At 42.5% G+C, this 66,717-nt stretch overlaps 1 protein-coding gene across 1 annotated transcript; it reads right to left on the reverse strand.

Annotated features, from left to right (window-relative positions):
- Window positions 1-11,274: 11,274 nt before the first annotated feature.
- On the reverse strand, window positions 11,275-59,582 carry LOC120943189 (cytochrome P450 1A1-like). The gene is made up of 7 exons (XM_040356350.1): window positions 59,442-59,582; window positions 35,222-36,039; window positions 27,046-27,169; window positions 24,692-24,781; window positions 20,950-21,073; window positions 13,619-13,705; window positions 11,275-11,696 (listed from the first exon to the last, which is right to left on the reverse strand). The coding sequence occupies exons 1-7, from the start codon at window positions 59,455-59,457 to the stop codon at window positions 11,414-11,416; spliced, it is 1,542 nt and encodes a 513-aa protein (XP_040212284.1). The 5' UTR covers window positions 59,458-59,582; the 3' UTR covers window positions 11,275-11,413.
- Between the last annotated feature and the right edge of the window lie 7,135 nt (window positions 59,583-66,717).

The following is a 66,717-nucleotide window of genomic DNA, read 5'->3' on the forward strand; positions in this document are numbered from 1 at the left end:
GTGTAATACACTTATAATATACTTTATATAGAAAGCATATTATAGTGGATTTGTATTGTGCAGCATTGTGACTGGTGGTGTATTTGGTTTACTTCTCAATTGTTGCCTCTTTCGCTGCGTTACCTCTGCTACACACATTGACAAAATTTCCTGAAAATAAAGTTTCATAACTGGTGCGATAAACCAGCGGCCCCCCAAAACGACAGATTGAAGCGGGGTGTTATCTAAAAATATACTTTCATAATAGTGTATTTGGGTGCTTCATAATTTTTGTCGCTTTCGCTGCGTTACCTCTGCTACACACAGTGACAAAATTTCCTGAAAAAAAAAAGTTTCATAACTGGTGCGATAAACCAGTGGCCCCCCAAAACGACAGATTGAAGCGGGGTGTTATATACCTTCTTCCACATATACTGCGCTTCTCTAGAGACTTTTGTCACAGGGTAATTTAAAATTTTAAGCTTAGTTAGATTTAGCCTGGACTTCCACTTTAACTATGCAGGTTATGGTGACTCTGACAAGTCAAAGTCACTTTAAGTGAATTTGTCCTTTATATAAATCTTCATACTCCTCTTGATGCAGGTTGCCAGGTTAAATACATACTTTTCTTCTTCTTCCAGCGATATTCACTGTGCAGCCTGTAATGATAATACAGAATTGCCCACCCAAAAAAATGTGTGAGGAGACACAGGGCAACCATGTTGTCCAGAATTTATAAGTCAGTCATGACATTTTGTAGAATTAGACACATAACAGCAGTAATCTCCTTTCCATAATCCCAGGAGGGCCTCTTATACACTTCACAAATGATTAGCTGCATTCCAAAACATCCCTATCAGTTCATCAATAGGACACAACAGAACCTCTTAACCACATTAAGTAATGTAGTGCACCCCCTAAAGAGCCACTGGTGAATTTTGGTCCTATTTCCCCCTTACAGCTCACACAGCCAGGGTAGTGTAGGGACAGGTCTCCCATCTGTCAGGGACATTAATTAGCAGCAGGGAGAGGTTCCAGATGAGTAATGAAAGAGTAGGGGCATACCATCCTTCCTGGAAGTCTCCCCATTTAGATACGTACCGGCCAAGCCTACTTAGTTATCAGGGCAATGAAGTCTTATCCATAAAAAATAACAAAACAAAAAAAAAGGAGGGGGAAAAGGAAGCAAGGAAGAAACGGGTTCTCCCAAGAGATGATGGAGGAGGTCTCAATTGCACAGCAAATATAAAAAGTAGCAAATGCCATCAAGTACATTTGGAATCGAAGCATATAACAACAAAACGTTGTATTAGTGGTCATATGAACAGGTAATAAGGCTCAAAGGCAAAACATAACACAACTGAGCAGAAGGGTCCTTGGTAGAGATGGCCTGGCGGTTCGCGGCAAACTTTGCTCGTTCGCGGTCCGCCAAACAGGCGGACATCTGGCGATATTTGTGGCGGTCCACCATTTTACATTGAGAAGAACTTTGACCCATGACACATTCATCAGATGGTGCAGGACAGCCAATTAAGACATTTCAGCACATGGACATACCCCCTACCTTATAAATAGACCTGATCTGGCGGCCATCTTACATTTTGCTTTTTGTCAGTGTAGGGATAGGGTGCTGTTTGGAGCAGGGGCAGGCTGTATTGAATCAAATAGTTATCTAAAAGGTCCACAAAAGTCCTTTAAATTACTGGTATAGGTGTACTACTTGCTGTGCAGTATATAGGTGTAATACATTCATATACTTTTTGTCAGTGTAGGGACAGGTTGCTGTTTGGAGCAGGGACAGGCTGTATTGAATCAAATAGCTATCTAAAAGGTCCACAAAAGTACCTACCACATGCCCAAAAGGCTGGTTAGGTAACAACGTTGTATATACCATACTTCTTTATTATTAATGGTCTGATCCACGTACCTTTGCGGAGACCTGTTTAACTTACCTCTATGCTCCTGATGAAGCGTCCTGTACGCGAAACATGTCGAGAGTAAAAGCAAGATCTACCATTCTGCATACCAAACTCAGTTTTAAGGATTAAACGTTTATATATACCCTCTGGTGCTATATGTTCTCATGTCATGAGTATATCTGCATAAGTATACGTTTTTTTTGTAATATTCTTTATTATATGTACTGAGATAATATGCTGATATTGTACTGTTTTTCACAAAGTTATGTATACAATTTTCTTTGTATATCCTTTTTATGAATAAATATTTATAGATTTTTTACATTAATTACTTGTACCGCCAAAAGTCCATTCTATTAGTCCAGATTAATTCCCATTTTCATAGGTGTACTATTGTTTGGTGTGCAGTATGTAGGGGTGTAATACACTTATAATATACTTTATATAGAAAGCATATTATAGTGGATTTGTATTGTGCAGCATTGTGACTGGTGGTGTATTTGGTTTACTTCTCAATTGTTGCCTCTTTCGCTGCGTTACCTCTGCTACACACATTGACAACATTTCCTGAAAATAAAGTTTCATAACTGGTGCGATAAACCAGCGGCCCTCCAAAACGACAGATTGAAGCGGGGTGTTATCTAAAAATATACTTTTATAATAGTGTATTTGGGTGCTGCATAATTTTTGTCGCTTTCGCTGCGTTACCTCTGCTACACACAGTGACAACATTTCCTGAAAAAAAAAAGTTTCATTACTGGTGCGATAAACCAGTGGCCCCCCAAAACGACAGATTGAAGCAGGGTGTTATATACCTTCTTCCACATATACTGCGCTTCTCTAGAGACTTTTGTCACAGGGTAATTTAAAAAATGACAGGCAGAGGAACAGGCAGGCCCTTCCGCAGGGGTGGTAGGGGTAGGGCAGGAGCACCAGGCCGGAGCCAAAGTGGGAAGTGGCACAATGTTCGTTCAATTACGCCATAGGATGCACCAGACTTGGTTGAGTGGCTCAGCACCAACACCACCACCACCATATACCCTCCGCTTGAGTCACAGGACTTATTTTCCGATCCATCAGAAGACATTTCGGATGTGCAGCCATTCTTGGCATTGGATCAGGAAGAGGAGGTAGCAACAGCCGAAACTCAGCAGTCTGAAGACAGTACCCAGATCAGCCCAAGGAGGTTGGTGCCCGCTGTAGCTGCCTACTCCGAGATCTCTATTGTTAGTGATGGGGAAGGTGACGTCGATGATGATGTGTCTACAAACGTCACGTGGGTGCCCGCAAGAGAGGAAGAGGAGGGGAGTTCAGAGGGTGAGATGGACCAGCAGATAGGGAGGAGAAGCAGGCCGAACTTACATTGCACAGGAGGGACAAACCAGACTCCTAATGTATCAGGAGCGACCATGTACGGTCACATCTGGCGCTCCCAGGACACCGGCCCATGGCTCTGTAGTGTGGGCTTTGCAGTCAATAAAGTTGCCATCTGCCGCCTTTGCAGTGAACGCATAAGTCCAACACTCACCTAGGGATGAACGCCTTAAGAAGGCACCTGGCCTACCATCATCGAGCCCAGTGGGAGCAACGCCATCAGATCCCACAAAGCCACACTCTAGGCTCTCACCGTCCAGCCTCTTCTCCTTCTCCTTCTCCTCTATGCTCACAATTGTCCTCCACTCCACCTTCCATCATGCTGTCCTCACGTTTTTCTGCAAAAATGCAGGCTTCTGTGGCCCAAATGTTTGATCGTAAAAAAACGATGCGCCAGATAACCCTCTTGTCCAACGGTTGACCGATGGCTTGTCGGAACTGATAGCCCGACAACTACTGCCATATAAACTGGTGGACTCAGGCAGGGAAAGTATATAACTTTTACTGCCCACTGGGTGAACCTTCTGACGGCCGTCAAGCATGTAACCCGTGGCACCCATGTAGATTTGGTTTTACTGCCACGGATTGCATGCAGGCCTGCCTCTTCTTCTCCTCCTCCTCCATCCTCCCCCTCCTCCTCTGCTGACTCCTCATTTTCCGATGCTACCATCTCTTCCACTGCACTGCCCAAGATCCCCAGAACCTATTCGACATGTCAGATGAGACGTTGCCATGCTGTGCTGTGTCTGTTGTGCCTGGAAGACAAGAGCCACACTGGTCCCGCACTCAGCTTTGCGTTCACAGGCAGATCAGTGGCTAACATCGCTCAATTTGACAGTTGGTAAACTGGTGTGCGACAACGGTGCCAATCTGCTGAGCGTGCTGAAACAGGGCAAAATTACACACGTGCCATGCATGGCACACGTCCTGAACTTGGTCGTGCAGAGATTCGTTTGCCAAATACCCTGGGGTCCAGGACATCTTGTGGCAGGCCAGGAAAATCTCGGCCCATTTCAGAAGATCTTACACGGCCATGGCTCAAGGAGCCCGGCCAGTACAGCGCTTCCAGTTTAGTGCAAATGGGGGCCTTCATGATCCAGTGTTTTAAGAGGGACCCCCGTATAAAAAGCATAAAGGGCAAGGACCAGTGGCAACGTACTTAGACCCCCGGTACAAACAAAACATGGCGGAAATGTTACCACCATCACAGAGAGCAATCAGAATGCAGCACTTCCAGGCCTTGCTTTGAGAAATGCTGCATTCTGCTTTTGTGTCCGCTGGCAGAGGAATTTCCACTCACAGAGAAACAGTTTCGGAGTACCAATCCAACAGCGCCTGCAAGAAGAGGGCAGTTTGAAAATGTCTTGGTCACTAATGATATGAGATCATTCTTTCAGCCGACCCATCGACAGCTTTCCTCCGGATCCAGCATCAGGGAACGCCTAGACCGACAGGTGTACGACTACATCGGGTTAACGGCCGATGTGGACGCAGTGAGAAGTGATGAACCCCTGGACTACTGGGTGGGCAGGCTTGACCTCTGGCCAGAGCTTGCACAATTTGCAATGGAACTGTTGGCTTGCCCCTCATCCAGTGTCCTGTCCGAAAGGACGTTCAGCGCAGCAGGGGGGGGGGTCGTGACTGATAAGCGCACTTGCCTAGCTCACAACAGTGTTGACTACCTCACATTTATAAAAATGAATGAGGCATGGATCTCGGAGGAATTCAACACATGTGACCAGTAGACCATGTTTCATTCAAATTCAGGTGAACACCTGTGGGCTAATTTTTTGGGCCTGTGCTGGCCGGCACTTACTTCTGTATCCGGTGAATGCCTAATGTACCACCAGCCACAGAATACAAAGTTGTTTTCTGTCAGGTGAACGCCTGTGGCCGTGGGCTAATTTTTGGGGCCTGTAATGGCCGACACTTACTTCTGTATAAGGTGAATGCCTAATGTACAACCAGCCACAGAATACAAAGTTGTTTGCTGTCAGGTGAACGCCTGTGGCCGTGGGCTCGTTTTTGGGGCCTGTAATGGCCGACACATACTTCTGTATACAGTGAATGCCTATTGTACCACCAGCCACAGAATACAAAGTTGTTTGCTGTCAGGTGAATGCCTGTGGCCGTGGGCTAATTTTTGGGGCATGTAATGGGCGGCAATTACTTCTGTATACAGTGAATGCCTATTGTACCACCAGCCACAGAATACAAAGTTGTTTGCTGTCAGGTGAATGCCTGTGGCCGTGGGCTAATTTTTGGGGCATGTAATGGGCGGCACTTACTTCTGTATCCGGTGAATGCCTATTGTACCACCAGCCACGGAATACAAATTTGTTTGCTGTCAGGTGAACACCTGTCGGCTAATTTTGTGGCCGGCACTTACTTATGTATCCGGTTTTTCACTTTATACTTCTGGTAGGTCAGTGTCCATGTTGTGGGACTATTTGAGCACATCTAGTAAGTATTTTGTGGCTGCAAATATGACCTGCAGGTTTTTAATATTCGCCTGCCATTAAAGTCAATGGGGCTCTCCGCGAACTTGCGGTTCGCCGGACATTTGCGAAAGTTCGCGGTTAGCGTTCGCGAACTGTCCCGTCAGATGTTCGTCCATCACTAGTCCTTGGGATCTAAGTTGTTAAATAATGCATCTCTTGTCTGAGAGCAGGCATTCCCAATTTCGCTGGCACTTGAGTGTTGCATGGTGTATATACGCAAACATCCTCTGAAGAGTGAGTTGGTAACCCCTTTAAACTTCATTTAAATTGTTATACTTAATTTTGACCTAGTACATGATGCAATAAAAGCAGCAGGAATCAGAGGACACATTCATTTAAGAATGGGAGTTATTTTTTCTACGTTAGAAAAGGGTTTCAAGAAATGAAAAATTATCCATTATAAAAAAAACATGAATAAAATGCTCCCAGATGCCCCCCTCCCCAGTATACAGCCCCTGTCCATTATACATACCCCCTATCCAGTACACATCCCCCTATCCATTATACATCCCCCCATCCATTATACAGCCCCCCTCCCTAGTATACAGCCCCTGTTTATTATACACCCCATCCAGTGAACAGGCCATCATCCAGTACACATCCCCCTATCCAGTACACAGCCCCCCATCCACTATACATTTCCCCACATCCACTATACATCCCCCATCCAGTACACAGCCTCCCCATCCATTATACACCCCCCCCATCCAGTACACATCCCCCAATCCATTATACATCCCCCCATCCATTATACAGCCCCTATCCATTATACATTCCCCCATCCAGTACACAGCCACACTGCACTCCCATGATACCCCCATTCTCCTGGGACAGTGCTGCCAGCATTCTCTACAGTTAAGTAATAAAAAACAAATCACTGTCAGCCCCTTCCACACTGCTCCTCCTGTGTCACTCCTATTGCAAACTGAAGCTTCCATCTATCTCAATAGCTCCGTTTTTTTTTTTCACTGACCTGGTCACATGACTGCTCTCCTCTGATGTTACACAGTAGATCATGTGACTGCTCTCCTCCTCCAATCAAAGCTACACTCAGAGCAAGAGGAGAGCAGCCAGAAAAAAAACGGAGCTATAAAGATATTTAAAAGCTTTGTTTTACAATGACACTGACACAGGAGGAGAAGGGGCTGGCAAGTTACTTTTTTTTCTCAACTTCAGACTATGCAGGGAGCATTGTTCCAGGGCCAGGGGACTGCCCAATCCCCGCCCCCTATTGATAAAACATGATATCGGCATATAACACGCAGGCACTGTTTACCCTCTGTTTTCAGAGGAAAAAAATGTGTGTTATTTCCTCTGTTTTTTATTTACTATGAAATCTTCACAACTCACTTATATTAAATGCTATAAATGATACAGAACAGGAGAAATGGCCCTCAATAAGGTAATTGTATCATAATAAATCTCTGTCTGTAAGATAAATACATCATTTGCTGTGTTTTGGTTTCTAAGGTAGTTCTTATTGAGAAATTAAATTGTACTATTACAGTGGACTTGTAGATTGCAATCGTAGAGAAATGTTAAGTAAGATGAAAGCAAAGAAAAAGAAATTAAAATGCATTCTCTCTAAGTAACTCTTTTATCTTAAAGCTACAAAGTAAAATTGTCCATCATTTTGCATTGGTGTTTCTCAGAGCTCATCTTGACTTTGGCTAAGGTTTTACCAATAGCACAGGGTCATATTTCTTTTTAGAAATGAGCTAATCAGGCTATGGGTAAAGCTTACTATTTATAAAACATTAGACATTAATACTAAAAGTATCTCAAAGTAAAGTTACAAATTATTATACAATTAACTCCCTCTGTCTGGTCTCAGTAAAAATACTGTATTTCTTTGTCAGGCAGCATAATTTGTTAATACATTAATCATTGTTTAAAAAAAAAAATACATAATACATGTCTAGCACCATTATTTCACTAAACGTATCGGCCCAGATTCTCGTAGAACGGCGTAACTTAGGGCGGGCGTAACGTATCTCATTTATGTTACGCCGCCGCAAGTTTTTCAGGCAAGTGCTTTATTCACAAAGAACTTGCCTGTAAAGTTGCGGCGGCGTAGCGTAAATCACCTGGCGCAAGCCCGCCTAATTCAAATTAGGCGGGTAGGGGGCGTGTAGCACTTAAATTAAGCGCGTTCCCGCGCCGAACGTACTGCGCATGCGCCGTCCGTAAAATAACCCAGGGTGCATTTTTCAAATGAAGTCGCAAGGACGTCATTGGTTTCGACGTGAATGTAAATGGCGTCCAGCCCCATTCACGGACGACTTACAGTACGCAAACAACGTAAATTTATGAAATGAGAGAGTGGATAACCGCTCAAAGAGAACCAGGTAATCTGATTCCTGTGGTCCGAGCCAAGGGTGCAGGCAGTGCAATCAAAATGCAGGTTAGGATGAAGGAAAAAAGCTGGGACAGCCGCACTCCAAAAAAACTCCTCCTTTAATTAAAAATCACAAAATACATGCCACAGCAAAAAACAGCACAACAAAAGAAAAGCTGACGTTTCGCACTATGCCTTAGTGCTTCTTCATAGCTATGAAGAAGCACTAAGGCATAGTGCGAAACGTCAGCTTTTCTTTTGTTGTGCTGTTTTTTGCTGTGGCATGTATTTTGTGATTTTTAATTAAAGGAGGAGTTTTTTTGGAGTGCGGCTGTCCCAGCTTTTTTCCTTCATCCTAACCTGCAACGTAAATTTATGAATTTCGACGCGGGAACGATGGCCATACTTAACATTGGTTGCCTCTCATATAGCAGGGGCAACTTTACGCTGGAAAAACCTAACGTAAATGTTGTAACTTTACTGCGTCGGTCGCGCGTACGTTCGGGAATTCGCGTATCTAGCTAATTTGCATACTCGACAGGGAAAACGACGGAGGCGACACCTAGCGGACAAAAAAAATTAGACCATTAAATTAGGCCATTTCTCTCTCATTCAAAAAAAATAATGCATTTAAGATCCATCTAATGGATATCTATGCGTAACTGATTCTAAGAATCAGTCGCATAGATACGACGGCCCAGATTAGGACCTATGACGGCGTACATGGCGTTGCCCCGTCGTAAGCCCTTTGAGAATCTGGGCCATCAATCCTACACTTAGGCCTCATGCACACATTTTTACAGCTGCTTCTAGGGGCGCCTGGCATTTTTTTCCCCTGCCTCTTCACGCCCCTCCATGTTAGCCTATGATCTTGGGTGTCCGCTGAAATTTTTGGCAGCGGCGATACACAGTCACATTTAACCCTTTCTTCAAACGCTAGCAGGGGTTAAAAGTGCCCCGCTAGTGGCCAAATAGCGCAGCTAAAACGATGGTAAAGCAACGCTTTTTAGCGGCGCTTTACCGATAACACGGCCAGCTGGCTGTGTAAAATAGCTTTTGAGATAATTCAGTTTCAGTCCATGCCCATATAAATATAGTCTAGAGAATGTACAGACCCCCCTTCAGCACAGATGGACCCCCCCCCCTTCAGCATAGACACTCCCTTCAGCACAGATGGACCCCCCTTCAACACAGACCCCCCCCATTCTGCAGAGACCCCTCCATTCAGCATAGATGGACCCCCCTTCAGCACAGACCCTTCCATTCAGCACAGATGGACCCCCCTTCAGCACAGACCCCTCCATTCCACACAGACCCCTCCATTTAGCACAAACACCCCTTCAGCACAGATGGACCCCCTTCAAGCACAGACCCCCCTTCAGCACAGATGGACCCCCCTTCAGCACATACCCCCCTTCAGTACAGAACCCCCATTCAGCACAAACCCCCCCTTCAGCACAGATGGACCCCCCATTCAGCACAAGCCCCCTCTTCAGCACAGACGGACCCCCCTCCCCCCATCCCATTCAGTACCTCAGATCAGCGCGGCACAGGCACAGAATGTTCCCTACCCCTGTGTACACATAAACAATGGAGGGGGAGGCAGCTTCACTCTGCTCACTGTGCCTGTGTGACATCAGGCCCGGGACTGTTCAGACAGAAGGGGATGGTTGGCCAGGTGCAGTGGTGTCACCCCGCACCAAACCACCCTCCGCCCCCCCTTGCAATGCCACGGCCAGCAGCTCGCCTCTCTCTCCCTGTGCTAACCTGCGTGTCACCGTGGCGCTGTCACTGCTTCAGTCGCAGAGGGGTGTTCACTCTTCAACACCTTCTCAATTTTCCAGGGGGGTCAAATGCCCTATGGAGCGGACGCTCATGCCTATGGGGGCAAATCAACTTTGCACTACAAGTGAAAACTAAAAGTGCAAAGTTCAGTCTTGAACTTGGAAGTTCAGTCGCTACAAATCTGAGAAGTAGGTCTGAAATAAGGGGAACCTCTGCTGATTTTATTATCCAATCATATGCAAGCTAAAATGCTGTTTTTTATTATCCTTGCATGTCCCCCTCGGATCTAGAGTGATTGCACTTCCATGTGCACTTTCAGGTGCACTTTGCACTTGTAGTGCAAAGTGCATTTGCCTTTCGTAAATAACGCCCTTTGTGTTTTGGGTGTCAATGATTTCTATAAACCTGCACTACAAAAGCAAGTGTTGCCTTTTTGATGTGTTTTTTTTTTTTTTTTTTACTAAAAGAAAAGTATGACAGGTCTGTTCATGGAGTGCAACTCTGATGTGACTTGAGTGCCAGAGAATGTAAAGTCACACTCCATAAACAGAACTGTCATACTTCCCCATTAGCCAAAAAATAAATAAAAAATGTATAAAAAACATGTGTTAAAAAAACGCAAAACACGCTGGACAAATGCATCAACCGCAACCTGCATGGATGTGAACCTAGCTGTTGATGTATTGATCCTGATTTTGATCAAAGAAAAAAAAATCATGATAAGCATCAATGGTCATCATGCAGTGTTAAAAATGCTTTTGTAAATTCATTTAGAAATTTTAAAATGTAAAAAAACACATCTACCCTAGTATGTGCAATGGCATCTGATCTAAATCACCAGATCTTGTTCCAGCTCCAGAACATATAGGATAACTGTATCAAAGTCTGGAGAATCGCTAGTAAAATAAAATGAATGTATCTGTTTGGTGGTGTTTGACAGCATTGTTTATGGATAATATTAATCTATTAATTTTAAAAGCACTGTTAGAATGACATTCTGTGAGATATGACAATTCTGTATGTCTTTTTATATACTTTTGTAATTAAAATATATATATTAAAAACAAAATGTAATGCTTAAAGTGGCTCCGTAAAAGTCCTTTTTTGTTAAAAACCTTGCAATGTACAAAAATCACCCAGATGGGATAATTTTTTTTTTATTATCAAATGTAGAGTTATTCTTTAGGTACCTACACTTTAGACTTGGCAGCAGCTTTATATATATATATATATATATATATATATATATATATATATATATATATATATATATATATATATATATATATATATATATATATATATATATATATATATATTTGAGTTGCTTTAAAATGGCATCCTGTACCAGTATAATTTGCACTGTAAATAAAAAGTTATCCAAAGTCATAAAACAAACTTCTATCCACTGCTCAGTATTATGCTCTCCTCCTCCTAGGAACCACTGAATAATCATTTTGTAAAATTCTACCAACACTCTAAAAAAGAACCACTATATTGTGACTTTTCAAATTGGCTCATGTTCGAATTTTAGTTTTGAGGTTGTATGGCTTTGGTTTCATAGTTAATCCAAAAACTGATGTTAAGTCCACAACGTGTTCAGACTCCTTCACTAGGTCGAGTCGTTGCAGTACACATGTGAGAATAATAAACATTTCGTTACGAGCTACGTCCTCTCCCACACATTTTCTGACTCCCATACCAAAAATTAACACCTTCTCTATTAGGCTTTTATCAATATGTCCAGCTTCATCAAGAAACCTTTCTGGGATGAAATGGTCAGCATCTTTCCATATTGTCCTGTAAAATAAAACAAATACTTTATATTCTAAAAATACATTGATAGACAGTGGCAACAGTAATGCGAAAACTCGAAAATTAAAAGGAAGAACTTCAAGTCAGTGGGAGTAAAAAAAATTCTGGTGTTGGTGATCAGTGGAAGTAAAAAAATGTCCTGGTACCAGTGGTCAAGGAGCAGAAAATGTATTAGTTAGAAAATGAACAGTGTCACATTATTGGTGTCATTGAGGTGCCCATTGTTGGTATCTGTGGGAGGAGGAAACGTGCCCCATTGTCGGTGCCAGTAGAAACAATAGTGTCCTGCCATTGGTGTCAATGGGAGGAATAGTAGATAATAGAAGCTCTTTCCTTTCTATATATTCTATTTCCACACACTGCTTCTCTACTGGCTGGATGACACACCGGCTGAAACTATTTAGATATTAACATGCAAGAGATGACAGTGCTGGCTAAGGAACATTGCTGGGTAGAGCACTGGTGTCAGTTTCCACTGACTGCAGGGGCAGCACTGTTGAGGTGGTTTTATCCCTAAGTCAGCCCTGGCACTTGCCACACTACCCAGGAGACTGGGAAATGTAGGCAAAGGGTTGTAACCATGCCTGTAGATCATAGTTTAAGAACTAATGAGTTACTTACCTAATACAAGTTTTGTAAAATGTCAAAGTATTAGGGAGATCTTTCCCCTTAAAAAACAGTTGCTAACCATATAGGCTCTGCACTGCCAGCACCCAGGTGTTGAACTGTTGTTGGGCAAATTAGCTTATTCTCTAAAACAGCACTTTATAAAGACATGCAATGCCATGTCTACCTGTCTTCCTTCACCTGACAATGCCAATCTTGTAGTCTGGTTTTTAAAACATATGTATTTTTCATTTCCTTCCGTCCCCAACGTCGTACTCATATACATACAGGACAGAGACTCATAGGGCTAGATTCAGGTAGCTGCGCTTGATCTTACGGCGGCGCAGCGTATCGTATTTACGCTACCATGCCGCAACTTACAGGAGCAAGTGCAGTATTCACAAAGCACTTGCTCCGTAAGTTGCGGCGGCGTAGCGTAAATGGGGCCGGCGTAAGCGTGTAATTCAAATGTGGAAGGGGGGGGCATGTTTTATGTAAATCTATGATGACCTGACGTGATTGACGTTTTGTACGAACGGCGCATGCGCCGTCCGTGTACATATCCCAGTGTGCATTGCTCCCAAGTACGCCGCAACGACGTATTGGTTTCGAAGTGAACGTAAATTGCGTCCAGCCCTATTCGCGAACGACTTACGCAAACAACGTAAAAATTCAAAAATCGCAGCGGGAACGACATTGCATGCGCCTCATAGAAGCAGGAGCAACGTTACGCCGGAAAAAGCCTTACGCAAACGACGTAAAAAACTACCGCCGGGCGCATGTACATTTGTGAATCGGCGTATCTAGGTAATTTGCATACTCTACGCCGAAAACGACGGAAGCGCCACCTAGCGGCTAGCGTGAAAATGCACCCTAAGATACGACGGTGTAAGAGAATTACGCCAGTCGGATCTTAGGCTAATGTCGGCGTATCTTGCTTTCTGAATACAGAAAGAAGATATGCCGGCGCAGATTTGAATTTACGCGGCGTATCAATAGATACGCCGGCGTAAATTCTTTCTGAATCTACCCCAAAGTGATCAGAAAGGAACTGGTCCTGATAACGGCTGCATACGTAGCTGAAGCAAAAACTCAATCACAGAGAGCTGAGGTAAGTTTCACTGCATTACTCCTTTAAGAGTGCTGTTCATGGAAAAGGTGATGAAAATCTGCACATAAGAAAATAAAAATACTCTGGGTTCCTCTACCAAGTTAAGAAGGGATGAAAATGAAAATTTAATAACAATTTGAAATTAAATGATATAATTTTGAGTCCTTCAATTGAATAAAACCTTACTTACGGATCATGGTTTACTTGGTACATATTTACAAATACTGATGTATTTTTTGGAAGAAAGTAATCATTCAATGTTGTGTCCCTCGTAGTACTAAAAAACAAAAAACAGAAATATTATTGAACTTTTTAATTTTATTTTGTAAATTGCAGACTGTGGTATTTTTAAAAGGGTGTATTATTTATACATGTATGTGTAAATATATATATATATACAGTGAGAGTACTAGGTCCTGCCATGGTATGATTATAGGAAAAAGATACACAGAATTTGCAATGAAAGCTAAGTTCACCTTTTAAAAAAGTATAAATGCACATATTTTTGTAGGTAAAAAGAAAATGTGCATTTATTATTTTTCTCTCAGGAGCCTGCAGAGCATTGCACATCAGCATATTATGGGGGTAATATCAGGCTTCTGCAGGCACTGCCTATAGCTTTCTGCCCATACCTCTATACAGGCTTTCTGTTTCAAGGTTTTAGGAATTTTAAATGAACTACTAGAGCTCTCACCAGCAGCCTCACAATTCCTTGAGAACTACAAGCCGTTTGCCACATGCATCTACCACATGAGCTTGATCACTGTATATCACAATTCATAAAGATAGATGTACAATACTTAAAGTGTATATTTTTATAAATATATATTTGGGCCCGGATTCACAGACATCGGCGCATATTTATGCCGCCGTAGCGTATCTTCTTTACGCTACGCCGACGCAGCGCATAGAGGCAAGCACTGGATTCACAAAGCCAGTGCTGCCAAATCTGCGCTGGGTTTCCTAGGCGTAAGCCGGCGTATGTGGAAGTGGGCGTGAGCCATGCAAATGAGGCGTGACCCCATGCAAATGATGGGCTGAGTCTCAGACAGATACGTATAATGAACGGCCCATGCGCCATCCCGTGGACGCATCCCAGTGCGCATGCTCAGAATCACGTCGGAACAACTGCCTAAGATACGACGGATCACTGCCTACGGCGTGAACGTAACCTACGCCCAGCCATATTCACGTCCAACGTAAACGGCGTAAAATAGGACGGCTTGTGTTCCCTGGTCCATACCTTTGCATGGGTTGCGCCTCATATATGGGGAATAACTTTACGCCGGACGTACGACTTACGCAAACCGCGTATATTATGCGCCGGGCGCAAGTACGTTCGTGAATTGGCGTATCTCCCTCATTTGCATATGTGCATAGAAAATCCATGGGAGCGGCAAATGCGCCCATCGTAAATATGCGCCCACTCTACGCCGGCGTAGACAAGTTACGTCGGTCGGATGAAGCCTGTTTTTAGGCGTATCTTAGTTTGTGGGCACGGTACATAGATACAACGGCGCATATTTGCACTTACGCAGCGTATCTGGAAATACGTCGGCGTAAGTGCTTTGTTAATCCGGGCCATACAGTATACTGTATATATTGGAACTCCATTAACAGAAAAACTAATTTTAACCACTTAATAACCGGCCCATAGCCGAATGACGGCTACAGGGCTGTTTCTTAACTCTGGGAGGGCATACATTGACGTCCTCCCAGAATCGCGCTCCCCGTGCCTGCTGGGGCACGCACACAGGAGTGTCCTTGAGCTCTATTTGTGTGAAAAAATGGGCACAGTGTTGTATGACTGAGTAATTGTCATTCAAAATGTGAGAGCACCGAAAGCTGAAAATTGGTCTGGTTATTAAGGGGGTTTAAGTGACCAGTTGTCAAGTGGTTAATATAGTATTGTACCAATTCACATTAATAAATATATTTTAAAGCTGAAGTTTGACTAAAAAACATTTTTAGGCCTACAGCTTTAGTCACATTACTTGCCTGTCATGATGTCATGATGATATGTCCCATGTTTTGAGGCAGCTGGAGCCTGCATACATCTTTATTTGCATTAAGGGCAGTTTACTGTTGCCACATGCACAGTCTACATAAAGTATACTGTATATACAAATAAATTCTACTTTACTCCTGTCTTCATGCTGCATGCTGCATTATTATCAAAGATCCACAGGGTTCAAGTAGGTAAAGGTCATCAGGCCAGGTAGGTGTTTTGACATTAAAACAGTGCCTTCAGGTGCTAAAAGTGTCTCTCAGCTAGGTAGTCCAGCATGCCCTACTGACAGAATTTAACTATGAGAAAAGTGCCTGAAATCCCATCCAAGGTACAGAAAATCCTATTCTAGAATAACTATGATTGCTGTCGTTCTTTTTCAAAAGAATACAGTCACTGAAGCTCTCCTGCGTGCTATTCACGACTGAAAGTAATTGCTATGGACCCTGCCTTTATTAAGATGAAGGGTATGTCAGAACTGCCTTACAGAGGTAGTCAGGGTTATAGATGCTAAGGGCATGGGAGAAGTTTCTGCCTTTTGCCGGGTGATCTCCTTGCCAAGCCTCACACAAAGAGATTTCATGGCTCAATGGTATTACATATGTCTCCAATTCAGAAGGCGGATTCACATCATATTGAGGTTGGTAGCCCTATTAGAGGCAAGATGTTCAGTACTACTTTGCAAAACCTTATCTTAGCTTAGTTTTTGTAAATAATTCAATGTGATTTACAACACGGTTTCTACCAACTGCACAGAACCTCCCACAGCAGGGAGTAGGTGAACTTCAGCTGGCAAGGAAGGGAAAAAAGTGATGCGGCTGAAGGTGAGAATATCCATCATTCCCAGCAGAAGAAGCCTAGTAGCGATTACAAAGTCTTGTTTTACTTTAATTGTTAAGAGATGACCTATCCTCTCAAGCTTTTGGGTCGTTGGATGGCCTCCTGTTGAGAGAAAAGTTGGTGTGGGCTCCATCGGGCAAGTTGGCATTGACCTTCAGATATTCCAATGAGTTGGATAGGTTCAGGAAGGATAAGGATGAGGGGTACTCCTGTACCGGCGTCACCAAGGAGTCTTATGTCTAGGGTCACCTTATGTCCGATAGGGTCATAGGGTGACTGAGAAATTATATCCTAAATTACAGGACAGGGGACATCACTGATAGTTCATATTGCAGGATCTTGAGATATTGCAAGTTGTTGGTTAATTGTGACCCAACCAGTCAATAGTGACTCATTTCTATGATTAGCCCTGGCTAGTGACATGCTAATTGAGTCTGCTTCTGAAAGACCTCTCATCGTGTGATGCTGCTTTGTGTGAATCCTATTGATATAAGATGTGGAATGGAACTTGCCAAGCTGTATGCAGAGACATAACGTCTGTCTAGGGATGTGGATTAAGAAGAGATCATTGTGTGATGGTGTTTTGTTTGAGTTCTGCTAATGAAGGAATGTGCAGTGATTAGATCATGATAATTATAGGCCGGCGCCGACATGTCTAGAATGTTTAGCAATTAGCCATCTGAAGGTGTATTGAAGCCCTCCCAGGGTGTGGGTGGAGAGTTTGATTGTTCCTGTGCCTTGAAAACTGTAAAAATTTGAGAGTGAACCATTAAAGTTGTCTTCATTTTGAAACCAGAGAACACAGAGCAAGTCTCGTTATTATGGGAAATGGGATGCCTGCTGGTTTGTCTGTGTGTCAGATGAGCTGTCATAGTTGATGGAAGGTCGTAAACAGTGGTGACCGTTACAGGTTCATTACCTTCAGAGATCATTGCTGGGACCAACTCATCATTTTGAATATCTAGGTGGTCCTACACTCAGTTCAGGAAGGAATGCTTTTCCTCATCAAGCAGCCTTAGATTGATGAATCTGTCCTCAGATTCAAACTTTCCGAACCAGGAGCCATTTGACTTTCCACTTTTGCTTGCATATGATTGGATGAAAGAAATCATCAGAGCTTCCCTTCATTCACTAAGCTCTGGAGCAAATTACCTTATAAGGTGCAACCTACTATGCAAAGTGTACAGTTTATTTGAGTCTACAGTTTATTTGTCTTTAGTAAATCAACCCCTATGAGTGCTTCCTGAGCTTTTTTAATTAAGATGGCTGCTTCCCAGTCTTGGTGCAATACTTCCACCTGGGCTTCTATACTCGCTTCCCTCTACCAGATGGATGTTCAGCCTCATCTGAAGACAGCTTTGGGAATAAGACTTTTTGAGCAGCACCTTGTTGCTGTTATGTCCTGGGCCTCTTGCCATTTATTTACTGTTTGTCTAAACCACAGTTGGATTGCTTTTGGGCATCCTTAGGTTTAAATTCTTCTTCCATGTGTTTTGATTAAGAAGAGTACACTTGCAAATGACAGAGTAATTTAGGTAGTCAGAATGGTAGACATGTGTAGAATGGAAACATTTCTTTAGTTTTGGATAGATTTGTTTTGTTACTAATTTTGTTTTGTTGATTCGGTTCGAAATTCAATTATTTTAGTTTTGTTTAATTTTGTTTCTTTTAATAATTTTCTAATGAATTCCACATTTTTGGAATGATTCTATTGCCTGCATTCTTTTGCTTACATTTCAGCTCTCAGCAGGGAAGCCCTCTGACAGCTGACGAGTCATCAGTTGTTAAGGATGCAGTGGCTGGCTTCCCAGCTTGCTCCTTAACAACCAGCTAATCTTCACACAGAATTTTAAAAAAAATGTCAGTAGAAAACTAATATACAAAATTAATTTCAACTAATTTAAACAAAATGTGTTATTATTTCATTTGGAGATTCGGATACATCCAAATCGCCGAATAAACGAAAATTGGTTCGAATTTACATTCGGACCAAAACAAACTGCACATGTCTACAAAATGGCTATACCTTGTCCTTTAGGAGCCAACAAGGTTAGAAAGCATCTTCAAACAATCATTTTGTAGTTGCTAAAGTTAATTCAAATAGCTTACTATGCAACAAGGCTGGAGCTCCCACGAGTAGCTGCTGCACATTTGACCAAGAAGCATTTTGACACTGTGGGTATCTTGTGCAGGAGTGCCAATGTAGAAGATACACTATATTACCAAAAGTATCTTTAATGGCACTCAAGATACATTATATTACCAAAAGTAACTTTAATGACACCCCAGTCTTAGCAAGTAGGGTTCAATATTGAGTTGTCTTTACGGACTTTGCTTTGTGCACTGGTGCATAGTCATTTTGGAACAGCGAGGGCCAACTCGAAACTGTTCCCACAAACTTGGGAGCAGAAAATTGTCCTAAATGTCCTGGAATGCTGACACTATAAAAGTTCCATTCACTGGAACTAAGGGGCCAAGCCCAATCCCTGAAAAATAACCCCAAATCAAAATCCCCCCTCCACCAAATGATTTGGACCAGTGCATAAAGGAAGGTCCATAAAGTCATGGATGAACGAGCTTGGGTTGGTGTAACTAGATTGGCCTGCACAGAGTCCTGACCTCAACCCGATAGAACACCGTTGGGATGAATTAGAGTGCAGACTGCGAGCTAGGCCTTTTCTCTAACATCAGTGCCTGACCTCACAAATGCGTTTCTGGAAAAATGATCGAACATTGCCATTGACACATTCCTAAACCTTGTGGACATCCTTCCCAGAAGAGTTGAAGCTGTTAACGTTGCAAAGGGTGGGCCAACTCAATATTGAACCCTACTGGCTAAGACTGGGATGCCATTAAAGTTCATGTACATGTAAATGCCGGCGTGCCAATACTTTTGATAATATAGGGTATGTGGGACAGACAACTGATCCTGTTCTTGCATGTTTCTTCAACAGTATTAATAGACTCAGCAGTCGTCGCCACAGCTGTTTTTGGCAGGAAGACTGAAGCCTCCTCACATGCTTATTAAGATGGATTTCCTTAAGCATTCTACCTTGGTTACGAATTATTGGTCTACCACATGCTGCCAAGTTGACACAAGGAAAATTGTATCAAATGCTTACCATAATTTTCCTTCTTGGCACTATTTCATAGTAGTGTACTGAATCCGAAAATATGAACAAAGTATCAATCAAATAAAACCAGTGTATATAGGTTTAAAAATGATAAAACAGCGCTATGCATAAACATGTAGATAAAAGGTGTTGGAAAGAAAGTCCATAAATCAGTGAATCAAAAATAAAGTTCAAGGTGCTGATTGAAATGTTTTTTCAAGGAATGGTAGTAAACCCTCCACCGATTTCCAATTTCCACCAAACGTGAGACACACTTCCCCTCTGGGGTTTAAACTCACCAGAAGATCAATATAAAATAGCCTTGACACAAATCATCATGATTGGACCTCCAACCTCATTCCAGAAGCAGCAAAGGATTTTAAAACAACTCCAAGCAGGGGTTCATGGAAGAAAACAGATGGCACCAAAATAGTGTAATATCGCTACACTACAACAGAGGGCCTCTGTTGAAGTTCGGATGTGACGAAACGCGTTAGGGCGTGGCTACGACGGCGTATCCAGGAAGTTGTGAAGAGTGCGTTCCACCGCTGTACCTTCCCTATCAGACCAGGCGTTCTCAGCAGCGTGCATCCAGCACAAGCGCGACCCCCTGTGTGTGGAGGAGAGCAGTGAAGCTGACTCTTGATTCTTATGCTCATTTACAAGTATATACATTGTACGTAGATAGGAAGCGGGGTGTGTTATCATACGGGATTTTACTTTATTAAAGCGATATTACACTATTTTGGTGCCATCTGTTTTCTTCCATGAACCCCTGCTTGGAGTTGTTTTAAAATACTTTGCTGCTTCTGGAATGAGGTTGGAGGTCCAATCATGATGATTTGTGTCAAGGCTATTTTATATTGATCTTCTGGTGAGTTTAAACCCCAGAGGGGAAGTGTGTCTCACGTTTGGTGGAAATTGGAAATCGGTGGAGGGTTTACTACCATTCCTTGAAAAAACATTTCAATCAGCACCTTGAACTTTATTTTTGATTCACTGATTTATGGACTTTCTTTCCAACACCTTTTATCTACATGTTTATGCATAGCGCTGTTTTATCATTGTTAAACCTATATACACTGGTTTTATTTGATTGATACTTTGTTCATATTTTTAGATGTTTTATCTATTTTAAATAGCTGCTGCAATATATATATATCACTTCTGGTTTTTAACAGAGATTTTATTTCTGTTAAATTTTTTTTATATATATATAATTTTAATTTTATACTCGATCTTATCCTGTACAATTGAGTTGATAGCCTGTCCTTAGCGCCGGGAAGTGCACTACGTAGGTTCCCTTTGAGCAGTTTTTTTTGCACTCATAGTGTACTGAATCCACCCAGTTCATTCCTAGCATTTTTATGGGCAATGGACTGTTGTGTGGGCTGCAACATTTCATAGTCCTGTGAGTAGAAGTAGGCGGAGCTACTAACACATGTTTTCTGCCATGGATTGGCACCAAGAAAGGAAAATTAAAGTAAGCATTTGCTACAATTTTCCATTATGTGTGTACAGTACGGTACATGTGTTTGAAATATGTGTATGTATACATACCAGTGTGGGATTGTAAACGGTACAAATGATGAATGTCTCATGACTTCATTGATAAATGCTTCTGTGTAATGCAAAACCTTCCTATCATCAAATCTTGGTGATCTGCTGATTCCAATATTTTCATCTGTACAAAATTAGATGCAAGAATGAAAAGTTCAAAAAATATGGTCATTAGTTATAACGTGCAAGCTGCAGAAACCCATAACAACTAATGAAATTGGAACTTTCTTTAGTTTATAGCAGCTAGATGAAAGATGATTGTTTCGAGATGTGGTTTAACCAGTTGCCAAACCGGTCGGCTCGGCTGTGCAAAATCACGTAATATTACGTGATTTTGCATTTCAGCCACTAGTGGTGCATGCGCGCACCCCCTGCTCGCCCCTGGTGCCGACGCGGGTGCCCAGCGGGCGCGATCACCGCCGGGCACCCGCGATCGCTCGTTATAGAGCGAGAACCAGGAGCTGTGTGTGTAAACACACAGCTCCCGGTCCTTCCAGGGGGAGAAATGCTGATCTTCTGTTCATACAATGTATGAACAGCGATCTGTCATTTCCCCTAGTCAGTCCCACCCCCCTTCAGTTAGAACACACCTAGGGAACATAATTAACCCCTTCCTCGCCCCCTAGTGTTAACCCCTTCCCTGCCAGTGACATTTTTACAGTAATCAATGCATTTTTATAGCACTGATCGCTATAAAAATGAAAATGGTCCCAAAAATGTGTCAAAGTGTCCAAAGTGTCTGCCATAAGGTCGCAGTAGCGATAAAAATCGCTGATCGCTGCCATTACTAGTAAAAAATGTTATAAAAATGCCATAAAACGATCGCCTATTTTGTAGATGTTATAACTTTTGCGCAAACCAATCAATAAACGCTTATTGCGATTTTTTTTATGAAAAATATGTAGAAGAATACGTATCGGCCTAAACTGAGGAAAAAAATTGTTTTTTTATATATTTGTGGGGGATATTTATTACAGCAAAAAGTAAAAAATATTCATTTTTTTTTTTCAAAATTGTCGCTCTATTTTTGTTTATAGCGCAAAAAATAAAAACCGCAGAGGTGATCAAATACCACCAAAAGAAATCTCTATTTGTGGGGAAAAAAGGACGCCAATTTTGTTTGGGAGCCACGTCGCACGACCGCACAATTGTCAGTTAAAGCGACGCAGTGCCGAATCGCAAAAAGTGGCCCGGTCATTGACAAGCAAAATGGTCCGGGGCTGAAGTGGTTAATGCAATTTACTGTATATAAAACTGTGTGCTTAATGAATGCCGTGTACACACAACCGTTTTTCCTGTCATGCAAAAAACAAAGTTTTTCTCAACGTGATTCGTCGTGATTCCTTACAAGCCTGCCTTGCATACACATGTTCATGAAAAAAAATGCTCGAGCAAAGCACGGTGATGTACAACATGTATGACAACATGTACGACGGCACTATAAAGGGGACGTTCCATTCAAATGGTGCCACCCTTTGGGCTGCTTTTGCTGATCCTCGTGTTAGTAAAAGTTTGGTGAGAGACGATTCGCGCTTTTCAGCCTCGTGCTTTTCAGTCCGTTACAGCGTGACGCATGTGCTATCTCTATTACGAATGCTAGTTTTACCAGAACGAGCGTTCCCATCTCATACTTGATTCTGAGCATGCGCATTTTTCCCCTCGGAAAAGCAACGAGAAAAAGAACAACGGGAAAAACGACGAGAAAAAATTGAGCAGGTTCTAATTTTTTTGAGGGCAGTTTTCTCATAGAGAAAATCCACTGTAAAGAGCAGGTAAGTACACACGACACGACAAATAAAAAAAATGGCAGTTTTCTTGTCATGAAAAACGGTCGTGTGTACGCGGCATAAGGTTTAGTTCAGACAAACATTTCTACATGTTTTGCAACATGGATGTTAAAGGGTAAGATAACCTTTACTAAAAACTCACTCTACTGGCACACATGGGCCATAAGCATGTAGTGTGCTAAATTTACTTTTCAGCCAGGTCTCTCATTCAGTTTATAGAATGTAGGCCATAACAATGTTAAAAATAACTCTTTATTAAATCTTCTTAAAATCCTATCTTTAAACTAAAAGGGAACCCTGGCTGAAAGTTAAATTTTGCATTTTATGCTGCTATACACAAAGGACAGCATAGTGTGCTTTTTGGTAAAAATGACCTTTCCTTCTAAAGGGAGTATGGCAACTAGGTACAGCACAGTTGCTCACTTGTTAGTAATGTGACCTTGCAAGGATTTAGGTTTGAGTTTCCAGCAATATATACTATGAAAAAGCAGGCCCAGACTTACAGTATTAGCTATTTCCTATTGTATTAAACCTAAAGTGTGCCTCTGCCTAGACTATGCACATTTTACTATTCACATATTAAGAAGAAGTCAAGAGCTTGTAATCCCTGACCTCTGTAGCTGCTCACAATGTGAAGTAATTAATTCCCAAAGATCCTTAAAGATCACAAGAATCACTGTGTCCTTGTCAGGAAAGGTTCCATCTGCTGGTGATATTTATTATTATTGTTTGGCTTGCAGTACTCTGGTTCACCAGCAGGTGTCTCCTGGCAGTTTGGAACTATCAGGAGAACTTCTCCCTGCTGGTGTTATATCATCTGTGGGACGCAGTACTGCTCTCCACCAGCGGATGGATCCTGGCAGTGTGGAGCGTACGGCTCTTGCTGCGCTCAGGTGTGACTTGAAGCTAATCACTGACATCTCTACTTATACCCGGCGAGTACAAGCACACCTCGCCTTGGTATCTATCTCTCTCCCTGACCCTGCAATCCTGACCCTGAGCCTGCTTCTGACCCGACCCGACTCGATCCATCCTTGCTCTCCCTGTCCGTCTTGCTCCTTGTCCACCATCCTGCTGATATCCCCTGGTGTATGACCTCGACCTGGTTTGTTACGTTTACGGTATCTCCCCTGCATTTGTATATACTATTTGTTGTGGGTTGTGCACTGGTTGTTTTCACTTGTTTGTCACCTTTTTAATAAATACCTTTTTCTTTCACTTATATGCATTTCTGGTCTCCTCTATGCAGTCACACAGTCTGGTCTACTAGCTCCGTCACAGTCCTCCTAATCAGCTCTCTCTGCTCCCTGCTGGACTGCTGTTGCTAAGTCTTTTCTGGCAGGGAGGAGCAGGGCAAGCTGAACAGAAGGACATGCTATTGCTGTATTCATTTGAGGATGCATTGTTCTTTAGTTCCTGCAACTACAGAAGTCAGTGAGGACTTATGTTAACGCTCATTTACTTGCATGACCTTGCATGTTACTTTAAGCACCCAAACCATTTGCTCTTTTCCTTAAAGTAATTCTAAAGGTATTTTTTAAACAAAAAATACCTCATACCTACCTCTCCAATTAAAAGAGAGAGAGGGGGTGGGGCCGGGTCAGGGCTCCATGTCTGAATGGACACATGGAGCTATGACTCGGCTCGGGTGCCCCCCTAGCAAGCTGCTTGCTGTGGAGGCACTGAACAGGAGGGAGGGGCCAAGATCACAGAAGAGGGACCAGAGAAAAGGAGGATCGGGGCTTCTCTGTGCAAATCCACTGTAAAGAGCAGGTAAGTATAACATGTTTCTTATTTTTATAGGGGAAAAAAACAAGACTTTACAATCACTTTAAGTGCTCTAAATCTGATAGCAGCTGTACTTGCCATTCACTGGCTACAATGGTACAGTAGTACAAGCTACATTGTTTTAGTTTTGCAACCTAAAACTGTATTACGGTAACACAAATGTTTACCTATTTCCTTGTGAATTTTATCTTGTATCTCTGGATACTTGAGTAAGTACAAAATACACCACTGTAGTCCAGAGGATATGGTGTCGAATCCTAAAAAGAAGGCAAAAAATAATAATAATAAAAATATTCTTAGAGGCATTGAAGAATTGTGTTACCAGTGTGCAAAAAAAAGATTTACTTCTAAGCAGATAGTTGTTAGCTATTGTTGAACATGGAAGCTTTTTATATATGAAAGCTCAGTTCGCTGATCAAAATTAGACTTTTTTGCATTGATTATTATTTCATGAAAAAAAAAATCACACAATATAAACACTTTTGATGCAGTTGGTCAATAGTCTCCTTGTGTTTCGTACACAAATGATCCTGTCAGAGGAACTCGGTAAAGTATATCGACATCACAAAACTCAGAGGATGGAGCCAAGTTTCTAACAATGTTTTTTTTTCCTGCTAACACAATTGATTAGTAGAGATAACTTGGCACTTCTGCTTTGCCCCTGCATGGGCAGTAATGAGTATTTTGACTAACTTGAAAACTTTCAAAGCTTAAAAGTGTAGGCACTTGTAAGCAAGCAATAGAAGAGTATTGCTTTTGTCAGATCTTTAAAGAGATTCCAGAGGGATCTTGAGAACGTGTCTCTCTGGAATTGGCCCTAGGATATCCACATCAGACAGTGACAAGAAGGCTGTGTTTGGGGGGCATATCTAGACGGTATCTCTGGGCCTGCTGTTAATTTTGACACATTATTTTCACCAAATGTAGCTCCTGAGAAGTCATAATAAAATCATGTATTCATTTTATTTACCTAGGTTTGTGACATATTTATTTTAAAGTGGTCTTCTTTTTAACTTTGACATGTTTATCCATGTTTTTAAGCTGTCTGCTTTTTAACTTTTTGCTTCTGTAAATTACAAAACTTATTTTGCCCTAAGAGAAGCCTAAGTACAGCTCAGAAACAAAAAATGGGTCCCCCTTGGATTTGGACTTTAACGGTACATATAACAATCACAATGAGGTAGAAAAATCATTTATTTATAACGCATAGTTAAAAAAGATAACACGAAGTGTACATTACAGCAAGCAACTTAAAGCGGAGTTCCACCTAAAAATGGAACTTCCGCTTAACCCACTCCTCGCCCCCTTACATGCCACATTTGGCATGTAATTTTTTTTGGGGGGGGGGGGTGGGGGCTTCAGGAGAAGGGGACTTCCTGTCCCACTTCCTCCTTCCGCCGAGGGGCTGGTAAGGCGATTAGCTTAATCGCCTTATTGCAGCCCCTCCCTGTAGGCGAGCGCCTGTCCAATCAGACGGCGCCGCTCGCGCATGCGCAGTGGGTGCCCGGCCGTGAAGCCGAAAGCTGTCACTGTCGGGTGCCCACACTAGGAATGAAGAGGGGGGGGCGAGGAGTGTATGTGCAAACACTCCATGTAAGTTAAAAACAACAAACAACACTGCCCTAGGGAGTTGCCACCCTCTCCTATCCCATCAGGTGTCAAGCGAGTTCAATTGTAAGTATAAACAAAATGTTCCAAGAACAAGTCAGGGGAACATCAACACAAGTCCCCTATGCATGGGAGGTCCAGACCCACTGAGGCCTACAGATGAAATCCCAGATCATCCTGAATCATCCACATATGATCCTAGTCCACAGTTTCAAACCTCTGACAGGGAGTGCAACATACCCTCATGAGGCTACGATCATATGTGGACACCCTCTTTTATCTTGGATTTCATCTGTAGGCCTCAGTTTGTCTGGACTTCCCATGCATAGGGGACTCTTGTTGATGTTCCCCTGACTTGTTCTTGGAACATTTTGTTTTTACTTATACCTACAATTGATGGGAACTTGATGGGAATGAAGAGGGTGGCAACTCCCTAGGGCAGTGTTGTTTGTTTTTTACTTACATGGAGTGTTTGCACATACACAACTGCAATAACTAGGTTTGGTATATTCCCTACCCCTGAGGAAAGAGACTCAATAGACTCTAAAACGCGTCGGGTGAAGGATATCTTCTTTATACCAACATCATGTTACAGTTGTAGCACATTCAGTTGCTTGTTGTAATGTACATTCTGCTTTATCTTTTTCAACTATGTGTTATAAATAAATGATGTTTCTACCTCATTATGATTATTATATGTACCTAAGTGCTGTTAAAGTCCAAATCCAAGGAGAATCCATTTTTTGTTTCTAATTCAGGATGTTGGCACTATGAAGTAATCATTGATACCTTCTATAAGTACAGCTAAGCAACAAGCAATTATTTTACAGTTTTTCCTAATATATATTACATTAGGAGTGAAATGTTAGTGTGCACGATACTATATGAACAATAACATATAATAAAATATCACCTCCACCAAATATATCATTCACAGTGAATATGATCTGTTCATCAGTTAGTTTGTGTTGTTTATCCACAGTGTTTCTGTTACTGCAGAGCTGAATAAGGGCATCTGTTATATCTCTGATATTATTCTGGAAAACAAAAAGAGACATTTCTGTTACTACACATGTAGAAATATCATATTTTACTAAATTCCTTTTTATATTTTTGTTAATTCTATAGTCAACAGTAGGCTGTAAGCAGCCTAACTGTACCTCATCAGTGTTTTTCTCTAAGCAGAGTCTATTTTCTTTGCCACATGTTGTTGGAGCTTTCCCCAGCAGGTTGTGATAGAGATATACGATTCAGTGCACTTGATTGTATAACCTGGCTGATCAGTGTGTAACCAGGTTGCCTACAGTGTTGTGTTTGTTAGGTAGTTGGCTTGTCCAGGCTGGGGAAAGGGATAACTGTAGCACCTCAGTTCCCAGTCTTCCACCTGGTGATATATGTAAATAGGGGGAAGGTCGCTTCGAGGGGGGCTCTTGGTAAAGCTGAGAGTCAGACGGTAGCTAAGAGAAAGAAGAAATGCCACAGTTCTCAGAAGCCAAAGATCCAAGCCGGTGATCCTGTAGATGCAACCAGTCATTGGGGATTGGCAGCTTTAGACTAGCACCTGAAAAGGTATGCCTGAGCAGCCAGCTCCGTTTGTTTAGGCTCTGGACATTGTTATGCATGTTGTCTGTTGCAGTAAAGATTTCAAACTGTCTCAAGCCTGGTCTGAAGTCATTCAAAGGGGTGTATAATGGTTTTTGGTGTATAAAAGAACAGGGGGCCAGATTCTCCAATATTCTGCGGCGGCCTCGCGTAAGCTATTTACACTACGCCGCCGCAACTTACTGGAGCAAGTGCCGTATTCCTCAAGCACTTGCTCCGTAGTTTGCGGAGGCGTAGTGTAAAAGGCCCGGCGTATCCCCGCGTATTTCAAATGGGGCGGCTTATATTTAAATTAAGCGCGCCCCCGTTTCGATCGAACTGCGCATGCGCCGGGCTAAAAATAGCCCAGTGCGCATGCTCCAGTTCTCGGCGGAAAACGTCAATGACGCCGACGTGTGCGTCATTGACGTAAAGTCGTATTGAAGAACGACTTAGGAAAACGACGTACCCAACGGGAAAAGATGACGCGGACCCGACGCCATACTTAACATGGCATACGTGGGACTGGCGTAAGGTTACCCCTCATATAGCAGGGGTAACCTTACGCTTATGCAAACGACGTAAGCGACGGTTACGCGACGCAATTTCGTTCGGGAATCGGTGTATCAGGCTCATTTGCATAAACAAATGAGACCTGAACGTAAACGCCACCTAGCGGCCGGCGGCAAATTACATTTAAGATCCGACAGTGTAAGTGACTTACACATGTCGGATCTTCAGCGTATCTATGCGAAAATGATTCTAGGAATCACTCGCATAGATACGCGGGTCAAAAAAGAGAGATACGATGGAGTTTCCTGAGATACTCCGTCGTAACTCTACTGAGAATATGGCCCAGGGTCAGTAAAACACATGTGGGGTATGAAGCTAAGCCACTATGAAAGGTCTACTTGACAAGGCAAGCAGGAGAAGGATTGCAGTTGCTATGGGTAACCAGTATTTGTTTTCACAATATCAACCAGTAAGTAGTGCAAGGTACATTGCAGCCATTCATAAAGCATGGTACCTGGGGTAGGTGACAGGCCCTCCAATAGCGAGGGGAGTGGTGTTCTGGCTCCCTCCCTAGCGGTCAGTTCCACAAAAGTTTCTGGGACTGAACCCGCAGTACAGAGACCTCATGGACCTGGCCACATGGTAAAAAAAGGTGTAAGGAGTTAAATTCACACATGAGGTCCACGGTAGGTGCATAGCAGGACCCCATTTTGTCACTGGGAGTGAGGCGGAAGAGATACGCTGGATTGGTGGAGTGGGCATAGGCCCCATACACACGAGAGGATTTATCCGCGGATACGGTCCAGCGGACCGTCTCCGCGGATAAATCCTCTCGAGGATTTGCGCGGATTTCCATGCTATGGAGTGTACTCACAATCGAATCGAAATCCGCGCCGAAATCCTCTGGCGATGACGTGTCGCGCCGTCGCCGCGATTATGACGCGGCGACGTGCGCGACGCTGTCATATAAGGAATTCCACGCATGCGTCGAATCATTACGACGCATGCGGGGGATCCCTTCGGACGGATGGATCCGGTGAGTCTGTACAGACCAGCGGATCCATCCGTTGGGATGGATTCCAGCGGATAGATTTGATAGCATGTCATCAAATATTTATCCGCTGGAAATCCATCCCAGGGGATAAATATCCGCGGAAACAGATCCGCTGGAGTGTACACACCATAGGATCTATCCGCTGAAACCCATTCGCTGGGATTTTTCAGCGGATGGATTCTATCGTGTGTATGGGGCCTTAGACTTAGCGGTGTCCCTTGTAAAAGTATTGTAGCACTGCCCCCTTGGGTGTTGTTTAGAATTGCATGTTCCTCTGCGCCACCTTGACCCTGTGAACTTTCCAGCCCTTCTGAAACTCTAGGTTCAAACATTTTGTGTATACCTTTAAATAACACACTGACACCAGGTATATGGATTAGCTCTCTTGGTTTTACTCAAATGGAGAGTCTTGTAAAAGGGTATAAGTCAGCCAAGTCCTGGAAGAGTAGCCAAGACTCAGTTAAGAAAGTCCCCAAGCAAGTAAATGACATTTGGCAATTACAGAAATATAAAATTAAGGCATACAGAAAACAGACAGGAAATTAATGAGTTTCAAAAGGGTTACTGATTGCTGAATATAATACCACTGCTAAAGAGGAACCCCAGAGTGACCTATTATACCTTTAATCCTAATGAGAGATGAAGTAATATACTGGCTAGTGGTGTGTCCCTTTAAGTGGGGGTAGAATTAGCAGAGTTCAAAGATGCAAGGCCTTGTAGTTATCTTCACCGGCAAGTTGGAGCTCAAAGAAACAAGACTTCTAAATGTAACAAAGTGATATGCAGTCAAGGCAAAGCAGCTGGGATTGACCAGTGACAAAAGCCTGAACTCCCAGAAGTCCGGCCCCCTCCTCCTTCCACCTTCGCCGGGCCAATCAGAAAGCGTGGCACGCTTAGCGCATGTGCAGTAGAGAACCGGACGTGAAGCTTACCTGGATAAAAAAGTAATGTGGCAAGAAAATGTATGTATTTACACCCATGGTTACAATAAATCTAATTATTATCTATAAATCCTCAATTAGTAGGTGGTTGAAATGAGTCCCCCCTTGGTTTTGGCCAGGCACTACCCTGTTGGCCCTCACCAATCATACATTTTGACGTCTCAAATAATAAATTCCAGCTAATAATTGACTGAACAACAAAAAATTGAGGTCTAGATTAGACATGTGCACACTGAAAAATTTCGTTTCGTAATTTCGTTTTCGTCCAAAAAATTAATTTATTTAGTTACTCCCGAAATTCGTTTTTATTTATTTCGTTTTTCGTTAAAAAATGCATTCGTCCGAAAATCCAAATTAAGGTCGAATCTGTCTCTCTATGTCGAATCTTCATGTCTTTCTATGTCGAATATGTCATTGAAGGCTATGGTGTCTGTCGAATGTTATAATAGAAAAAAAAAAAAAGATTCGATAGAATCTTAAAAAAAAAAAAAAAAAAATTTAAGGCTTATGGTGTCTGTCTAGAAAAAAACAAATTGAGGCTATTGATGTATCATATCATATGTAATGGTCATGTGGTTCAGTCCTTAACTGCATATATAAACACATATCCCAATAAAAGAGAACTGGGAACAAGTAGGACCATTATGAACACACTGACTAATTGGTTATGCAAAAACTATAATATTTATTATCAAAAAATGATGGTGGAAAGATACATGATAGGGACTAAAAAAATATTTCTGTGGGACCTGATTCCATAAGAACTTAGTACAGGTAGCCACATAAACATACACACATGGACAGAACAAATAACATAAAAAGACTGTCCGGACATTGAGAGGTTAACGAAGGGTGTCCGTCTCTTGCTGGGAAATCCCAAATTAGATACGGCTAGCTGTAAAAGAGATAGGCTCTCCTCCCTGACCTCCCGAGAGCGAGCCACAGTGAAAGGGGAGAGAGATTAGATAGAGAAACTAGTTGCAGGCTTTCTACAGATATTTGACATATGTGTCCGTGGAGAAAAGGGAGAGAATCATTTGTGGTTTAAATATTCAATTGTATTCACTCCTATTAACACGCTTCCTTGCAACGGGCAGCAGTTCATCAGTATATATAGTTTCAGAGAAAACAGTGATTCAGGCGTTGTACATTACTGCTCCTGAAGTTTTGCAGTTTTCACATAACAGATAAATGAAGGAAGATGTGAATTGGTGACAGCTCTCCGTGTAGTATCTGCAGTGCACTTCAAAGGCTTGCACTCTGTGTATAGAAGGCAATAAAACAACACAGGCTGCTGTCATATTGCAGGGGGAATGGATATCAGAGCCGGTCTGATGAATGGATCACATAGTAGTGTTGTAAATCCCGAGAATTAGTACAGATAACTGCACTGCACTTCAGTGGGTGTATGCTGTGCTCGGACGCTGACAAAGCGGCACGGAATGCTGTTGGAATGTTACTTGGGAATGAATGAGATCCACGGAGCCTGTTTAGTAGAAACACATCAGTGTAATAGCTAGTATAGCAACGGGTAATTCCATGGATGTTCTCTTATATTCTCAAGAACCATCTAGTGGTTCATCTCCTCAAAGGCTCGGCGTCTCTTCTAGTCGGGCAGTCATACAAACGCCGATTAGATGGTTCTTGATGTGTTTCTACTAAATTGGCTCCGTGCGTGGATCTCATTCATTCCCCTGTAACATTCCAACAGCATACACCCACTGAAGTGCAGTTATCTCAGTGTATTAATAAGGATGAACCTTAAGTAGGTAAAAAAGATTGTAGATTCAGTTCATTGTTTAAACCTTGTGGCATAAGGGAATTTAGGCGATATATTATTACCATTTTATGGTGTCTGTCAAATGTTTAAAAAAAAAAAAGATTCGACAGAATCTTTAAAAAAAAAAAAAAAAAAAAATCGAATCTTTTCTCTCTATGTAGAATAGCACATTCGACCACAAAACGAAAACGAAAATAAAGCATTTGTTTATGTCGGATCTTTCGTTTTTCGTTTTCTGTGCTTTCGTTATCGTTTGTTAAAACGATAACGAAAATAGCTGAAATTCGGACGAAAATGCATTCGGACGAAAACGAATGCACATGTCTGGTCTAGATCTATTTTCATTCCTACAGGAAGCATAGTGTCCAACTTGTGCAGCCATAAGGTCTCATTTTGAGATACTACTTGTTTTAAGTTGGTGCCTCTACAGTGTTTTGCATTTTTGTCAACTCCAGAAAAGGTAAGTTGGGTTGGATCCCTATTAGGCCCCTTTCACACTGGGGCGGTTTGCAGGCGATTTTGCACTAAAAATAGAGCCTGCAGACCGACCTGAAACAGCGGCTGCTCTTTCTCCAGAGTGAAAGCCCGAGGGCTTTCACACTGGAGCGGTGCACTAGCAGGACCGCTCCAAAAGTCCTGCAAGCTGCATCTTTTGAGCGATGAAGGAGCGGTGTGTTTACCGCTCCTTCACCGCTTCTTTCCATTGAAAGCAATGGGAAACCACAGCTATACTGCTGGCAATGCACCTCTGCAGAGGCGCATTGCCCACGGTATTAACCCTTTTCCGGCTGCTAGCGGTGGGTAAAACCGCACTGCTAGCAGCCGAATACCACCGCAATTCTGACGATAAAGCGCCGCTATACCACCACCGAAACCTCCTGCCCCAGTGTGAAAGGGGCCTTATAGTACTATCTGAAGTGTTTCGACACACTATGTTTGAAAAACCCATTTTTGATAGTGGTTAGATGTTCATTTATTCTTGTGCTTAATTTCCTTGTTGTTTTGCCTACATATTGCTTTGGACATGGGCATTCCAACACATATGTAATATGTAATATATTCAGAGTCGCATGTAATAAGTGGTTTGACCTTAAATTGTTGTTCTGTAGCTGTAGTTGTTCTTAGATCTCTTTGTGGTTTTAAATGCCTTGCACCTAGTGCAATAGTGCAATAGTGAAAACCTGCCCTATCCAGAAAAGTCTGGTGCCCTTTTATAAATAAATGTGGATTTGTTTGGTAAAACTTTCTTTAAATCCTTATCTTTCAAAAGGATGGGCCAGTGTTTTTTTTTTTAAAAACATATTTCTCAATATTTTTGAAGAAACCCTGTAATAAAGGCTAGTTCTCCCTGAAAAGTATTTTTCTTATTATTAGTTACAAGGGATTGTCTATCAATGGCAAGGACTCGATCTTGACACCTTATCAATTGCCTAGATGAGTACCCTTTTCTGTTAATCTATTTGTAAGAATAGCAGATTGGGTGTTGTAATCATCAAGATTATCACAATTCCTCCCGATCCTCATATTTTGGCCCTTTGGTATTGCTGAAAGCCATTTGGGGTGATGGCAACTTTGAATTGGTACATAGCAGTTTCTATCTGTTTCTTTGAAATGGGTATGAATGTTGATTTTGTTTATTTATTTGTTAGTACTAAATCTAAATAGCTGATGGTCATTTCATCCCATTGCGCTACACATTTGAGACCGTAGGCATTGTTGTTCATGCTACCTAAAAATGACGATAAACTAGCCTGGGACCCTTCCCATAGCAAGAAAACATCACTGATATACCTTTTATAAAATTTGGGATCCGCCCACTTTTGTTTATAAAGGGTTTCTTGTTCCCACTTGTTCAGCACTAAATTAACCACACTGGGGGCATAACAAGCCACCATGGCCACTCCCTTTATTTGATTGTAATATTTATTTGAAAACCAAAAATAATTGTTCCTCATTGCTATTGTGAGTCCTTCAATTAAATAGTTTATTTGTGCATTTTTTAGTTGGGAATGTTTTTTTAATGCCCATTTAGCTGCCTTGAGGCCATCAGTTTGCTTAAAATTGGTGTACACGGATTCAATATCCACTTTAACCAATAAAGTACTATCACTAGTTTCCAAAGTGTAAAGTAATTTAATATGTTTCCTACTATCTTTTAAATAGGGTTTACCCTGTGTGACCAAGGGTTGGCGGTATATGTCCAAGTATTCTCCTAATCGCGAATAGAGAGAGCCAATCCCGCTTTTGTCATTTTTAAGTAAAGGGTTTTACACTATGGAGCTTTTTTCCCATCTAATTTTTAATGGGTTACCTTGGTGGAGAGGAGGCTATTATGTGAAAGAATACCTTGGTCCATCTCCAGCATAACCTTGCTTGGGTCCAGTCCTCTCTATACCAGGTGACCCTTCTTCTAGAAGTGTAATGCCGCATACACACAACTCTTTTTCATGACGAGACAAATGCCATTGTCGTTTTTTTACATTGTTCTATTTCACATCGTGAAAAACGATTGTATGTACACTTTAACGAGGGGGAAAAAACGTGCATGCTCAGAAGCAAGTTATAAGACGGGAGCGCTTGTTCTGGTAAAACTAGCGTTCGAAATGGAGATAGCACATTCATCACGCTGTAACAGACTGAAAAGCATGAAGACTGAAAAGCGTGAATCGTCTCTCACCAAACTTTTACTAGCACGCGGTAACACAAAATCAGCAAAAGCAGCCCAAAGGGTGGCACCATTAAAATGGAAATTCCCTTTTATAGTGCCATCGTACATGTTGTCGTACGTGTTGTACGTCACCGCGCTTTTCACGATCGTGTGTATGCAAGGCAAGCTTGAGAGGAATCACGTCGAGAAAAACGGTCATGTGTACGCGGCATAAGATATTTTATATCATGTTTTTATTACAGATCTTCAAAACATCTCATATAAATAGAATAACCAATGATATGTCCCTTAAAAAAAAAAAAAAAATCAAATCTTGTAAACGTGCTTAAATGAGGAGAAGGAAAAATGTTATCAGTTTTTGTTCTGTATTTGGCTTAGGTAACTTGAGTAGGGACTATTTTAGGATGAGTAACAGCATGAAAACATGAATCCTGAAGAAATTAGTACTATTATCTTATAAATGTTAAGAGTTTCGAGAGCGGAGTGATGAAAACAACAGAAAAAGTTAAAACAAATTTTATACTAATAAGACAATTATTTATGGTCCCTTACCTCATCAAGTGACTCATAGTGATCTTGTACAGATTTAGCTATGAAATCATTCAAAGCTTCTATAAATTTCTTCAGCTTATTTAGGGCAGATGATGGAAAATATTTTAAAACTGGGATAAAATCTGCCAGAAGTCCAGCCCCAGACAATCTTTGGAGGTCATCATTTATTTCAACTATTTGGAGAAACTCTTTGTCATGATGATTATATCTCTTACCAAAACACAAGGCGCACACAACATTGGCAACGGTAATTGTTACAAGGGGGAGAGGGTTGAAACTTCCCTGCTTTGCGGACTGTTGTGTCATGTTGTTAACCAGCTCTGATGCTTCAGCAGATATGTATTCTTCAAGACGACAAGAGCAGTTTGATGAATTGGCCTCTTCTTTTGAAAAAGACCTCAAAGCATTTTTCATTATTTTCTTATGTATTTTCCAGGCTTCATTGTACTTCTCGGAAAATGTCATACTTTGTCCATTGGCTAGCAGAGAAAAAGAATAAAATTCTGGCCTGTTTGCAAAATGTTCCCCTTGTTTACCAAGGACCTTTTTTACTGTGTCAGAACCACTTACAACGACTATAGGCATCATGCCCAATTTGATGAGGAAGACATCTCCATACAGTTTTCTCATCTCAGTAAGAGATATATGAGCTTTATCTCCAAGCTGAAAGAAGTTCCCTACAATAGGCAGTGACCATGGGCCTGGCAAAGCAAGTCCTCTTCTTTTGCGTGACCTCAGTACAAGTAAAACCGTTGTTAAGGTAATTAGAATCACAGTCACTTTAAATGAAAACAGTTCTCCCAGTAGGTTCTTCAAAGCTGTAAAGGAAATAAACACAGTCTTTAAACCCTTCCGTAAAGTGTTTATTGCTACAAATTTTCCAGTCTTAAGAGCCTAATCATCACTTTTTCCCTTTCCTTTAGTAACCATACACTGCAACTTTTGGCACTCTCCATGGCCACAGATATCCCACTAAAAACAAAGTCAGCTTTTAACACTAATGCTTTCCCCAAGTATTACCTTGTTACACTCACAAGATTAAAGATTTTAAAGTACTCATCTTAACAATATGAAAACGCACATGTCTCGTCTTTCCTTATTGTGGCTTCAGTATGATTTTCTACATTAGTCTGACTATTCAATAGAGTTTTAAAACACAGCTACAAGTACCCATAGTGCACAACTTTATTCTTGCTTACTTAAGAGTACTTAAATAATACAAATATGAAGACTTACAAGTCTTCTAGCTCTGTTCTGTCAGCGGGATGTGCCGGTTTTTGTGGCACATCTCTTAGTAAAAACAGACCCGTTATAAGTTGCTGATCGCTGCCATTACTTTTTAGACCTTATGATGTTTGCGCAAACCAATCAATACAAGCTTATTGGGATTTTTCTTAACCCCAAAAAATTGGCAGAATGCAGATTGGCCTAAATTTCTAATTTCTTTTTTTTTTATTATTATTATTATTGGATATGTTTTATAGCAGAAATTTCCAGGCTTTTTTTATTTAAAGTGCAACAAATAAAATAAAAAAACAGTGGTGATCGAATACCACAAAACGAAAGCTATATTTGTGTGAAAAAAATATATATACATTTTATTTGGGTACAGTGTTTCATGAGCATGCAATTGTCAGTTAAACTAACGCAGTGCCAAAAAGCAAAAAATGGCCTGGTCATGGTGTGGGTGTTTTTATTTATTTTTTACATTTTGTTATGAATGACTAAAAAGGGGTACTATGTACCTCATATTTTTGACATTGCAAGGTCCATAAAGACATGGATGAGGGAGTTTGGGGTGGAGGTGTTATTTTTCTCCTAACCACTCAAATATTGCTTTCCTTTCTTATATTGTTTTGTTTATTGATGTATGTATATATATATATATATATATATATATATATATATATATATATGTGTATGTAAATATATATATATATATGTATATATATATATATATATATATATATATATATATATATATATATATATATATATATATATATATATATATATATATGTGTATATGCATGTTTCAGTATTCTGTGAGAAAACATTGTTCTTCATCACAGAGGAACTTGACTGGCCTGACCTCAACCTGATCGAACACCTTTGGGATGAATTAGAGTGGGGACTGTGAGCCAGGACTTCTCGTCCACATCAGTGCCTGACCTCACAAATGCGCTTCTGGAAGAATGGACAAATATTTCCATAGACACACTCCTAAACCTGAAAATAGTGAAATTCAGCGCCAAACAATAAATCAAATAATTAAAAATAAAAATAAGCTGCTCCTCATATACAATACTGATTGCAATAATTGAAAGGATAGGTAGAGGGCGCTATACCACAAGTGATAAAACCAATAAATCTCCTATAATAGTGATCTTAAATATATAATATTCAATAAAGTGAACAAATTGAACAAAAAAATTATATATAAGTTGAATAGTGTCTCTGAGTCATAGGAGACCCCTATGACATAAAGTCCCAATAAAAAATAAGTAATAAGTAGGTAATTCAATCTTCTTATTTGCTGAAATTTTGATTTAAGTGAAAGTAAAATGCCACCATCATACTTGAATCTTCTTTACACCCAAAATGTGCTGAAGAAAATTGATGCGCTTACCAGAACGAGTTGACTACTTTAATGAAAAAGTTAGTCAAATGAGCTTGAGCAGGATTGTGCCTGCACACATGTTGACAGGAAAATAGATAGATGTATAACCTCGTCCCCAGGCGTTCCAAATAGGATATGTGGAAAAACCAGGGAAAAGCCAATAGCGTAATATTGCTTTTATTAAAACACTTAAAAACACAGGAAAAGCCAAATGGCCTCTTACTGTAAAAGTGCCTATCGGGCACTGGGGCTGCAGACACTTCACCGCCAATATGCGGTAGGGGTGACACTCCTAAACCTGGTGGGCCAACTCAATATTGAACCCTGTGGACTAAGACTTGGATGCCATTAAAGTTCATGTGCGTGTAAAGGCAGGTGTCCTGATACTTTTGGTAATATGTATTTGCAAGCCTCTACTTCAAGAGATGTGGTCTTATCCACTGCTATCTCCGATCCCCACTAATCCATTACCCCTAATAATCAAATAAGTAAAATCAGCCATTGCATAGTTCCTTTTTTTTTTACAATGTGGTCTCATTTACTAATTAGCAACCTTAACAAATTTGGTGACTTTCCCCCTATTGCAGGTCACCAGTAGCTGATGAAAAATGGCTAAAAAAAGTAATAGAAAAATGATAAAAAACAACTTTACAAGAAATAAAAAATAATAATAATAATATATTAAATGAAAGGCACATGTAGTGACAACATGACCTTCTAAAAGAGATTTGTTAGGAATTTAACCACTTCCCGACGGCCGTACGACTATATACGGCCGCAGGGTGGTTCTACTTCTCTGGGGCGCCGTCTTTTTACAGCCGCCCCTTTGCTTGTTCCCCGCGCGCGCTCCCGAGCGCGCAGCGGTGAACTGCTGTGCTGGCCGTGTCCCTTGGACACAGCCAATCACAGATCACCGTGAACGGCCAATCGGAGTGGCCGTTTGCTAGGGGATCTGTGCGGCCAATGAGAGATGATCTCATATGTAAACATATGTAGAATACGTATCCGCCTAGACTGAGGATAAAAAAAATGTTTAAAAAAAATTGAGCTATTTATTATAGCAACAAGTAAAAAGTTTTTTTTTTTTTCAAAATTGTCACTCTATTTTTGTTTATAGCGCAAAAAATAAAAGACGCAGAGGTGATCAAATACCACCAAAAAAAAGCTCTATTTGGGGGGGGGAAAGGACGTCAATTTTGTTTGGGAGACACGTCGCACGACCGCGCAATTGTCAGTTAAAGCGACGCAGTGCCGAATCGCAAAAAGTCCTCTGGGCAGGAAGGGGGTTTAAGTGCCCAGTAAGGAAGTGGTTAACAAATTGTACATTTTCTGTATGTCTTATCCCAAAAGTTAAGTCAATGCCTATTAAAGTCTAATGCTGTGTACACACGACCGTTTTTCATGGAAAAAAACAAAGTTTTTCTCTACGTGATTCCTCTCAATATAAAGCAAAGATAGTGTAACAACAAGTCTATTCAAGTCCTGTAATTTTCTAAAGCAGCGCTAATTGTCACTCAGCTCAGCGTGACCAATCTTTTCCTATAATAGTTCATAAGAAGTATGGGTGTAAGGGAATATATCCAACGGAACCCAGAAGTGCTTCTAAACTACAAGGTGCTCTTCACTCCAAACAGGACCCCAGAAGATATCCAGAAACATTTTTATGACCTGAGACGTCAGGTCTGGGAGAAGCTGGCACTTATAAGGAAGCATGCCAGGGGCACGGGAGGAGGACCAGCCTGCAATGTGCAGTTGACCGATGAGGAGGAGCGTATCGCCCAATGCCTGCAGCGTGAGCAGGTGGAGGGCATGAAAGGTTTTGACTCTGGTGACCAGTCCTTGAGGTCAGGTAAGTGTGTTTTCTCTCCTATACGATGTGTAGCATGTGAGGGGTGGAAGGGAATATGTGACAAGTGTGTGGGTCCACCAACATGTGAATGTTTTGTGTCATCCACAGATGTGCTGGAAGGAGCTGGGCCCTCGTCGGCTGCTGGGCGACCCACACCATCCAGGGATGAGAGTGCCCATACCTCACCTCTTGAGGAAGTAGAGGAGGAGCAAGGGAACCTGGAGGAAGTGTTCTACCTTGTTGAGGAGGCTCACCCTCCTCCTCCATCAGAGGACTCCCCTCACCCTCCTCCTCCATCAGAGGACTCCCCTCACCCTCCTCCTCCATCAGGGGAAGCTCCTCCAGGGCCTCCCCATATACACAGCCCCAAGCCTCTCCTGCCCCCAGGAAGGCCACCCGCAAAACCAGGGGTGTTCCTGATGTGATCCAGGAAAATCTGGCCAGGGATCAGGCCCGCCAGACCCAACATATGGGTGCTGTTGCCCGGGACGTGCGGCGTGTCGCAGAGAGCCTGGCATACGCAGCACAGATTCCCGATAGTCTGCAGGATATCAGCGGGAACTGTGCTGCGATAGTGACCTGCGTTGGTGAACTGCAGGCCACGACCTCACGCCTCGTGACTGAGGTGAAGAGCCTCACAGTGGCTGTAAAGGCCAATAGTGCTGCCATCGCGGCAGAGGGGAGGCAGAGGAGGCGCCACCATCAGCTAACCACCACCCGCCAGCTGCGGATGCAGGCAGAGACCAACGCGGTGCTCACCCGCATTGCCCTGGCGTTGGAGGGCAGGCAGCCAGCACCTGGCAGACCTGAGGATAAGCCTGCTCCGGATGCCCTACCCCCCCACCTGCGGCTCCGACCAGGCAACTGAGGACCCGGGCCACCAGGCGTAGCCCACGCCAGGCCAATTGATTCCCTTTTTTATTTATATATATGCTCTGGTGAAGAGCCTTTTTTATTTATTTATATATATGCTCTGGTGAAGAGCCTTTTTTTTTATTTATATATATGCTCTGGTGAAGAGACTTTTTTATTTTATTTATATATATGCTCTGGTGAAGAGACTTTTTTTTTAAGACTGCACACGGTCAGTAGTGCAGGCTACAGTGTGACTGGTGTGTGAATGTGGGGATGACACTCCTGCCAGTAAGGTGTGTCACCCTGGGTCGTCGGGGAGACGTTATCCCCACGACCGTGTGAATGTGGTATGAATGGACAGTGACACCATTTGGGCCTTGGCACGGCATTGCTGCTCCCAAGTCCTGCATGGTGGACTTGGGCTAATCCAATGTGATGTGGATGTGGTGTGTGTGAGCTAGGGACCACAGTGGTGTGCATGCGTGCATTCTCCTTGTGCCATGATGAATGTGTGTGTTTAACTTGCAAACATGCCTACCACCAGGCATCTCCTGACTGCTCTTCCCTCAGCAGATGGGGTAGCCTCGAACAGGGGGGGACTGTCTGATTCGGGGGTCAGGTCTTCACGTATCTCAATCTCCAGGCCCTTTCTCATGGCGTAGTTGTGCAGCACACAACATGCACCGATGATCTGGCACACAAAGTTCGGGGAATACAACAGGGTCCCCCCGGAATTATCCAGGCATCAGAAACGGGACTTCAGGAGGCCAAATGTGCGTGCATCATTGTATCTTCTCTCTCCCCTGGTTTGGGGATCCCGGAATGGAGTCATGAGATGGGGCCCAAGTGCATATGCAGAGTCACCTGGAAGGGAAAAGACAGGAGGATGTTAGTCGTGCATGTGCCCCTCGTGATGTCTGCATCATGGGGTCGGACAGTCATGCCTGACACCCATATCACTCACCAACAAGCCAGCTGTCCCCGTACACGTTCTGTTCAAATTCTGTTGGGATGTTGCCTTGACGGAATATGTAGCTGTTGTGGCTGGACCCGGGGTGTTTGGCACGGACGTGCCATATGAGGCATTGGGCATCGGCTATCACCTGTACGTTGATGGAATGCCAATGCTTCCGATTGCAGTATATGTGCTCTGTGGCACGGGGGGCCGTAGTGCCACATGTGTGCAAACAATGGCCCCCACGGTGCGTGGGAATCCTGCAATTCTGTAGAAATCCTGCCTTGCCTTCTGCCGCAGATGCTCATGGGTGGGTTTGATGAAGTGGTGGGACATGCGTCTGAGGATTGCGGGGACAACCTGGTGCACGCATCTGCTCATGGTGGATTGTGACATCCCAGCCACGACTCCACTTGTTCTTTGAAAAGATCCACTTGCAAGGAAATGCAGTGTTGCCAGTACCTTGACCAGTGGCTCCACTGCTTGTGAGTGTTTTGTCTTTCTGGTGATGTCATCATGCAGGGCTGTGGCTAATTCCAGGATGGCATCAGAGCTGAATCTAAAGATGCGATACACCTCCGAATCACCCATGCCAAAGACGTTCTTGCGCGCTCGGTATATCCTCTCCCGTGCCCTCCTACGTGCCTGTGGATGCAGAAGTAGTGCTAGGACCACGGCTGCCCCTGGAATGTTGGCATACAGATGTGTTGTCCTCAGGGCCAGATTAAGAACATCATGGGCCTGGTGCTGAGGATTTTGGTGGGGCCTTTTAGGCTGCATTCACACCTCCGCGACAAGTAACGCCGCGTACGCGGCGTATTTTGCCGCGAATAGTGTAACTTTTTTTTTACAAATCCTTCCTATTGCTTTGTATGGCCGAACGCCAATGCCGCCTGAAAAAAAGGGTCCGGGACTTTTTTTCATGCCGCAGGTGTACGGCGTCTATGAGATGTGAACCATCTCATAGACAGCAATGGGAATTCTCCCCTCCAGCGGCACGAGCGGCCGGCGTCGGGCGTTTTGTCGCGGAGGTGTGAATGGGGTGTAATAAATAATAAATAAATGCGTGGGAATGACATGAACGCAGCCCAGCCAAGGCAAGTGACCAAAGGCACAGAACCCAGAAGGAAGACCGGGTGAAGATGGAAGTGTCCGGGCCCCGCCTGATTCATCGCAGCACTGGAGGGCTCAGTCTGAAAATGTAAGTGTACCCTAATGTGCTAATATGCTGTGCATACTTGTACGTTGTGGCATAACCTACCCCAGGGCCTCTAAAAAGTAGTAATGTCAGGAAAGTTTACTACCGCTTTATTATCACAGGATCCCAGGAGCCTCTCATGGGGCCCCCTACTGATCCGGTGGACGGTGGCCCTTGGGCAGTGCCTAAGTGCACAGTTGCCAACATTTAAAAAATATTTTCAGGGCCACTTTTTTATATAAGTGCTATATTTAGAGTAGCTGAGATCCCCGATGTTCCTCTATACATCATAGTAGTAATCACAAAATTAAATGAGTACTAATAATGGGGCAGAACAAATATGAGAACTGATATTTCCTTTAGTTGAACTAACAAAAGTGTGTCCATTGTAGAGCTGGTAACATTGAGGATATTCAGTATAATTTTAAAGAACTGTTTTTGTGGGTAAGCGACATAGGGGAGGAATATGGATGGTATATAAGTGGGAAGTATGTGCAGGTGAGGGAGAGGAATGTGGAGGGTCTAACAGTGGGCACTATGTACAGGAGAGGAGTACAAGGGGTACGGAAAAAAGCACTATGTACAGGAAGAGTGAGGGGGTATGACAGAGGGTAGTACGTACCAGAGAGAAGTGTGGAGGGTATGATGGGGCAGTATGTACAGGAGAGGAGTGTGGAGGGTATGACAGTGGGCAGTATGTACAGGAGAGGAATGTAGACGGTATGATAGTGGGCTCTATGTATAGGAGAGGAGTGTGGAGGGTATGACAGTGAACACTATGTATAGGAGAGGAGTGTTGAGGGTATGACAGTGGGCACTATGTATAGGAGAGGAGTGTGGAGGGTATGACAGTGGGCACTATGTATAGGAGAGGAGTGTGGAGGGTATGACAGTGAGCAGTATGTACAGGAGAGGAGTGTGGAGGGTGCGACAGTGGGCACTAAGTACAGGAGAGAAGTGTATGACAGCAGGCACTATGTACAGGAGAGGAGTGTGAAGGGTATGACAGTGGGCGCTATGTATAGGAGAGGAGTGTGGAGGGTATGACAGTGGGCACTATGTACAGGAGAGGAGTGTGTAGGGTATGACAGTGGGTACTATGTATAGGAGAGAAGTGTGGAGAGTATGACAGTGGGCACTATGTACAGGAGAGGAGTGTGGAGAGTATGACAGTGAGCACTATGTACAGGAGTGGAAGGATATTTAGGGACTGAGTAGTGGTTAAGCGGGTCATACATGGATTGAAATTACGCCAATTATGCAGAGACCAGCCATAGTCAATCTATGTATGGGCTAGCTGGTTTTACACAAGTCAATCTATTAATCAACTTGAGTACAACCAGCCTGTTTTTTTTTCTTAAAACAATCAGTGCTGCCAGCTAAAGTTAGCAACACTGATCATTGTACGCACTGGCAGAACACAATAACACTGCAGGAGTGATTCCCCCATCCACAGGTCAGCAGGTGAGAGGGTGTGTGGGGACAGGCAGGGGAGAGATACTAGTCAGTGGCTGGGTAGGCACTGGTAGTATCAGAGCCAGATACACACAGGTTACATACGCCACGATCGTTAGAGCGAGAACAATAATTCTAGTACTAGACCTCCTCTGTAACTCTAAACATGTAACCTAAAAAAATGTAAAGCATCGCTTAGGATACCAAAAAAAATTGTGCTAACTTAACTAACTAACAGTTTTTTTAATGAATGAAACATTTTTTTCCAAAAAAACATGTTTGAAAAATTGCTGCGCAAAAACCGTGCTAGAGCTGCACAATTAATCGTTAAAAAAATCGTGATCTCGATTCAACCCCCCTGACGATCTTCAATGCAGAGTTTGCTGATTCTTTCATATAACAAGTGGAGAGACTTTCAGCTGTCAAAAGAAAATATCTGGGCAGTCTGCCAAGTTGTTAACAGGAAACATTGTAACTGACACTTCCTTCTTAGATCAAAGGGATACACTTCTGTGTGTAAAGAACAAATCTGGGCAGTCTGCGAAGTTTGTAAACAAAATGAAACATTGTAACTAACTAACATTGTAACTAAATTTAACTACTTAAAGTCCAACACTTGTTTCTTAAGTTAGAAAGCAATATTATTTGCTAGAAAATTACTTGGAACTGCCAAACATTATATATATATTTTAGCAGAGACTCTAGGGAATACAATGGCTATTGCTGCAATATTTTATGTCACACTGCATTTGCCCATTTCAATGAATAATAAAAACCATAAAAACAAAACAGTGAAGTTAGCCCATTTTTTTTTTTTTTAATGTGAAACATGATGTTACGCCGCAACAATCGTGAGAGAATCGTGATCTATCTTCTAAGCAAAAAAATTGCAATTCTCATTTTAGTCAGAATTGTGCAGCTCTATACCGTGCAACATAAAAAGTGCAAAGACCACCATAGAGTAATTTTATAGCAAAAAACAAATGATGATTTTTACATGTAGTAGAGAAGTGTCAGAATTGGCCTGGGTGGCAAGGGGTTAATTACCATGAGTAATATACAAATAATTATTATAAGCACTGTGATCCTTTCAGTCTGCTGTAGTGTGTCAGCTTGTATTTATATTGGCGGCTCTGAATGTAGCTTCTGACAGGCTGTGCAAGCAGGCCCGTATCTCCGGAACCATAAATGATAGCCGTCCCATATTTTAACCAGTTGTGGGGTAGCTCTTCCCATGCCTACCCCCAAATGTGGGGTTTCTGTGACCTCTGGTCATCGAGCTACAACCCCCCAAATTCGATCTTAGAAAAAAAAAAATTCTTAAAAAAAAAAAAAAAAAATTTTTTTTTTTTTTTGGGCAAATGGGCCTATCTTGAGAAAGGGGCCTGGAGCTGCAGCTCCATCAGCCCCATTGTTAATCCGGCCCTGGTTGTCCTGCAAGTGTGGTTGCTCAGCTCGTCCGTAACGGTACTGCTGCAGCTACTCTCCAGCTGACTTGTGCAAGTCTGGTGTAAAGTTACCCCTGCTTTATGAGGGGTAACTTTAGGCCGGGCGTGCAACTTACGCGCACCGCGCGTAGCCTGGGCCGGACACGCGTATGTTCGGGAATCGTTTTTTTCTCCCTCATTTGAAAGTTACGTCGGTCGGGAGAAGCCTATTTTCAGGCGTATCTAGTTCTGTGGGTATGGTGCAAAGATACGACGGCACACATTTACACTTACGCGGCGTATCTCGAGATACGTCGGCGTAAGTCCTACGTGAATCTGGCCCATAGTGTTTACAAAATAGGTTTTTTTTTCGGTACTGCGACATTAAGGCGGACACTTCGGACACTTTTAACACATTTTTTGGACCATTGGCATTTTTATAGCGATCAGTGCTATAAAAATGCATTGGATTACTATAAAAATGCCACTGGCAGGGAAGGGGTTAACACCAGGAGCGGGGAACGGGTTAAGTATGTTCCCTGGGTGTGTTCTAACTGTAGGGGGGGTGGCCTCACTAGAGGAAATGACTGATCGTTGTTCATACATTGTATGAACAGACGGTCAGGCATTTCTCCCCTGACAGGACCGGGAGCTGTGTGACGAGCAATAGCGAGTGCCCGGCGATGATCGCGCCCGCCGGGTACGCGCACGAGAGTCAGTGGCCGCTAAGAGAGCCGACGTTATTGTACAGGCTCTCGCGCAGGGGAGCCGACCTGCCGCCGTAGAACTACGGCGGCTGGTCGGCAAGTAGTTAAGGCTTGTAAGCATGTAAATGTTGGTCGCGTCCACCGCTAACCAACACAGCGCTACTTCCTTGCTGTTGGAACGCACCTGGAACGCACAGCATCACTACGTCACTTCCTGATGCCGTGAGGTCAACCCTGACGTTTCGTCCTTACGACTTCCTCTGATGGTTTGACCTCATAGCACGGCATCAGAGATTTTATAGGAGGAATATAGAGACAGCGCCTTAACCCCTCCAGTCCCAGCTCATGCTCCCCACATAACCGTGTAAACACTAAGCTGAATTTTCACTGGGGATGCACCCTCATCTCACTCCATTACTCCTGCTGCATATTTCCTCATATTTTAAGAAGCAAACAATAAATAAATAGCGTAGCTACTCCTTATATAATCACTGCATATAGCAGCTGTTTAGTTACATGGTCACATTAATATGTATCATCATAAGGCAACACATTAATATCCAATAAAGGCGATATGTATAAAACACCGCCAAATATTAAAACAGCCTACAAATTAAGAAAATACATGATTAAAAAAAAGGAGATGATTAAAACAATCCCTCAAATATTCCAAAATATAGAAATATAGAATAAAATTTTAAATAAAATTTCAAAATATATATAAAAATTATTACAACTCTTATTAATATAATAAAAAATCCCTCAAAATTATGATACTCTCATTAGACACAATCAGACTCAAGCCTGCCTTGCATACACACGATCGTGATAAAAAATGTTCGAGCACAGCGCAGTGACGTAAAACAAGTACAACGGCACTAGAAAGAGGAAGTTCCATTCGAATGGTGCCACTCTTTGGGCTTGACTATGCAAATTTCCCTTCTCATAACTTGCTTCTGAGCATGCACGTTTTTTCCCCATCGTTAAAGCCTACACACGACCATTTTTCATTACGAGAAAAATGACAACGTGAAAAACACGAGCTTACACACGATCGTTTTTAATGGCCAATTTAAAAAATTAAATTTTTCTCGTCATGAAAAACAGTTCTGTGTACGTGGCATTACTCCACTTTCATGGGAAAAAATATTGCAAATAAAATAGTGTATACAATAGAGACACAAGCCATATTGTAAATTATTGTTTTTAAAAATGATATTTCCTTTTCAATCTGCAGTGCTGTCATTTACTGTAAAATTCAATGCAATATGGCATTCTGTACACAGTTGGTGTACGTACGCATTACCCCCCACCCAGATATAATTTCCTGCTTGTGTGATTGGCTCACTGATTTTTGCAAGTGCATCAGCTGATCAGAAATAAAAAGGTCACTCCCATTCAGTCCTGCACAAGGCATGATCTAACAGAAGAGCTAATTTTTCAGAGCAGAGACAGGTAGAACTTTGCAAATAAATTTGATAAAATGCTTGCAATTTACACTAACCCCTTCGTGACCAGATGTACTGCGGCAGGTTGGCTCCCCTGGGCGAAACAACGATAACCTTACGTTGGTTTGCCCTTTGACCACTAGGAGGCGCGCGCTCCGCCAGAGCCAGTTCGAGTGCCCATCGGGCACGCCGCTCGTGTCAAAGCGAGAACTGGGATCTGTGTGTGTAAACATACAGATCCTAGTTCTCTCAGGGGAGAGGAGACAGATCATGTGTTCATACTATGAACACCGATCTCTCTCTCCTCCTAGTCAGTCCCATCCCCCCCACAGTTAGAACATACCTAGGGAACACAGTTAACCACTTGATCGCCCCCTAGTGTTAACCCCTTCTCTACCTGACATTTATACAGTAATCAGTGAATTTTTTATAGCACTAATCGCTGTACAATTGTCACTGGTCCCATAAATGTGTCAAAAGTGTCTGATCTGTCTGCCACAATTTTGCAGTCCCGATAAAAACCACTGATCACCGACATTACTAGTAAAAAAAAAAATAATAAAAATGTCATAAATCTATCCCCTATTTTGTTGAAGCCATAACTTTTGCGCAAACCAATCAATATACGCTTATTGCGATTTTTTTACGAAAAATATGTAGAAGAATACATATGGGCCTAAACAGAGGAAAAATGTATTTATTTTAAAACAATTGGGATATTTATTATAGCAAAAAGTAAAAGATATTTAGCCAGATTCAGAGAGAGTTAGGCCGGCGTATCAGTAGATACGCCGATGTAACTCGGAATCTGCGCCGTCCTAAGTTTAAGTGTATGCTCAAACTGAGATACACTTAAACCTAGCTAAGATACGACGGCCTGCGTCGTCGTATCTTAGGGTGCAATTTTTCCTTTGGCTGCTAGGTGGCGCTTCCGTTGAGTTCGGCGTAGAATATGTAAATGCCTAGATACGCCGATTCACGAACATACGTGCGCCCGTTGCAGTAAAGATACGCCATTTATGTAAGGCATTTTCCGGCGTAAAGTTATTCCATCAAATAGCTGGCCTAGTCAATGTTAAGTATGGCCGTCGTTCCCGCATCAAAATGTGAAAATTTTACGTTGTTTGCGTAAGTCGTCCGTGTATAGGGCTGGACGTAATTTACGTTCACGTCGAAACCAGATGTCCTTGCGGCGTACTTTGGAGCAATGCACACTGGGATATGTACACGGACGGCGCATGCACCGTTCGTGAAAACCGTCAATCACGTCGGGTCACCCCCCATTAACATAAAACACGCCCCTCATCCTCATTTGAATTAGGCGCGCTTACACCGGCCACATTTACGCTACGCCGCCGTAAGTTAGGAGGCAAGTACTTTGTGAATACAGTACTTGCCTCTCTGACTTAAGGCGGCGTAGCGTTAATACGGTACGCTACACCGCCTTAAAGATGCGCACCCCTACATGAATCTAGCTAATTGTGTTTTTTTTCAAAATTGTCGCTCTTCTTTTGTTTATAGCGCACAAAATAAAAACCGCAGCGGTGATCAAATACCACCAAAATAAAGCTCTATTTGTGAGAAAAAAGGATGTCAATTTTGTTTGGGAGCCACGTCGCACGACCGTGCAATTTTCAGTTAAAGAAAAGCAGTGCCGTATCGCAAAAAATTGCCCGGTCATTGAGCAGCCAAATCTGCCGGGCTGAAGTGGTTAAACCCAGGGTGGATTGTTTTTTTTTTTGTTTTATTAACCAGTTCCCGACCACCGCATGTACATATACGTCCACAATATGGCACGTACAGGCACATGGGCGTATAGGTACGTCCCCGCCTTACCTCGGTTCGGGGGTCCGATCGGGACCCCCTCCGGTACATGCGGCGGCCGGGAACGGTGTACGGGAGGTCCGGGAGGAGGGGGCGGCTATTGGTTTCCAGCCGTCCCCTCTCGATCTCCCTCAGCGAATGAGAATGCAGCAGAGCCCTCCCTGCCTGTGTAACTGTAAACACAGGCAGGGAGGAAGTGACGTTTTCTCCCCTCTGGCGGTCTTTTCGTTTGATTCCAGAGGAGAGAAGACGTCAGTACTGTGAGTTGCACCAACAGCACACTGACACAGCACACATAGGCACATAACCCCCCCCGATCACCCCCCCAGCACCCCCAGATCACCCCCTGTCACAGTGTCACTGATTGCAGTGATCATTTATTTTCTGATCACTGCTTTTAGTGTCAGTGTGACAGAAAAAAGTGTCAGGGCAGTTAGGTTTAGGCCCCTTTAGGTCCAGGGTAGCCCCCTACCCCCCCCCCAATAAAGGTTTAACCCCTGATTGCCCCTAAAGTTAACCCTTTCACCCCTATTGCCAGTGTCACTAAGCGATCGGTTTCTGATCGCTGCATTAGTGTCACTGTTGCCGCTAGGCAGTTAGTTTTTTTTGAGGTTCGCCGCCAGGTTTATATAGCGTTAGGTACCCCCATAAATAAAGGTTTTAACCCCTGATTGCCCCTAGAGTTAACCCTTTCACCCCTATTGCCAGTGTCACTAAGCGATCGGTTTCTGATCGCTGTATTAGTGTCACTGTTGCCGCTAGGCAGTTAGTTTTTTTTGAGGTTCGCCGCCAGGTTTATATAGCGTTAGGTACCCCCATAAATAAAGGTTTTAACCCCTGATTGCCCCTAGAGTTAACCCTTTCACCCCTATTGCCAGTGTCACTAAGCGATCGGTTTCTGATCGCTGTATTAGTGTCACTGTTGCCGCTAGGCAGTTAGTTTTTTTTGAGGTTCGCCGCCAGGTTTATATAGCGTTAGGTACCCCCATAAATAAAGGTTTTAACCCCTGATTGCCCCTAGAGTTAACCCTTTCACCACTGATCACTGTATAAGTGTCACTGGTGACGTGGTTAGCCAGTTAGTTATTTAGTTATTTTAGGTTCGCCACCAGGTTTTTAGAAAGCGTTAGGTACCCCCATATATTACCGAATAAAGGTTTTAACCCCCTGATTGCCCCCTAGTTAACCCTTTCACCAGTGATCACCGTATAAGTGTTACGGTTGACGCTGGTTGGTTAGTTTGCTGTTTATAGCATCAGAGCACCCGCCGTATATAACCCAATAGGTTTAACCCCCTGATCACCCGGCGGGTGATATAAATTTAATTTTAGCGCCAGTCAGGGTCTGCGTCACCCCAGGCAGCGTTAGGTTAGAGCCAGTACCGCTTACACCCACTCGCTAAGCATACACCCCCCTTAGTGGTATAGGATCTGAACGGATCGATACCTGATCTGATCAGATCTATACTAGCGTACCCAGCAGTTTAGGGTACCCAAAAACGCATTGTTAGCGGAATCAGCCCAGATACCCGCTAGCACCTGCGTTTTCCCCCTCTGCCCAGCCCAACCCACCCAAGTGCAGTATCGATCGATCACTGTCACTTACAAAACACAAGACACATAACTGCAGCGTTCGCAGAGACAGGCCTGATCCCTGCGATCGCTTACAGTTTTTTTTGAAGCGTTTTCTACATTTGCTTTTCTATAGTCAGGTGCTTTTTTTACCTGTGAATCCTTACCATTGTACCACTAAATTTAGAGTCCAAAATGGCAAACCGAAGGTACAATGATAAGCAGGCCTTTGAGTTCATGTGCATGTCAGATAGTGAAGAGGAGGAGGTCACGCATCTGACAGATTCTGGCTCAGAATATGAACCCATTTACGACAGCGGCTCCATGTCAGATAGCTCGCACGACGAAGTTGAGGTCCCTGCTAAGGCCAGGCGTACCCGATCCCATTCTGATGTTGTTGAGCAGCAAGAACCGCAGGACCCTCGTATGGAGCAGAGATCCAGTACTAGCGCCGCTATTCCTTCTGGTGAATTGGCAAGCACCAGCGGCCTAGTACACCCTGGTCGTTTATCCAGCACTGCAGTAACACTTGGTGACGTGGCGAGTCCCATAAGTGCAGTTGAAGCTGGCGATGTGGCAAGCACAAGTAGTGTCCCGCTGCCACCAAGAAAAAGACAGAGACAGGCCCGTCGTGCCCATAGTGCCCTTCCTGTAGAATTTGCCTATCCTGATTGGGTCCCCACCACTTCTACAGCACCTGTACTTCCCCCATTCACTGGCCAACCCGGTATTCAGGTGGATACAGCGAACTTTATGTCACTTGATTTTTATTCGCTGTATTTCACGGAAGATCTCTATAGATCTATTGTGGACCAGACCAATTTATATGCTGGTACTTACATCGCCGCTAACCCCCAGTCTCGCCTTGCCAAAGAATGGAAACCTCTCGAGGTTTCCGAATTTAAGACCTTTCTGGGCCTTACCCTCAACATGGGCATACACAAATTTCCGTCATTGCGGATGTATTGGTCCACACATCCCATTGACCATATGTACATTTTCTCTGCTCACATGGCCAGGAGACGATACGAGGCGATCCTGCGGTTCCTGCATTTCAGTGACAATGCACTTTGTCGTCCACGTGGAGACCCTGAATTTGACCGGCTCTACAAAATTCGGCCCCTCGTAAACCATTTCAACGAACGTTTTGCAGCCTTGTTTAATCCCCAGCAGGTTGTATGCGTTGATGAGTCCCTGATTAAATTTGCTGGCCGCTTGTCTTTCAAACAGTACCTTCCCAGCAAGCGTGCCAGATACGGGGTCAAGCTCTATAAGCTCTGTGACAGGGCCACAGGCTACACATGGAGCTTTAGGGTTTACGAGGGAAAAGATAGTCAGGTAGAGCCGGAAGGATGCCCAGATTACATGGGGAGCGCTGGCAAGATTGTTTGGGACTTGGTGTCACCCTTATTCGGAAAGGGGTACCATTTGTATGTGGACAATTTTTACAGCAGCGTGCCACTTTTTAGCCACTTATTTGATCAACAGATTGGAGCATGTGGCACCGTGCGACCTAATCGCCGGGGCTTCCCCCAGCGGCTTGTAGATGCCCGTGTTAGGCCGGGGGCGAGAGCCTGCTGCAGATGTAAAAATTTGCTCGCTGTGAAGTGGCGGGACAATAGGAATGTTTTCGTTCTTACCACCCTTCACGCAGACACGACAGTCCAAATTCGTACGGCGACTGGTGTTGTGGAGAAACCCCTCTGTGTCCACGAATATAACCTTAATATGGGAGGGGTGGACCTCAACGACCAGTTGATGGCGCCGTATCATATTGCCCGTAAGACGAGACGCTGGTACAAAAAAGTGTCTCTACATTTATTTCAATTGGCTCTACTGAATGCTCATGTCGTATACAGAGCTTCAGGACGGAATGAATCCTTCCTTCAATTCCAGAGGGATATCATCACAGAACTCCTGTATCCAGGCGGTATTGTACCTCACCATCTCCTACCAAATGCAGTAAGCCGACTGCATGAGAGGCATTTTTCTTATGTCCTCCCGAGTACCCCTACCCAACGAGCCCCCCAAAGAAAATGTCGTGTCTGTACCAAGCGCGGATTTAGGCGTGACACCCGTTATTTTTGTCCCAAATGTCCTGGCAATCCTGGTCTTTGTATTGGTGAATGTTTTGAACGCTTCCACACACACGTTAATTATTAGTGTAGGGTGAAACATTTCACAGGCTAGGCACACTCACACAGGGTCTCCCAAGATGCCATCGCATTTTGAGAGACCCAAACCTGGAACCGAAAAGTTGAAGTTACAGTTCACAGTTACAAAAAAAAGTGTTAAAAAAAAATAAAAAAAAAGTAAAAAATAAAAACACACAAAAAAATATAAAATAAAAAAACCAAAAATAGTTGTCGTTTTATTGTTCTCTCCCTCTCTATTCTCTCTCTATTGTTCTGCTCTTTTTTACTGTATTCTATTCTGCAAAGTTTTATTGTTGTTATGTTTTTTCATGCTTGCTTTTCAGGTATGTAATTTATTTTACTGTTTTCAGGTACGCCATTCAGCTGTTGCGCGGACTTATTTATCTTGACAGCAACAGCGTTTGCTCCCACGATATATAAAGCCGCGACTCCAGTGCTGTAGGAGGTGATTTCACCACCACAGTTAAAAAAAAGAGCATATATGCCGAAGCATGCGGGCAGCAGGGGCGGAGGAGCGATTTTGCTCCTAATGCCGCGTACATACGGTTGACATTCCTACGGAGGCTTTCCCGTGGAAAAGTCTGACCATGTGTACACGGCATAGAAAAGTCCGACCGTGTGTACGCGGCATAGAAAAGTCCGACCGTACGCGGCATAACTTTTTTGCGGGAGGATGCCCCCATGCTTTGGCATATATATATATTTTAGGCACAGGTTGCGTTAAAAAATGTTTTATTTTTTACTATGTTTTTTTATAGGTATTTGCTTTGCAGGTATGGTATGATCTTACTGTTATACTGGAATGTTACTTTGTTTTAATGTTAACCATCATTTGCTTAGCAGGTACGCCATTCAGTTGCAGTGCGGATTTATTTAGCGTGACAGCAACAGCGTTTGCTCCCACGATATATAAAGCCGCGACTCCAATGCTGTAGGAGGTGATTTCACCACTACAGTTCAAAAAAGAGCATATATGCCGGAGCATGGGGGCATTAGGGGCGGAGGAGCGATTTTGCTCCTAATGCCGCGTACATACGGTTGACATTCCTACGGAGGCTTTCCTGTGGAAAAGTCTGACCATGTGTACACGGCATAGAAAAGTCCGACCGTGTGTACGCGGCATAGAAAAGTCCGACCGTACGCGGCATAACTTTTTTGCGGGAGGATGCCCCCATGCTTCGGCATATATAAATGGTGCATGTATGCCCATCATTAGAAGTGGGTGGATGAAGGGAGGTATTCTAATGGTGGGCATACCCACCGATCAATCTTTTTTTTGTTCAGCCAACAGACTGCATGAAAAAAAAAAAGATTACAATACATGTCCAACAAGAACCATCAACGTACTGGTATGTTGCAGGACTTTGAATGGTTATACCAGAATGATGCCTGCGGGTTTAGGCATCATCTTGGTATCATTCTTTTCAGCCAGCGGTCGGCTTTCATGTAAAAGCAGTCCTAGCGGCTAATTAGCCTCTAGACTGCTTTTACATTCAGTGGGAGGGAATGTCCCCCCCCCCCAGATATAAACGGCGCCATTGAGAATATGGGAAAGCATTTTATCACACCGATCTTGGTGTGGTCAGATGCTTTGAGGGCAGAGGAAAGATCTAGGGTCTAATAGACCCCATTTAAAAAAAAAAAAGAGTACCTGTCACTAACTATTGCTATCATAAGGGATATTTACATTCCCTGAGATAACAATAAAAATGGTAAAAAAATAAATAAATGGAAGGAACAGTTAACAAATAAAATAAAAAAAGCGAAATAAATATATAAAAAAATAAAAAAATAAAAAAAAGCATCCCTGTCCCCCCCTGCTCTTGCGCAAAGACGAACGCAAACGTCGGTCTGGAGTCATATGTAAACAGCAATTGCACCATGCATGTGAGGTATCACCGCGAAGGGCAGATCGAGGGCAGTCATTTTAGCAGTAGACCTACTCTGTAAATCTAATGTGGTAACCTGTAAAGGCTTTTAAAGGCTTTTAAAAATGTATGTAGTTTGTCGCCACTGCGCGTTTGTGCGCAATTTTAAAGTATGTCGTGTTTGGTATCCATGTACTCGGCCTAAGATCATAATTTTTATTTCATCAATAATTTGGGCAATATAGTGTGTTTTAGTGCTTTAAAATAAAAAAAAGTGTATTTTTTCCCCAAAAAATGCGTTTGAAAAAACGCTGCGCAAATACTGTGTGGAAATTTTTTTTGCAACACCTACCATTTTAATCTGTAGGGCCTTTGCTTTAAAAAAATATATAATGTTTGGGGGTTCAACTTTACTTTCTTGCAAAAAAATAATATGTTTTTATGTAAACAAACAGTGTCAGAAAGGGCTTTTTCTTCAAGTGGTTAGAAGAGTGGGTGATGTGTGACATAAGCTTCTAATTGTTGTGCATAAAATGCCAGGACAATTGAAAACCCCCCCAAATGACCCCATTTTGGAAAGTAGACACCCCAAGCTATTTGCTGAGAGGCATCTTAAGTCCATGGAATATTTTAGATTTTGACCCAAGTTGCGGGAAATATAAATATATATATATATATATATTTTTTTTTGCGCAAAGTTGTCACTAAATGATATATTGCTCAAACATGCCATGGGCATATGTGGAATTACACCCCAAAATGCATTCTGCTGCTTCTCCTGAGTACGGGGATACCACATGTGTGAGACTTTTTGGGAGCCTAGCCGCGTACGGGACCCCAAAAACCAATCACCGCCTTCAGGCTTTCTAAGGGTGTAAATTTTTGATTTCACTCCTCACTACCTATCACAGTTTCGAAGGCCATAAAATGCCAAAATAGCACAAAAAAAACCCAAATGACCCCATTTTGGAAAGAGGACACCCCAAGGAAACTGCTGAGAGGCATGTTGAGTCCATTGATTTTTTTTTTTTTTGTCCAAAGTGATTGAATAATGAGAAAAAAAAAAAAAAAAGAAAAATGTGTCACTAAATGATATATTGCTCACACATGCCATGGTTATATGTGGAGTTGCACCCTAAAATACATTCTGCTGCTTCTCCTGAGTACGGGGATACCACATGTTTGGGACTTTTTGGGAGCCTAGCCGCGTACGGGACCCCGAAAACCAAGCACCGCCTTCAGCATTTCTAAGGGCGCAAATTTTTGATTTCACTCCTCACTACCTATCACAGTTTCGAAGGCCATAAAATGCCAAAATAGCACAAAAAACCCCCAAATGACCCCATTTTGGAAAGTAGACACCCCAAGCTATTTGCTGAGAGGCATGTTGAGTCCATGGAATATTTAATTTTTTTGCCCCAAGTGATTGAATCATGACCAAAAAAAATTAAAATAAAAAAATGTACAAAACATTGTCACTAAATGATATATTTCTCACACATGCCATGGTTATATGTGGAATTGCACCCCAAAATACATTCTGCTACTTCTCCTGAGTACGGGGATACCACATGTGTGGGACTTTTTGGGAGCCTAGCCGCGTATGAGACCCCGAAAACCAAGCACCGCCTTCAAGATTTCTAAGGACATAAATTTTTGATTTCACTCACACAAATCTTGAAGGCAGTGCTTGGTTTTCGGGGCCCCGTACGCGGCTAGGCTCCCAAAAAGTCCCACACATGTGGTATCCCCGTACTCAGGAGAAGCAGCAGAATGTATTTTGGGGTGCAATTCCACATATAACCGTGGCATGTGTGAGAAATATATCATTTAGTGACAACGTTTTGTATTTTTTTTTTTTTTGGTCATTATTCAGTGACTTGGGGCAAAAAAATTAAATATTCCATGGACTCAACATGCCTCTCAGCAAATAGCTTGGGGTGTCTACTTTCCAAAATGGGGTCATTTGGGGGGGTTTTGTGCTGTTTTGGCATTTTATTGCCTTCGAAACTGTGATAGGTAGTGAGGAGTGAAATCAAAAATTTATGCCCTTAGAAATCCTGAAGGCGGTGATTGGTTTTCGGGGTCCCGTACGCGGCTAGGCTCCCAAAAAGTCCCACACATGTGGTATCCCCGTACTCAGGAGAAGCAGCAGAATGTATTTTGGGGTGCAATTCCACATATAACCGTGGCATGTGTGAGAAATATATCATTTAGTGACAACGTTTTGTATTTTTTTTTTTTTGGTCATTATTCAGTGACTTGGGGCAAAAAAATTAAATATTCCATGGACTCAACATGCCTCTCAGCAAATAGCTTGGGGTGTCTACTTTCCAAAATGGGGTCATTTGGGGGGGTTTTGTGCTGTTTTGGCATTTTATTGCCTTCGAAACTGTGATAGGTAGTGAGGAGTGAAATCAAAAATTTATGCCCTTAGAAATCCTGAAGGCGGTGATTGGTTTTCGGGGTCCCGTACGCGGCTAGGCTCCCAAAAAGTCCCACACATGTGGTATCCCCGTACTCAGGAGAAGCAGCAGAATGTATTTTGGGGTGCAATTCCACATATGCCCATGGCATATGTGAGAAATATATCATTTAGTGACAACGTTTTGTAAAAATTTTTTTTTTTTTTTTTTTTGGTCATTATTCAATCACTTGGGGCCATAAAATTAAATATTCCATGGACTCAACATGCCTCTCAGCAAATAGCTTGGGGTGTCTTCTTTCCAAAATGGGGTCATTTGGGGGGGTTGTGTGACATCTTGGCATTTTATGGCCTTCAAAACTGTGATAGGTAGTGATAGGTAGTGAGGAGTGAAATCAAAAATGTATGCCCTTAGAAATCTTGAAGGCGGTGCTTTGTTTTCGGGGCCCCGTACGTGGCTAGGCTCACAAAAAGTCCCACATATGTGGTATCCCCGTACTCGGGAGAAGCAGCAGAATGTCTTTTGGGGTGCAATTCCACATATAACTATGGCATGTGTGAGCAATATATCATTTAGTGACAACTTTGTGCAAAAAAAAATCAGTTTGTCATATTCCCGCAACTTGTGTCAAAATATAAAATATTCCATGGACTCGACATGCCTCTCAGCAAATAGCTTAGGGTGTCTACTTTCCAAAATGGGGTCATTTGGTTTTTTTTTTTGCTATTTTGGCATTTTATGGCCTTCGAAACCTTGATAGGTAGTGAGGAGTGAAATCAAAAATTTGTGCCCTTAGAAATGCTGAAGGCGGTGCTTGGGTTTTGGGGCCCCGTATGCGGCTAGGCTCCCAAAAAGTCCCACACATGTGGTATCCCCGTACTCAGGAGAAGCAGCAGAATGTATTTTGGGGTGCAATTCCACATATAACCATGGCATGTGTGAGAAATATATCATTTAGTGACAACTTTTTGTAAACATTTTTTTTTTTTTTTTTTTTTCGTCATTATTCAATCACTTGGGACAAAAAAATTAAATATTCAATGGACTCAACATGCCTCTCAGCAGTTTCCTTGGGGTGTCTACTTTCCAAAATGGGGTCATTTGGGGGGGTTTTGTACTGCCTTGCCATTTTAGCACCTCAAGAAATGAGATAGGCAGTCATAAAATAAAAGCTGTGTAAATTCCAGAAAATGTACCCTAGTTTGTAGACGCTATAACTTTTGCGAAAACCAATAAATATACGCTTATTGCGATTTTTTTTACTAAAGACATGTGGCTGAATACATTTTGGCCTAAATGTTTGACTAAAATTTAGTTTATTCGATTTTTTTTACTTTTTGTTATAAGAAAAATCATTTTTTTTCAAAATTTACGGTCTTTTTGCGTTTATATCGCAAAAAATAAAAATCGCAGAGGCGATCAAATACCATCAAAATAAAGCTCTATTTGTGGGAAGAAAAGGACGCAAGTTTCGTTTCGGTACAACATTGCATGACCGCGCAATTACCAGTTAAAGCAGCGCATTGCCAAATTGTAAAAACACCTCTGGTCTTTAGACAGCGTATTGGTCCGGAGCTTAAGTGGTTAATCAACAAAAGTGGAGTTACTCTTTAAACAATAAATAGAACAAAACAGACTGATACCACACATGCAATGTAACATAAGTAACGTAATACAAGACTAAAATGAAATTACGCAATAGCACATGCGATCACTTGTCATTTACCTTCTCCTTCGTTATAGATTTGCCAATTAGTTATGCTTTCATTAAGCATTGATTTGTACTACCAAAGGAAAAATTGTCATAAATATGGAAATTGGAATATAAGAAATGTAGTGAAAAGAACAGAAAACCATTTACCTGACGCCATATTCATGGTCTTTGATTCTCCAGTGACTTATGAAGAAAAAAACTTCATATGTTGTGTGTTCCTCTCTATGGACGCCTTTTCCCAAACTGGTTTGACTTGTTTCTTAACAGCGGAAATTGTATTAACCTGTGTACATTTCAAGCTTATGTAGATTATATTCTCTCCTGTTTTATTTAAATCTGCTGATTTCTGTTTCTTGCTATATCTCTCTGCAAAAGAAACATTGCCTAGCCTCTTTATAGATATGTTATCTAGCGGTTACACACTGTGCAAATATAACCTTTGCCCCTGGCAGTGTTTTACTGCAGTAACAATAACCTTTTATAGTTTCACATAGTTTTTACTCAGCAATGGGAAAACACACAGGGCTTACATGCAGTTTACATATGAATGTGATCTGCTTGTCTGAGGCTACCTGAACATATCCAATGAAGGGAATAAAAATAAAATCTAAAATATCTGTAAATTGTTACAGTGCTTGAGCCTGGCGATGGGTCACTCAAGAGCTGATCGCTACCTGGTGAGAGGCAGAGGGAATTTACAAGTAAGTTGCATACACAGACATACTGGGTATTTAGTAGACAAGTGCAGACAATAATAAATCTTCTCTACCAGCAGTTTCACAAGCTGCTCACCTCATAAAAGAGTAAAATCAGCAGATGTCCCCTTTGGGGATAATGAAGACACCTGGCATACTCTGCATGCAAAAGACCTCCTCTGGTGAAAAGCTTCTTATTTGGGTTCCAGGAACCCCGATCGTCTTGCCCATTAGATTTTATATGGAAGAAAAAAGCAACATCTAGTGCTATCCATTTCAAATAATTTTATAATATAAAAGGTAGTAGATACACAAATAAAGCACAATCAGCTTGTGCAAACTGCAAGGCATTGAAACATCCAAATCTCTAAATGGCCGTGGTATGACGTTGGTACACAAACTCCGCCCCCTAGATGCATGTCGTCAGGGTGTTGACTTCTTCTTTATTTGTGAGTGTATCTACTACCTTTTATATTATTAAATTATTTGAAACAGAGAGCCCATCAGTGCTGCCCCATCAGTTCCCATCAGTGCTGCCTCAACAGTGGCCATCCGTGCAGCCTCATCAGGGGCCAACAGTGCAGCCTATCAATGCAGCCTCATCAGTGGCCATCAATGCAACCTCATCAGGGGCCACCAGTGCAGACTATCAGTGCTGCCTCATCAGTGGCCATCAGTGCAGCCTCATCAGGGGCCAACAGTGCAGCCTATCAATGCAGCTTCATCAGTGGCCATCAGTGCAGCCTCATCAGTGGCCATCAGTGCAGCCTCATCAGGGGCCAACAGTGCAGCCTATCAATGCAGCATCATCAGTGGCCATCAGTGCAGCCTCATCAGGGACCATCAGTGCAGCTTCATCAGTGGCTATCAGTGCAGCCTCATCAGGGGCCACCAGTGCAGCCTATCAATGCAGCCTCATCAGTGGCCATCAGTGCAGCCTCATCAGGGGCCACCAGTGCAGCCTATCAATGCAGCTTCATCAGTGGCCATCAGTGCAGCCTCATCAGGGGCCACCAGTGCAGCCTGTCAGTGCTGCCTCATCAGTGGCCATCAGTGCAGCCTCATCAGGGGCCAACAGTGCAGCCTATCAATGCAGCATCATCAGTGGCCATCCGTGCAGCCTCATCAGGGACCATCAGTGCAGCTTCATCAGTGGCTATCAGTGCAGCCTCATCAGGGGCCACCAGTGCAGCCTATCAATGCAGCCTCATCAGTGGTCATCAATGCAACCTCATCAGGGGCCACCAGTGCAGCCTATCAGTGCAGCCTCATCAGTGACCATCAGTGCAGCCTCATCAGGGGCCACCAGTGGAGATTATCAATGCAGCCTCATCAGTGGCCATCAATGCAACCTCATCAGGGGCCACCAGTGCATAATATCAGTGCTACCTCATCAGTGGCCATCAGTGCAGCCTCATCAGGGGCCATCAGTGCTACTTCTTCAGGGGCCACCAGTGCAGCCTATAAGTGTTGTCTCATCATTGCTGCCTCATCAGTGGCCATCAGTGCAGCATCATCAGTGGCCGCCAGTGCAGCATCATCAGTGGCCATCAGTGCCGCCTTATAAGGGGCCACCAGTGCAGCCTATCAATGCAGCCTCATCAGTGGCCATCAGTGCAGCCTCATCAAGGGCCACCAGTGCAGCCTCATCATTACCCATCAGTGCAGCCCCATCAGTGCGGCCTCATAAAGGGCCACCAGTGCAGCCTATCGGTGCCCATTAGTGTAGCATATCAGTGCAGCTTAAGAGTGCCACATCATTAGTGGCAATCAGTGCAGCCTCATCAGTTTCATAATATCACTGCTTTTTAGTGTATATGAATTATGTATGGATTATAGCACAGAGCATTTTCCAGTACCTGAATTTTCACTGAATGTGGGCTGTTTGAGTTTGCATTGATTTCAGCATGCATGGAGCACTTTGCAGTACATGAACTTTCATTTCAGCATGCATAGAGAACCTTGCACATGCTGAAATCATTGCAAACAGTCCACATTCAGTGACCTGCTCCATGCATGCTGACATCAATGGAAACTCATTAAACAGTCCAGATTCAGTGAAAATTGATGTACTACGTGAACTTTCAATGAATCTGAACTGTTTAATGAGTTTGCAGCATGGATTCGCTTTATTAGGAGGTCAGCAGCCAATTTTTCTATATATCTTGATATACAGTATATTATGTTGATTTTATTTGTTGCACTGCACTATTGATAGTATTTCTGTTTTGTAAAAGTGAGTCGAAATCACTGTATGGTGTTATACAGTAGCTAGCAACATATTGAGATTTTTTATTCATGTTATTGTTTAATCACTTCAATACCAGGCACTTATGCCCCTTCCTGCCCAGGACAATTTTCAGCGCTGTCGCACTTTAAATGACAATTGCGCGGTCATGCAACATTGTACCCAAACAAAATTTGTATAATTTTCTTACCACAAATAGTTTTCTTTTGGTGGTTTTTGATCACCTCTGCGGTTTTTATTTTTTTGCTGAACAAACTAAAAAAGACCAACATTTTTGAAAAAAAAAATTTTTTTTGAGTTTTTATCATAAAATTTTGTTTTCCCCTTTACTGACGGGCACTGATGAGGCGACACTGATGGGCACTAATGAGGTGCCACTGATAAAGTGGTACTGATGGGCACTGATGAGGAGGCACTGATATGTAGAATTGATGGGCACTGATAGGTGGCACTGATATGCAGTACTGATGGGCACCAATAGGAGGCACTGATGGGCACTGATTGGCACTGATAGGCGGTACTGATTGGCACTGACAGGTGGCACTGATGATGAGGTACTGACAGGTGTTACTACTGGGCAGTGATTGGCACTATGGTGGGCAGTGATTGGCACTATGGTGGGCAGGGATTGGCACTGTGTTGGGCATTTGCATAATTTATTATTGGGGCACTGCTGGGCATGGGATTTGTACATTTCAGGGGGCTGTGCTGATAATCGATGTGCTGATTATCAGCACAGACCCCCCTCTGATAGGGAGACCTGACGATCACCTCTCCCTATAAGCGCAAACCGAAAAATGCAGTTTACGACACTTCCTGGTTCACGCGATGATCAGCTGTGATTGGTCACAGCTTATCACGTGGTAAGAAGCCTCTGACAGAGGCTTCTTATCACAATCAGAGATGCGGGGTGTCAGACTGACACGCCGCTGTCGTGATTGATGCACTCTTCGCTCCCTGACGTTATCCTGCTGGACGTCAATAGACATCCAGTCAGGATAACACAACCACTTTCCGGACTTCAGCCCCGGAGGATTTGGCTGCACAATGACCGGGCCATTTTTTTGCGATTCGGCACTGCGTCGCTTTAACTGACAAATGCGCGGCCGTGCACCCAAACAAAATTTACGTCCTTTTTTTCCCCACAAATAGAGCTTTCTTTTGGTGGTATTTGATCCCCTCTACGGTTTTTATTTTTTGCGCTATAAACAAACAAAGCAAAAGAGATTATTTTGAAAAAAAAGCAATATTTTTTTACTTTTTGCTATAATAAATATCCCCAAAAAATATATATAAAAAACAACAAATTTCTTTCTCAGTTTAGGTCGATATGTATTCTTCTACATATTTTCGGTAATCAAAAACGCAATAAGCGTATATTAATTGGTTTGCGCAAACGTTATAGCGTCTACAAAATAGGGGATAGATTTATGACATTTTTATTAATATTTTTTTTTACTAGTAATGGTGGCGATCTGCGATTTTTATCGTGACTGCGACTGCACTCATTTAAAGCGAAGCTCCACCCTAAAGTGGAACTCCTGCTGATCGGAACCCTCCCCCCCTCCGGTGTCACATTTGACACCTTTCAGGGGGGAGGGGGGTGCAGATACCTGTCTAAAGACAGGTATTTGCACCCACTTCCGGCCACAGTCTGTGGGCAGACTGTGGGCAGGACGTCACCCCCCCCCCCTGTTGTGTTCTGGGAACACTCGGCTCCCAGAGCACAGCGGGAGCCAGTCAGCAGGCGCAGCACGACTCGCGCATGCGCTGTAGGGAACCGGGCAGTGAAGCCGGAGTGCTTCACTTCCTGGTTCTCTCACCGAGGATGGCGGGGGGCAGCAGAGTGACGAGCGATCGCTCGTCCTCTGCTGCGGATGGCGCTGGACTCCAGGACAGGTAAGTGTGCCGATATTAAAAGTCAGCAGCTTCAGTATTTGTAGCTGCTGAATTTTAATATTTTTTTTTCAGCGGACATCCGCTTTAATGGGGATTGGGAGTTATACTCTGTACAAGTTAACTAACAACTAGCTTCCTGACACTAATACTCAACCATATACAGGTTCTCAACAAGACAATACACAGGTACTCGTAATACACGTGCACTCAAAGCACTTGTGCACTCACAGTCCACGTGAAATCACAGCACTTGTGTACTCACAGTCCACATGCACTCACAGCACAAATGTGTGCTTATTTTTATTTTTTTAACTAAACTTAGGCTTTAAGTCCCTTGACCCATTGTCTTGTCCCATGAATGTCAAATTATGTATAAATATGCATACTTTTAAAACCAGAGATGTAACATTCCAGGCACAAATTAAAATTATACTGGAAGAAATATGGAACCTACCTGTAATTATTTTCAATGCTGTGACTCGGAGCAACATGTATTTGAAAGTCAGAACTCCTGATCTGCATACCTGTCTAGAGTAGCGAATTCCAAAATTGTTGGATTAGTTGTAAGCCTTGATATTTCTGCCAGTCAAGTATCCAACAATTATTTATAAAATTAAAGTGGACAAAACCTAATTGCAGTGTAATACATTGAGTTAAAAAATAAACTATTAAGAAATGAACCTCTTGGGACATAAAATGCATCTAATCTCTATGCACAATAAACATTTTATTTAATCTATAATTTTAAATATTAAACATGTGAATTAAAAGTATTTAAACTATGTATTATGCCATTACAGTTTAACGGATCTGTTCACAGAGCCTCTTTCTAGATGCCCGAAGACCTGTACGTTAGCAAATAGAGTAGAAGGTTAATTATGTGTTATGTCCTTTAGCACATATTTTTGTGGCTTAAGAGTCCATTAATTGGCATCAAAGTTAATTTATGTTCTGATTTTTTTTTCTAGTCGAAATCTTTGTAAAATCAATGTCAGCATGAGAAATTGTTCATGCCGGGTGATTTCCTCCCCAAAATATTTATGCACTCTTAATCCAAATATTATAACATTCTGTGCCGCATGCCATTTTAAAAGGTGTAAGAGTGTAAAACCAATGTATATTAAAAAAAAAAAAAAGTCAAAGAGATTACAATCAATTATAATGCTTCCTAATTTTTAAGAAGTTAATTCTTATTTTATAACAGTGTCATAAAAAATTGCTTTTAAAGTTATATTAACCACTTGCTTACTGGGCACTTAAACCACCTTCGTTCCCGGAGCAATTTTCAGCTTTCAGCACTCTCACACTTTGAATGTTAATTACTCAGTCATACAACATTGTATCCAAATGAATTTTTTGTCCTTTTTTTCATACAAACAGAGCTTTCTTTTGGTGGTATTTGATCATCTCTAGACTTTTTATTTTTTGCGCTATAAATGAAAAAAGGCGACATTTTTTGAAAAAAAAATAATTTTTCTTAGTTTATGCGATACAATTTAGCAAAATATTAATTTTTCTTCATAAATTTTGGGCACAATTTATACTGCTACATGTCTTTGGTAAAAAATAACCCAAATTAGTGGATATTATTTGCTCTTTGTGAAAGTTAGAGAGTCTACAAGCTATGGTGCAAATCATAAAAAAATTATCACACCTGTTGTACCGGTGCCTATCTCATTTCTTGGGGCCCTGAACATGCCAGGAAAGTACAAATACCCCCCAAATGACCCCTTTTTAGAAAGTAGACATTCCAAGGTATTTAGTAAGATGCATGATGAGGTTTTTAATGTTGTAATTTTTTCCCACAATTCTTTGCAAAATGAATATTTTTTTTTTTTTTTTTTCCCCCTCACAAAATTGTCATTGTAATAGGTTATTTCTCTCACAAGGCATGTGTATACCACAAATGACACCCCAAAATACATTCTGCTACTCCTCCTGAGTATGGCGATACCACATGTGTGGGACTTTTTCACAGCCTGACCACATACAGAGCCCCAATATGCAGGGAGCACCATCAGGTGTTCTAGGAGCATAAATTACACATCTAACTTGTTGACTACCTATTACACTTTTGAAGGCCCTGGAGCACCTGGACAATGGAAATGCCCACAAAGTGACCCCATTTTGGAAAGCTAACACCCCAACGTATAATCTATGAGGCATAATGAGTCTTTTGAACGATTCATTTTTTTCCAAACGTTTTTGGAAAATGTGGAAAAAAAATGAAAACGCTATTTTTTTACGCAAAGTTGTCCATTTATAAGATATTGCCAACACATAGCCTGTACATAGCAAAAATTACACCCCAAAATACATTCTGCTACTCCTTCTGAGTATGGCGATACCACATGTGTGGGACTTTTTCACAGCCTGACCACATACAGAGCCCCAATATGCAGGGAGCACCATCAGGTGTTCTAGGATCATAAATTACACATCTAACTTGTTGACTACCTATTACACTTTTGAAGGCCCTGGAGCACCTGGACAATGGAAATGCCCACAAAGTGACCCCATTTTGGAAAGCTAACACCCCAACGTATAATCTATGAGGCATAATGAGTCTTTTGAACGATTC

This window comes from Rana temporaria, chromosome 1, assembly GCF_905171775.1.
Source record: "Rana temporaria chromosome 1, aRanTem1.1, whole genome shotgun sequence".
In the NCBI taxonomy this organism is placed as follows: domain Eukaryota; kingdom Metazoa; phylum Chordata; class Amphibia; order Anura; family Ranidae; genus Rana; species Rana temporaria.

What these genes read in the sequence shown, in the direction of transcription:
- LOC120943189 (XM_040356350.1), bottom strand. An exon ending in TAAAATTCACAAGGAAATAG is followed by an intron (nt 21,074 to 24,691) that starts GTAAACATTTGT and finishes AATTTTGTACAG; the next exon opens with ATGAAAATATTGGAATCAGC. An exon ending in TACCAAGTAAACCATGATCC is followed by an intron (nt 11,697 to 13,618) that starts GTAAGTAAGGTT and finishes TTTATTTTACAG; the next exon opens with GACAATATGGAAAGATGCTG.